At 53.4% G+C, this 70,693-nt stretch overlaps 1 pseudogene and 4 gene segments (V, D, J or C); 4 read left to right on the top strand and 1 right to left on the bottom strand.

Moving 5' to 3' along the window:
* Window positions 1-19,109: 19,109 nt before the first annotated feature.
* On the top strand, window positions 19,110-19,406 carry LOC128946195 (immunoglobulin heavy variable 3-23-like; the record flags this gene model as incomplete). The annotated part of the segment is given in 1 exon segment: window positions 19,110-19,406. A coding segment is annotated over 1 exon segment (297 nt), but the record flags the coding sequence as incomplete, so codon positions are not given.
* A 4,811-nt stretch (window positions 19,407-24,217) lies between these two features.
* On the top strand, window positions 24,218-28,704 carry LOC128946168 (immunoglobulin heavy variable 3-23-like; annotated as a pseudogene).
* A 9,359-nt stretch (window positions 28,705-38,063) lies between these two features.
* LOC128946167 (Ig heavy chain V region 6.96-like) lies at window positions 38,064-39,016 on the top strand (the record flags this gene model as incomplete). The annotated part of the segment is given in 2 exon segments: window positions 38,064-38,394; window positions 38,994-39,016. Coding segments are annotated over 2 exon segments (354 nt in total), but the record flags the coding sequence as incomplete, so codon positions are not given.
* A 2,063-nt stretch (window positions 39,017-41,079) lies between these two features.
* On the bottom strand, window positions 41,080-42,326 carry LOC128946166 (Ig heavy chain V region 6.96-like; the record flags this gene model as incomplete). The annotated part of the segment is given in 2 exon segments: window positions 41,080-41,090; window positions 41,978-42,326. Coding segments are annotated over 2 exon segments (360 nt in total), but the record flags the coding sequence as incomplete, so codon positions are not given.
* Window positions 42,327-45,361: 3,035 nt separating this feature from the next.
* On the top strand, window positions 45,362-50,820 carry LOC128946165 (immunoglobulin heavy variable 3-20-like). The segment is given in 3 exon segments: window positions 45,362-45,469; window positions 50,235-50,544; window positions 50,798-50,820. Coding segments are annotated over 3 exon segments (441 nt in total).
* The last annotated feature ends 19,873 nt before the right edge of the window (window positions 50,821-70,693 follow it).

Raw genomic sequence — 70,693 nt, 5'->3', positions numbered from 1 at the left:
AACAGGACCAACACCAGCCCTGTCACCATAACCAGCAGCAGGAGTAGCAGTATTAAAAGATTTCACACAGAAATAGGATCTGGAATCCTTGTCCTTGAGGTTGTTCATGGTCAGCGTCAGCGAGCTCTGCCAGTTGTCCCTGGAGATCCTGAAACGACCCTGCACAGACGGCGCATAGGCGATGTAACCGCCAGTGTAGTAGATCCTTGTGACATATTACAAACCCTGCCCGGGTCTCTGGCGGATCCAGAACATGTCAACACTCCAGAAATCGAACCCGGAGCCTCGGCAGATGAGGCGCAGGGACCCGCCGGGGGGCTGGAGGTCCCCCCCGCACTCCAGCAGGGTCACGGCCGCCCGGAGCCCTGCGGGACAAAGGGGAGATGGGGATGGGAAACCTGATTGGCTGTGGTGTCATTGGTGGCGTGTTAAGCTGGAAAATGGGGTGGTGTCACCTGGAAGGAGCAGCAGGAGCAGCAGGAGGATGGGGAGAACCAAGGGTCTCAATTTGGGGCCAAGAGTCAAGATTTGGGTCAAGGGTTGAGCTTTGGCCTCATCCCCATCTCCCCTTTGTCCCGCAGGGCTCCGGGCGGCTGTGACCCTGCTGGAGTGCGCGGGGGACCTCCAGCCCCCCGGGGGGTCCCTGACGTTGCTGTGCCGAGGATCCGGGTGCAGTTTTGGGGATTATGGAATGTACTGGACCCGCCAGAGATCCGGGCAGGGTTTGGAATATGTCGCAGTCATCTACAACACTGGTGGCAGCACCGGCTATGTGCCATCGTTCAAGGCTCGGTTCACAATCTCCAGGGACAACGGGCAGAGCTCGGTGACGCTGAACATGAACCTCAATGACCAGGATTCAGCCATTTATTTCTGCGCCAAGTGTGCTGCTAATTATTACGCTGAAAGTGCTGGTCGTAGTGACGATGCCCATGGGGTTCCTCTGCCATCCCCGTGTCCCCCCCTGTCCCCGTTGCCCAGACCCTTCCCCCAGACTCCCAGCCCACACCCAGCCCGTGGCCATTGATCCCAACCTTGCTCTGCCTCGGCCCCAATTCTCACCCACTCACCCCAAACCACAACTCCTGACCCCTCATCTCCACTTTGTGCCCCAAAATTTTGCTCTGACGGTCGGGGTTTTAGGCCAAGGGTCCCGATTTGGGGTAAAAGGTTAAGGATTCGTGTCAGCGGCTTCTGCTGCAGAAAGCACAAAGTGGGGATTTGGGGCAGATTCGGGTGATTTTTGGAGCCAACTCAGTTGGATTTGGGGCAGAACCCGATTGGGGGTTTTGGCGCTGTGGTTGGTGGTGTTGGAACTGGGGGAGATCTGGGGCAAAGGGTCAAGAATGGGGTCAAGGACTGAGATTTGGGGGAAGGGTCTGGGGCCTGGGGGCAGGAAGGGACCCAGTCAAGGGGAAGAGGCCAAGAGCAGAGACATCATTACCCCAACTGGCACCAGCACCCTTGGCACAGAAATAGGATCCGGAATCCTCATCCTTGAGGTAGTTCATGGTCAGTGTCACCGAGCTCTGCCCGTTGTCCCTGGAGATCCTGAACCGGCCCTTGACTGAACCCGCGTACTCGGTGTAAGCACCACTGCTGATCCCCGTGAGCCACTCCAGCCCCTGCCCTGGTCTCTGGCGGATCCAGAACATTCCATGATCCCCAAAACTGAACCCGGACCCTCGGCAGAGGAGGCGCAGGGACCCCCCGGGGGGATGGAGGTCCCCCCTGCACTCCAGCAGGGTCATGGCCGCTCCCCCATGCTCAAACCTTCACCGGTTTTGCCCCAAATTCTATTTGTTTGTCCCCAAATCTCCAACAGAGGTATCCTGAATGGTAAAGTGCCTTAAACCGTGCAATTAGCCCCAATCCACCCATTAATTACTTGGACAGCTCTGCCTGACTTTAGCATCGCCCCATCCCCATCTCCCCTTTGTCCCGCAAAGCTCCAGGCGGCCGTGACCCCACTGGAGTGCGGGGGGGAACTCCAGCCCCCCGGGGGGTCCCTGACGTTTTTGTGCCGAGGGTCCGGGTTCCATTTTGGAAATTTTGGGATGGCCTGGATCCGCCAGAGACCTGAGCAGGGGCTGTAGTGGCTTGGAACCATCACCAGAGGTCGTGGCAGCACCGGGTATGCGGATTCAGTCAAGGGCCGGTTCAGGATCTCCAGGGACAACGGGCAGCGCTCGGTGACGCTGACCATGAACAACCTCAAGGACGAGGATTCCGGATCCTATTTCTGCGCCAAGGACACCGATGGTCACGGTGCTTATGCTGATGCTGGTTGGAGAAGATGGAACAGCAAAGCCTTATCAATATGAGTGCCTGGCAAAAGATTTTGAGAATATGGAAACCATCAGCGAGATTGAAAGGAAAGCAACCTTTGAGATCCCTCAGTGACTGAACAACTGGAAAACAGTTGTTCAGCGTGGCTGGCTAAAGGTGATCCCATTTTGATGGAACAACACCCTCTGCCTGCAGACAGGCCCAAGGGTCAGAGCAGACCCCACAGCTTGGCAGAAAGGCCCAAAGAGGAGTTTTTAGGGTTTAAAGTTACCCCAAAGAGGAGTTTTTAGGGCCTAAAGTTACTCCAAAGAGGAGTTTTTAGGGTTTCCAAAGAGTAGGTTGTAGGCTGACCAGAAGGGGCTCAAAGAGGAGTTTTTAGGGTTTAAAATGTAACAAAGTGTAGTAATGTAATGATTGTTTTAGGCTGGATGAAATGCTATAGCATTGGTATATTGCACCAGATTGGTTAGTGAGAATTAGAATATTCAACACAGAAGATGATTTATTGTATGGTGATGGGAATCTCACTTTCTTATGCTTCTATTCTCTTACAGTTTTATGCTCTTACCCTTTTATTCACTGACTTTTTCACTCTCTTGCACTTTTTATTCTCTCATGCTTTTTACTCTCTGACCTTTTTTACTCTCTTACTCTCTTCCTCTTTTACCGTCTCACCCTCTCTCCTGCTCTCCCCTCTCTTCTCTCAGCCCTGCTCCAGCTGTGCCTGGCAGCTCCCAGCAGAGCCCTGCAGTTCGTCCTTTGCAATAAACCCCAAATTCCACAACCTGGCTGCAGAAATCACTCGTGTCCATCCGTCTGTCCCGACCGTCCTATGCCCTGATGCTCCTGCAGTGCTGGTTGGGGAATGGGGCCAAGCCTGGCACTTCAATAGAAGCAACACCATAAGTACCATCAGGAGTATAAGCATATTTGGCACAGAAATAGGATCCGGAATCCTCGTCCTTGAGGTTGTTCATGGTCAGCGTCACCAAGCTCTGCCCGTTGTCCCTGGAGATCCTGAACGGGCCCTTGACTGATGGCGCGTAGTAGGTGCTGGAACCAGAAGGGCTGCTGATCCCCGCGAGCCACTCCAGCCCCTGCTCGGGTCTCTGGCGGATCCATTGCATGGGAAAACTGCTGAAAGTGAACCCAGACACTCGGCAGAGGAGGCGCAGAGACCCCCCGGGGGGCTGGAGGTCCCCCCCGCACTCCAGCAGGGTAACGGCCGCCCGGAGCCCTGCGGGACAAAGGGGAGAAGTGTGCTGAGCTTTGTGGACAGCTGGTTGGCTGTTAAAGGTCACGTTGACATAATGCCGCTGGTCAAGCTTGAAGGGGACAAGTACAGGAGCCAGCTGCCAGTGTCCAGTTACAGGCAAGGACATTGTGCCCTTGGTGCAACGGCAGGGTAGGGGAGAGCATCTTTGGCAGGAAGACGAAGAGAAGTTTCAATAAAATACCCACAAGAATGCAGAATGAGGCGCAGTTGGCTGATGAGTAACCGACCAATGGTGAGCTTGCCTTTGCAATATGCATGAGCCCCATTAACACCGATATAAAGATGCGTGCCTACCAATAAAGATTTGAGACTTGCTGATCACTCACATCGCGTGCCGCATTTCTCCCGCCCATCCCAACAGAGATGGGGAAGGGCAAATCTCAACCCTTGACCCCAAAATCCCAGCTATTGGCCTCAGGTTGTGACAATTTGTTCTTCTCCTCCTGCTCCTGGTCACCCTCCCAGGTGGGTCTCATCCCTTTTTCCAGCTGGCCAAACCCACTTAGGGCCCACAGCCAATCAGGTTTCTCATCCCCATCTCCCCTTTGTCCCTCAGGGCTCCGGGCGGCCGTGACCCTGCTGGAGTGTGGGGGGGACCTCCAGACCCCCAGGGGGTCCCTGCGCCTCCTCTGCCGAGGGTCCGGGTTCGATTTTGGGAATTTTGGGATAGGCTGGATGCGCCAGAGACCTGCGCAGAGTTTGGAGTTTGTGGCGAGTGTCACCACTGATAGTGATACTCCCAGATACGCGCCATCGTTCAAGGGCCGGTTCAGGATCTCCAGGGACAATGGGCAGAGCTCGGTGACGCTGACCATGAACAACCTCAAGGACGAGGATTCCGGATCCTATTTCTGTGCCAAACTTTGCAATGGTTACGCTGGCAATGTTATTGACGCTGGTTTTGGCGTCACTTCTGGTAGTGACCATGATGGTCAACTAATGTCTCCAGTCCCAGAGATCCTTCCCCAAAATCCCAGCCGTGCTCCTAAAATCTTGACCATTTCCCCCAAACTCCACCATCACTTCCCCAACTCCCAATTTGCCCCCAATTTTGCCCATTTCTCCCCAATTTCCCCCAGTTCCCCTCTGTCCCAGTGTGTCACGGGGATCGCTCCAGGGCCCTTTGCACACAAAGCTTTTTGTGCAGCCGGCGCTCTGCCGCAGCGCCCCGAGGCTGAGCTGCCCTCTGCCAAACACAGATGTTCACAATGACCAAAACCAGGAACTTTCTGTTTCCTTTCCTGCCCCGGCCGGGCCCCGGCAGCTGCCAGGGAGGAAGTGGGGGGAGGCTGCGGAGCCCCAAAATCGCGGCGTCTGCTCCTCCCTCCCTCCCTCGCTCCCACCTGGGGCTTCACTTCTCCCTCAGCGGCCTCAGTGTCTGGGGCGGCTCTTTGGGGCTGGGCTAGAATCCTGTCTGGGAGCTATGGAGAAAAAACCCTTTTTATTTTTCCCAAAAACACATGAAATTTTGTGGAGATGACACTGTTGAAATGGATCTCGAGCCAAGGGCTCCATGCTGAGATAAGCAGATGGGTGCAAGGGTGGAGTCACCTGGAACGTTACATCGGTCAAGGGCCGGGTCAGCACGGCCAGGGACAGCGGGCTGAGCTGGGTGACGCTGGCAATGTGTGACCACAGGGGAAAGGTCTGGGGACAGCTGAGGACACAGCGATGGGGACAGGGCCAAAAGCACCGGCAATATCAGCATTGCCACCAGAAATACGCTTGGCACAAAAATAGGATCCGGAATCCTCGTTCTTGAGGTTGTTCATGGTCAGCGTCACCGAGCTCTGCCCGTTGTCCCTGGAGATCCTGAACCGGCCCTTGACCGATGGCGCGTATCTGGGGGTGGAACCAGCACCGTTGATCCCCGTGACGAATCCCAGCCCCAGCCCGGGTCTCTGGCAGATACAGAACATTGCAGATTTTGTGAAATTGAAGCCGGATATTTGGCACAGCAACGTCAGGGACCCCCCGGGGGGCCAGAGGTCCCCCCCGCACTCCAGCAGGATCACGGCCGCCTGCAGCCCTGCGGGAAAAAGGGGAGGTGTGGATGAGGAGCTGGATTGGTTTTGGATCCAAAGTGGGCACCGCCATGCCAGAAAAAGTGTGTGGGATCCACCTGGGATGACTGGCAGGAGTTGCAGGAAGAAGATGGGGAGGTCCAAGGGCCCCAATTTTTGTACACATCAGGATCTGCATGCAAGAATCAACATTTGGGTGGATTTTTTCCTTCATCCCCATTTCTGTGCCAAGGCTGCTGGTAATATTTGGGATGCTGCTGCTGCTGCTGCTGCTGATGGTTTTCACCCTGTTCCCATCTCCAAGACCTCCCCAGTCCCCAAACTCAGCTTCTTCCCCCAAACCCCAGCCCTCGGCCCTTTGTCCCAAATCTCCCTCATTTGCCCCAGTGGTCAGAACTGACCCAAAACCCTCCCCTGCTCCTGCCCCAAAACTCAACCATTGGCCCCAAACCTTCACCCCTGGCCTCCAGTTGAGGCCTGCTCCAATCAGGGCCCGGGGAGTTGGGGGAGATTTGGGGGAAATGGGCAAAACTGGGGGAAAGCCAAGAGTTGGGGCAGCAGAGGCGGAGTTTGGGGGAAATTCCTTAACAACTGAGGAGAAAAGCTGGGCTCTGGAGGAAGGATCACTGGAAGTGGAGACATCTGGTGACCATCATGGAGGGTGGGACCACTGCTGGAATTGTCACTAAAAGCAGCAACACCACCACCATAACTACTACGAGCGCGTTTGGCATAGAAATAAAAGGCAGAATCCTCGTCCTTGAGGTTGTTCATGGTCAGCGTCACCGAGCTCTGCCCGTTGTCCCTGGAGATCCTGAACCGGCCCTGCACCCATGGCGCATAGTAAATATTGGAACCATCGCTCCAGATGTAGGCGACCCATTCCAGCCCCTGCCTGGGTCTCTGGCGCACCCAGTTCATGACAACACTCCCGAAACTGAACCCGGACCCTCGGCAGAGGAGGCGCAGGGACCCCCCGGAGGGCTGGAGGTCCCCCCCGCACTCCAGCAGGGTCACGGCCGCCCGGAGCCCTGCGGGAAAAAGGGGAGATGGGGATGGGAAACCTGATTAGTCGAGAGTCCTCAAGTCATCCAGGCCAGTTGGAAAATAGGATGGGATCCATTCTGGAGGATGACCAGGATCACGAGGAGAAGGACGAAGTGTTCACAATTTGGGGCCAATAGTTGGGATTTTGGGGTCAAGGGTTGAGCTTTGGCCTCATCCCCATCTCCCCTTTGTCCCGCAGGGCTCTGGGCGGCCGTGACCCTGCTAGAGGGCAGGGGGTGCCTCCAGCCCCCCGGGGGGTCCCTGCGCCTCCTCTGCCGAGGGTCCGGGTTCGATTTTGGGTATTTTGGGATGGGCTGGATGCGCCAGGAACCTGCGCAGAGTTTGGAGTTTGTGGCGAGTGTCACCACTGATGGCGCCACTTCCAGATACGCGCCATCGTTCAAGGGCCGGTTCAGGATCTCCAGGGACAACGGGCAGAGCTCGGTGACGCTGACCATGAACAACCTCAAGGACGAGGATTCCGCCGTTTATTTCTGGGTCAAACTTTGCAATGGTTACGCTGGCAATGCTATTGACGCTGGTTTTGGCATCAATCCTGATAGTGACCATGATGGTCAACTAATGTCTCCAATCCCAGAGATCCTTCCCCAAAATCCCAGCCGTGTTCCTCAAATCTTGACCATTTCCCCCAAACTCCACCATCACTTCCTCAACTCCCAACTTCCACCCAATTTCCCCCATTTCTCCCCATTCTGGCCCTTCCCCTCCGTCCCAGTGCGGAACGGGAATCGCTCCAGGGCCCTTTGCACACAAAGCTTTTTGTGCAGCCGGCGCTCTGCCGCAGTGCCCCGAGGCTGAGCTGTCCTTTGCCAAACACAGATGTTCACAATGACCAAAACCAGGAACATTCTGTTTCCTTTCCTGCCCCGGCCGGGCCCTTGCAGCTGCCGCAGGGGAAGTGAAGGGAGGCTGCGGAGCTCCAAAGTCGCGGCGTCTGCTCCTCCCTCCCTCCCTCCCTCCCACCAGGGGCTTCACTGCTCCCTCAGCGGCCTCGGTGTCTGGGGCTGCTCCTTGGGGCTGGGCTGGAATCCTCTCTGAGAGCTATGGACATGGTGACGATGCTGGTGGTGGCCCAAAACCCCATCCCTGGCTCCCAAAATGTCCCAAAATCCCCAAATCCTGCCCCAAATCCCAACCCTTGATCTCCTTCTTGACCTTATCCCGCGGTGTCCACCATCTTTGCCCCAACTTCCGACTTTCTCCCAATTTTTCCCATTTCACCCAAATCTCCCCCAGCTCCTGGGCCCTGATTGGACGAGGCCGGAACTGGAGGCCAGGGGTGAAGATTTGGGGCCAATGGTTGAGTTTTGGGGCAGGAGCAGGGGAGGGTTTGGGGTCAGTGCTGACCATTGGTGCAAATGGGGGAGATTTGGGACAAAAGGTCAAGGGCTGGGGTTTGGGGGGAGGGTCTGGGATTGGGGACATGGGGCGACACTGAGAGGGGGGTGGATCCACAACTGTCATCTTCACTATAAGCACCAGTTCTACAACAACCACTACCAGCATATTTGGCACAGAAATAGGATCCTCCTCTGCCGAAGGGCCGGGTTCGATTTTGGAGGTTTTGGGATGCACTGGGTGCGCCAGAGACCCAAGCAGGGGCTGCAATGGCTCGCAGGGATCACCAGCAATGGTGGTTACACCGCGTACGCGCCGTCGGTCAAGGGCCGGTTCACGATCTCCAGGGACAACGGGCAGAGCTCGGTGACGCTGACCATGAACAACCTCAAGGACGAGGATTCCGCTGTTTATTTCTGCGCTACATGTTCCAATAGTTATGCTGGCAACGCTCATGCTGCTGGTTTTGGCATCAATCCTGGTAGTGACCATGATGGTCACCATATTTCCCCAATCCCGGCGATCCTTCCCCCAAATCGCAGCCCTTCTCCTCAAATCGTCACCATTTTACCCAAACTCCACCCCTGCTGACTCAACTCTTGACTTTTCCCCCAATTTTTCCCATTTTTCCCAAATCTCGCCCTTCCCTTCACCCTGGGGCCGTTTGCCCAGAACCATCCCTCAAATCTCGGCCTTTCACCCCAGATTTACCCTCCCTTCCATTGTGACCATCGGCCTGAAAATCCCTCTGGGGCAGCCCCAAATCTGCGCCCCTGGCCTCAAACCCGCACTGGGGGCACCGAATCCTGGGGATTTGGCAAAAAAAATGGCACCAACGGTGAAGGGGTGGGGCCAAGAGTTGGGAATTTAGAGGAAAATGGGGGAGATTTGGGGAAGAGCCGGTTCAGAGGGGGGGTCACGGGGACAGGAATGGGGTAAGGGGTTGGGGTTTGGGGGAATGGCCTGGGGAACGGGGACAAGGGAGGACATAGAAATTGGTGCAGGGTCAATAAATTAAGCACCATTAAAACCAGCACAACCAGCAGCAGCCTTGGCACAGAAATAGGATCCGGAATCCTCGTCCTTGAGGTTGTTCATGGTCAGCGTCACCGAGCTCTGCCCGTTGTCCCTGGAGATCGTGAACCGGCCCTTGACCGATGGCGCGTAGTAGGTGCTGCCACCACCATTACTGATATCTGCAATGTAATCCAACCCCTGCCTTGGTCTCTGGCGGATCCAAAACATGTCAAAACTGCCAAAACCGAACCCGGACCCACGGGAGAGGAGGCGCAGGGACCCCCCGGGTGGCTGGAGGTCCCCCCGCACTCCAGCAGGGTCACGGCCGCCCGGAGCCCTGAGGGACAAAGGGGAGAGGGGGATGAGGCCAAAGCTCAACCCTTGATCCAAATCCTAACTCTTGGCCCCAAACTGGGACCTTTGGAGTTCATCATCCTCCTCCCTGGTGTGTCGCAATCCTTTATCAAGCTTTCCCATCCCAGTTTTTCGCCCTGAACCAATCAGGTTCCTCATCCCCATCTCCCCCTTGTCCCGCAGGGCTCCGGGCGTCTGTGACCCTGCAGGAGTGCGGGGGGGACCTCCAGCCCCCCGGAGGGTCCCTGCGCCTCCTCTGCTGAGGGTCCAGGTTCGATTTCGGCAGTTTTGGGATGGGCTGGGTACGCCAGAGACCCGGGCAGGGGCTGGAGTTCGTAGCACAGATAAACACTGTTGGACACCTACTATGGAGATTCGGTCCAGGGCCGGGTCACGATCTCCAGGGACAACAGGCAGAGCTCGGTGACGCTGACCATGAACAACCTCAAGGACGAGGATTCCGGATCCTATTTCTGTGCCAAGGATTCCTATGGTGGCTGGAATGCCGCCCATGCCATTGGTTTCACTCCCGGTGGTTGGGTTTGTGTTTGGGGTTTCAGCCCTGTCCCTGTCCCCAGCTGTCCCCAGACCCTTCCCCAAACCCCACTGTCCCACCCCTGACCCTTTGTCCCAGCCCCGCCCCCTTTGCTCCAACGCTGCCCATTAGCCCCAAACCCTCCCATGGGTCTGGCCCCAAACTCAACTCTCGGCACCAAATCTCCCCTTCGTGCCCCAAAAGTGCCCAAAGAACTGAGATTTGGGCACAGCGGGTGAGGTTTGGGTCAGCGGCTGCGGCTGGGAGCCCAGAGTGGGGATTTGGGGCAGAATAGGGCGAGTTTTGGGGTCAAAGCAGGAGGGTTTGGGGCAGAACCAGTTTGGGGGTTTTGGGCCTTTGGTCAACATTGGTGGAAATGGGGGAGATCTGGGCAAAGGGTCAAGAATGAGGTCAAGGGCTGAGATTTGGGTGAAGGTTCTGAGATTTGGGGACAAGAGGGGCTCAGACGAGGGTGCTGCCTACACCGGCACGGTCAATGTAAGTAGCCGCAGCAGCCCAAGCAGCACCAGCAGCTTTGGCGCAGAAATAGGATCCGGAATCCTCGTCCTTGAGGTTGTTCATGGTCAGCGTCACCGAGCTCTGCCCGTTGTCCCTGGAGATCCTGAACCGGCCCTTGACCGACGACGCGTCCTAGGTGCTGGAACCATCGCTCCTGATCCACACGATGAATTCCAGCCCCTGCCCAGGTCTCTGGCGGATCCAGAGCATGTCCAATTTCCCAAAATCAAACCTGGCCCCTCGGCAAAGGAGGCGCAGGGACCCCCCGGGGGGCTGGAGGTCCCCCCCGCACTCCAGCAGGGTCACGGCCGCCCGGAGCCCTGCGGGATAAAGGGGAGATGATTAAAAATGAGAAATATGATTGGTCCGGAAGGGGAAAAGGTGTGCGTGTTCCAGAAAAAAGTGGCGGAGCCCACCTGGGAGGGGCAGCAGGGGCAGCAGGGCCTGGAGCCAGGGGAAGCTCAGGGCCAAGGCCGGGCTGCGCCGGGGTTGGGGTCCCGGGGGGTTTTGGGGGTTGTTAACGTGGTATTGTTTTTGAAATCAATGTGGAACCCTGAGGAGAAGGTGTCCAAATAATTAATGAGATTATTTAATTCCAGCTTTTGAGGAACCTCAGGATACCCAAAAAATCTGGTTGAGGTATGGGACCGAACCAGGGGAGTTATGAGTGAAATTGGTGAGGATTTTGGGATGGGCTCTGGGCGGCCGTGACTCTGCTGGAGTGCGGGGGAGACCTCCAGCCCCCCAGGGGGTCCCTGACGTTGCTGTGCCGAGGGTCCGGTTTCGATTTCGGGAGTTTTGGGATGGGCTGGGTGCGACAGAGACCCATGCAGGGGCTGGAATTTGTCGCAAGGCTCAGTGACAGTGGAGGTTACACCGAGTACGTGCCATCGGTCAAGGGCCGGGTCACGATCTCCAGGGACAACGGGCAGAGCTCGGTGACACTGACCTGAACAACCTCAAGGACGAGGATTCCGGATCCTATTTCTGTGCCAAAACTGCTGATAATAATTGGGATGCTGCTGCTGCTGCTGCTGCTGATTGTTTTGACCCCGTTCCCATCTCCAAGACCTCCCCAGTCCCCAAACCCAGACCCTTCCCCTAAACCTCAGACCTTGACCCTTTGTCCCAAATCTCCCCCATTTGCCCCAATGGTCAGCACTGACCCCAAACCCTCCCATCCTCCTGCCCCAAATCTCAACCATTGCCCCAAACCTTCACCTGGGGGCTCCATTTCAGGCCTCCTCCAATCAGGGCCCAGGGAGCTGGGGGAGATTGGGGTGAAATGGGCAAAACTGGGGAGACAATCGAGACTAGAGGAAGGATGGGGCAAAGTTTGGGGGAAAATGGTGAAGATTTGACACTAAGGGCTGGGATGTCGGGGAAGGATCGCTGGGCATTGGAGACATTTTTTGACCAATATGGGGGTGGTCCGCTGACAGAATTGTCGCCAACCAGAGCAGGACCAGAAAAACCATAATCATTACTGCTACATTTGGCGCAGAAATAAACGGCGGAATCCTCGTACTTGAGGTTGTTCATGGTCAGCGTCACCGAGCTCTGCCCATTGTCCCTGGAGATCGTGAACCGACCATTTATTGATGGCGCGGGGTGGGTGGTGCCAACACCATTGATACTTGCGAGGTATTCCAGTGTCTTCCCAGATTTCTGGCAGATCCAGAACATTCCATAATTTCCGAAATCGAACCCGGACCCTCGGCAGAGGAGGCTCAGGGACCCCCCGGGGAGGCTGGAGGTCCCCCCCGCACTCCAGCAGCGTGACGGCCGCCAAGAGCCCTGTGGGACAAAGGGGAGATGAGGATGAGGCCAAAGCTCAACCCTTGACCCAAATCCTGACGCTTGGCCCCAAACTGGGACCTTTGGACCACCCCATCCTTGTCGTCCTGCTCCTGCTGCCCCTCTCAGGTGGGTCCCACCCCATTTTCCAGTTTGACACACCCACTTTTAGGGCCACAGCCAATCAGGTTTCTAATCCCCATCTCCCCTTTGTCGCGCAGGGCTCCGGGCGGCCGTGACCCTGCTGGAGAACAGGGGCACCTCCAGCCCCCCGGGGGTCCCCTGACGTTGCTCTGCCGAGGGTCCGGGTTCAGTTTTGGGAATTATGGAATGTACTGGATCCGCCAGAGACCTGGGCAGTGGCCTGAATTCATTGCAGGGATCAATGCTGATGGTGTCGACACCTTCTACGTGCCGTCGGTCAAGGGTCAGTTCACGATCTCCAGGGACATCGGGCAGAGCTCGGTGACGCTGACCATGAACAACCTCAAAGACGAGGTTTCCAGATCGTATTGCTGTGCCAAAAACGCCTATGATGGTTGGAGTTGGGAGGCTCATGCTGCTGGTTCCAGTTTTGGTCCTGGCCCCATCCCTGTGTCCCCACCTGTCCCCGTTCCCCAGGTCCTTCCCTCCTACCCTTGACCCCATTGCTGGACTCCACAGACCCAAATCTGGCCCATTTTCCCCAAATCTTGACCATTTGCACCGAGAGTTGAGAGCCTTGGTTGAGCCTTGGAGCCAAGAGTTGTGGTTTGGCGCCAAGAGCCGAGATTTGGGGCAGAGCCAGCTGAGTTTGGGGCCAATGGTCAGAAGTGAACCCCGCTGAGATCTGGGGCACAAAGGGCAGAGTTTTGGGGATGAACCTTTGAGATTTGGGCCAAATGATGAAAGCCCCATAGAAATGTGGGAGGTGAGGCAATGATGGGGGAGTTAGGGGAAAATGTTAAAGATTCAGTGCCAGGAGCAAAGATTTCAGGGTAGAATGTCGGAGTTTCTGGATGTTTGTGGGCTTTCAATGGCTGGGGTGGGTCCACCACCGGCATTGTCAATAAAAGCAGCATAAATATAAGGACCACAACCACTGGTGTAACATTTGGCGCAGAAATAGGATCCGCAATCCTCGTCCTTGAGGTTGTTCATGGTCAGCGGCACCAAGCTCTGCCCGTTGTCCCTGGAGATCCTGAACCGGCCCTGGACTGAATCCGCTTAGCCGGAGTTGCCACCATTGCTCTTGATCCACGCGAGCTACTCCAGCCCCTGCCCGGGTCTCTGGCGCACCCAGAACATGTCGTAGCTCCCGAAACTGAACCCGGACCCTCGGCAGAAGACGCGCAGGGACCCCCCGGGAGGCTGGAGGTCCACCCCACACTCCAGCAGGGTCACGGCCGCCCGGAGCCTTGCGGGACAAAGGGGAGATGGGGATGAGGCCAAAGCTCAAACCTTGACCCAAATCCTGACTCTTGGCCCCAAACTGGGACGCTTGGAGTTCATCATCTTCCTCCCAGGTGGGTCTCGATACTTTATCACGCTTGACCCTCCAAGTTTGCGGCCCTGATCGAATCAGGTTTCTCATCCCCATCTCCCCTTTCTCCCGCAGGGCTCTGGGCGGCCGTGACCCTGCTGGAGTGCGGGGGGGACCTCCAGACCCCCGGGAGGTCCCTGACGTTTCTGTGCTGAAGGTCCGGGTTCAGTTTGGGTAGTTTTGCCCTACAATGGGTCCGACAGAGACCCGGGCAGGGGCTGGAATTCGTTGCCTACATCAGCAACACTGGTAGCACCATCTACTACGCACCGTCAGTCCAGGGCCGGTTCAGGATCTCCAGGGAAAACGGGCAGGGCTCGGTGACGCTGACCATGAACAACCTCATGGACGAGGATTCCGGATCCTATTTCTGTGCCAAAAGTTGGGATGGTTGTTGTGGTTCTGCTGCTGGTAAAGACATTGATTGTGATGAGGTTGGTCACGGTGGTTTTTTCTGAGTCCTCAATTTTGAGTTCCCTCCTCCCCCAAAACCAGACACTTCCCCCAAACCTCAGCCCTTGACCCTTTGTACCAAATCTCCCCCATTTGCACCAATGGTCAGCACTGACCCCAAACCCTCTGCTGCTCCTGCCCCAAAACTCAACCATTGGCCCCAAACCTTCACCCCTGGCCTCCAGTTCAGGCCTCCTCCAATCAGGGCCAGGGGAGCTGGGGGAGAATTGGGTGAAATGGGCAAAACTGGGGGAAAGTCGAGAGTTGGGCAGCAGGGGCAGAGTTTGGAGGAAAAGGGCTGAGATTTCAGGAGAAGGGCTGGGATTTTGGGGAAGGATCAGATAATTTTGTGATACTTGGAAACGCAGAAAAAAGGGCTTGGGACCACAACCACCATCAACACCATTCGCATAAGCGCCATTACCACAGCCACTGCTGTAACATTTGGCACAGAAATAGGATCCGGAATCCTCGTCCTTGAGGTTGTTCATGGTCAGCGTCACCAAGCTCTGCCCGTTGTCCCTGGAGATCATGACCCGGCCCTTGACCGACAGCGCGTAGCCGGTGTAGCCACCAGTATTGCTGATATCTGCAATGTATTCCAGCCCCTGCCCGGGTCTCTGGTGCACCCAGAACATTTTATAATACCCGAAAGTAAACCCGGACCCTCGGCAGAGGAGGTGCAGGGACTCCCCAGGGGGCTGGAGGTCCCCCCCGCACTCCCGCAGGGTCACGGCCGCCCGGAGCCCTGCGGGACAAAGGGGAGATGGGGATGGGAAACCTGATTGGTCCAAAGCCCCAAACTGGGGGTGGTTGGCTGGAAAAAGGGGCGGGACCCACCTGGGACTCCAAGCAGGAGCAGCAGGATGAAGTTGATGGAGAGAGCCAAGGTTCAAATTCTGGGTCAAAGAATCAGGATTTTGGGGTCAGTGGTTGAGCTTTGTCCATCCGCATCTCCCCTTTTTCCCGCAGGGCTCCAGGCAGCCGTGACCCGTCTGGAGTGCGGGGGGGACCTCCAGCCCCCCGGGGGGTCCCTGACATTGCTGTGCCGAGGGTCTGGGTTCAGTTTCGGTGATTATGGAATGTACTGGATCCGGCAGAGACCCGGGCAGGGTTTGCAATACGTCGCAGGGATCCACTACAATGGCGTCACCATCTACGAGGCATCGGTCAAGGGCCGGGTGATGATTTCCAGGGACAACGGGCAGAGCTCGGTGACGCTGACAATGAACAACCTCAAGGACGAGGATTCCGGTGTTTATTTCTGCGCCAAGTGTGATGTTTATAATTATGCTGAAGATGCTGGTCGTAGTGACCATGCCCAAGGTGTCCCCACACCCATCCCCGTGTCCCCCCTGTCCCCGTTGTCCAGACCCTTCCCCCAAACCCCCAGCCTACACCCAGCCCTTGGCCATTGATCCCAACCTTGCTCTGCCCCAGCCCCAATTCTCACCCGCTGACCCCAAACCACAACTCCTGACCGCAAATCTCCACTTTGGGCCCCAAAACTTGATTCTGAAAGTGGATACTTCTCGTCAAGGGTTATGATTTCGGTCAACTTTGTGGCCAAGAGTAGAGAATATGGGGCAGAGCCAGGGCAGGGTTGGGAGATTGGGTCAGAAATGGGGTAAGGGGCTGAGTTTGGGAGAAGGGTCTTGGGAAACGGGAGAGGTGGGGACACAGCGATGGGGATAGGGTCAATACCATCAGCAGCAGCACCCCAAGTATCATAGGCAGCTTTCCCGCAGAAATAGGAACCAGCATCCTCATCCTTGTGGTTGTTCATGGTCAGCGTCACCGAGCTCTGCCCGTTGTCCCTGGAGATCGTGAACTGGCCCTGCACTGATGATGCGTAGACGTAGCTGGATCCATCGTTCTTGATCGCTGCGACGTATTCCAGCCCCTGCCCGGATCTCTGACGAACCCAGAACATTCTGAAACTGCCGAAACTGAACCCGGACCCTCGGCAGAGGAGGCGCAGGGAAGCCCGGGGGGCTGGAGGTCCCCCCCGCACTCCAGCAGGGTCACGGCCGCACGGAGCCCTGTGGGACAAAGAGGAGATGGGGATGAGGCCAAAGCTCAACCCTTGACCCAAATCCTGACTCTTGGCTCCAAACTTTGACCCTTGGATTTCATCATCCTTCTCCCAGGTGGGTCCTGCTGCTCCTGCTGCTCCTCCCAGGTGGATCCCAACCCATTTTCCAGTTTAACACGCCCACTTTGATCTCACTTCCAATCAGGTTTCTCATCCCTATCACCAGCCCCCAGGGGGGTCCCTGCGCCTCCTCTGCCGAGGGTCCGGATTCAGTTTCGGACGAGCCAGTCTGATGTCGATCCGCCAGCGGCCTGGGCAGGGCCTGGAATACATTGCAGGGATTGATTATGATGGAGACACCAGATACTCGTCATCGTTCAGCGGCCGAGTCAGCATCTCCAGGGACAACGGGCAGAGCTCGGTGACGCTGACCATGAACAACCTCAAGGACGAGGATTCCGGATCCTATTTCTGTGCCAAAACTGCTGATAATAATTGGGATGCTGCTGCTGCTGCTGCTGCTGCTTCTGATGGTTTTGCCCCTGTTCCCATCACCAAGACCTCCCCAGTCCCCAATCCCAGACCCTTCCCCCTAAACCTCAGCCCTTGACCCTGTGTCCCAAATCTCCTCCATTTGCCCCAGTGGTCAGCACTGACCCCAAACCCTGCCCTGCTCCTGCCCCAAAACTCAACCATTGGCCCCATACCTTCACCCCTGGCTTCCAGTTCAGGCCTCCTCCAATCAGGGCACGGGAACTGGGGGAGATGGGGGTGAAATGGGCAAAACTGGGGAGACAATCGAGACTAGAGGAAGGATGGGGCAAAGTTTGGGGGAAAATGGTGAAGATTTGACACTAAGGGCTGGGATGTCGGGGAAGGATCTCTGGGCATTGGAGACATTTTTTGACACACTTGGGGGTGGTCCGCTGATAGAATTGCCGCCAATAAGAGCAGGACCAGAAAAACCATAATCATTACTGCTACGTTAGGAGCAGAAATATACGGCGCAATCCTCGTTCTTGAGATTGTTCATGGTCAGCGTCACCGAGCTCTGCCCGTTGTCCCTGGAGACCGTGAACCGACCATTTATTGATGGCGCGGGGTGGGTGGTGCCAACACAATTGATACTTGCGAGGTATTCCAGTGTCTTCCAGATTTCTGGCGAATCCAGAACATTCCATAATTTCCGAAATCGAACCTGGACCCTCGGCAGAGGAGGCTCAGGGACCCCCCGGGGAGGCTGGAGGTCCCCCCCGCACTCCAGCAGGGTCACGGCTGCCCGGAGCCCAGCGGGACAAAGGGGAGATGGGGATGAGGCCAAAGCTCAACCCTTGACCCAAATCCTGACGCTTGGCCAAAAACTGGGACCTTTGCACCACCCCATCCTAGTTCTTCTGCTCCTGCTGCCCCTCTCAGGTGGGTCCCGTCCCATTTTCCAGTTTGACACACCCACTTTGAGGCCCACAGCCAATCAGGTTTCTAATCCCCATCTCCCCTTTGTCCCGCAGGGCTCCGGGCGGCCGTGACTCTGTTGGAGTGTGGGGGGGACCTCCAGCTCCCCGGCGGGTCCCTGCGCCTTCTCTGTTGAGTGTCTGCGTTCAGTTTTGGGAGTTACGACAGGTTCTGGATCCGCCAGAGACCCGGGCAGGGGCTGCAGTGGGTTGCGAGTATCTACAGCAGTGGTGGAAGCTCCTGGTACGCCCCATCAGTCAGGGGTCGGTTCACGATCTCCAGGGACAACGAGCAGAGCTCGGTGACGCTGACAATGAACAACCTCAAGGTCGAGGATTCCGGATCCTATTTCTGTGCCAAATGTGTGGATGCTGGTTGCTATGATGGTTCTGCTGGTGCTTAACTTTTTGACCCCATCCCCATGGCCGTGTCCCCCCCCCTCTCCCTGCCCCCCAGACCCTTCCCCCAAACCCCCAGCCTACACCCAGCCCTTGACCATCGATCCCAACCTTGCTCTGCCTCGGCCCCAATCCTCACCCGCTGACCCCAAACCACAACTCCTGACCCCAAATCTCCTCTTTGTGCCCCAAACCTTAGCTCTGAAGGTCAGGTTTTCAGGCCCAGGGTCCTTATTTGGGGTCAAAGGTTCACGACTCATGTCAGTGGCTGTGGCTGGGAGCACAAGATGGGATTTGGGGCAGAATCGGGTGAATTTTGGGGCCAAAGCAGTTGGGTTTCGGGCAGAACCAGCTTGGGGGTTTTGGGTCAGTGGTTGGCGTTGTTGGAACTGGGGAAGATCTGGGACAAAGTGTCAAGAATGGGGTCAGGGGCTGAGATTTGGAGGAAGGGTCTGGGGATTGGGGACAGGAGGGGACGCAATCAAGGGGATGGGGCCAAGAGGAGAGACATCATTACCCCAACTGGCACCAGCAGCCTTGGCGCAAAAATAGGATCCGGAATCCTCGTCCTTGAGGTTGTTCATGGTCAGCGTCACCGAGCTCTACCCGTTGTCCCTGGAGATCGTGAACCGATCCTTGACCGATGGCGCGTTCTCGGTGTAAGCACCATTGCTGTAGATCCCAGTGAGCCACTCCAGCCCCTTCCCAGGTCTCTGGCGGATCCAGAACATTCCAAAACTCCCAAAATTGAACCCGGACCCTCGGCACAGCAACATCAGGGACCCCCCCGGGGGGCTGGAGGTCCCCCCCGCACTCCAGCAGGGTCACGGCCGCTCCCCCATCCCCAAACCTTCACCGGTTTTGCCCCAAATTCCCTTTGTTTGTCCCCAAATCTCCAACAGATGTATCCTGAAAGGTAAAGTGCCTTAAACCGAGCAATGAGCCCCAGTCCACCCATTAATTACTTGGACACCTCTGCCTGACTTTTGCATCGCCTCATCCCCATGTCCTCTTTGTCCCGCAGGGCTCCGGGCGGCCGTGACCCTGCTGGAGTGTGGGGGCAACCTCAAGCCCCCCGGGGGGTCCCTGACGTTGCAGTGCCGAGGGTCCGGGTTTGATTTTGGCCATTTTGGGATGGCCTGGATCTGCCAGAGACCTGGGCAGGGGCTGGAGTGTGTCAGAACCATCACCAGCAGTGGTGGCAGCACCTGGTACGCGGATTCCGTTAAGGGCCGGTTCGGGATCTCCAGGGACAACGGGCAGAGCTCGGTGACGCTGACCATGAACAACCTCAAGGATGAGGATTCCGGATCCTATTTCTGCGCCAAGGACACCGATGGTCACGGTGCTTATGCTGATGCTGGTTGGGGAAGATGGAACAGCAAAGCCTTATCAATGTGATTGCCTGGCAAAAGATTTTGAGAATATGGAAACCATCAGCAAGATTGAAAGGAAAGCAAGCTTTGAGATCCCAGAGTGACCGAACAACAGGAAAACAACAGTGTGGTCACCTGAAGGTGATCCCCTTTTGATGGAACAACACCCTCTGATTGCAGACAGCTCCAAGGGTCAGAGCGACCTAACAGCTTGGCAGAAGGGGCCAAAGAGGAGATTTTAGAGTTTAAAGTTACTCCAAAAAGGAGTTTTCGGGTTTAAAGTTACTCCAAAAAGGTGTTTTCGGGTTTAAAGTTGCTCCAAAAAGGTGTTTTTAGGGTTTGAAGTTGCTCCAAAAAGGAGTTTTTAGGGTTTCCAACGAGTCGGTTTCAGTCTTAGCAGAAGGGTCCCAAAGACCAATTTTTAGGGTTTAAAATGTAACACAGTACGGTAATGAAACTATTCTTATAGGCTGTATGTAAATGCTGTAGGGTTTGTATGTTGGACCAGATTGGTTAGTGAGAATTAGAATCTTCTACAGAGAAGAAGATTTATTGTATTGTGGTGGGAACCTCACTCTCTTACCCTTTTATTCTCTTACAGTTTTATGTTCTTACCCTTTTACACTCTTACCATTTTATTCACTGACTCTTTCACTCTCTTACCCTTTTTATTCTCTCACCCATTTACTCATTTACCTTTTTTACTCTCTTACTCTCTCACCCTCTCATCCTCTCTCCCCTCTCTTCTCTCAGCCCGGCTCCAGCTGTGCCTGGCAGTTCACAGCAGGCCCCTGCAGTTCGTCCTTTGCAATAAACCCCAAATTCCACAACCTGGCTGCAGAGATCTCTCATGTCCGTCCGTCTGTCCTGACCGTTCCGTGCCCTGATGCTCCTGCAGTGCTGGTTGGGGAATGGGGCCAAGACCGGCACATCAATAGCACCACCATCAGAACTGCAACCACCAGTATAAGCACATTTCCCACAGAAATAGGATCCAGAATCCTCGTCCTTGAGGTTGTTCATGGTCAGCGTCACCGAGCTCTGCCCGTTGTCCCTGGAGATCCTGAATCGACCCTTGACCGATGGCGCGTAGTAGGCGCTGCCACCTTTGCTGATAATGGCGACTGGCTCCAGCCCCTGCCCGGGTCTCTGGCAGATCCAGAACATGGAGAAACTCCCAAAACTAAACCCGGACCCTCGGCAGAGGAGGCGCAGGGACCCCCCGGGGGGCTGGAGGTCCCCCCCACACTCCAGCAGGGTCACGGCCGCCCGGAGCCCTGCGGGACAAAGGGGAGATGGGGATGAGGCAAAAGCTCAACCCTTGACCCAAATCCCGAATCTTGGCCCCAAATTGGGACCCTTCGAGTTCATCATCCTCCTCCCAGCTGGGTCCAGGCCCCTTTTTCTAGCTGGCCTTGCCCACTTGGAGGCCCTCGAACAATCAGGTTTCTCATCCCCATCTCCCCTTTTTCCCGCAGGGCTCCGGGCGGCCGTGGCCCTACTGGAGTGTGGGGGGGACCTCCAGCCCCCCGGGGGATCCCTGCGCCTCCTCTGCCGAGGGTCTGGATTCGATTTCCGACAAACCAGTTTTATTTGGGTTCGCCAGAGGCCTGGGCAGGGGCTGGAAGGGGTTGCGCGGATTGACTACGAAGGAGACAACTTCTATGGGGATTCGGTGCAGGGCCGGTTCACGATCTCCAGGGACAACGGGCAGAGCTCGGTGACGCTGACCATGAACAACATCAAGGACGAGGATTCCACCGCCTATTTCTGTGCCAAAGCTGCTTATGGTGGTGGTGCTGATGCTGCTGCCTATATTGACCCTGCCGGTGGTGGCACCACCATTTCTGAGCCCTTCCTGTCCCCAGTCCCCAGACCCTTCCCCAAATCTCAGCCCTTGACCCCATTCCTGACCCCCTCGCCCAGATCTCCCCCATTTCCAGCAACGCCAACCACGAAGCCACAAAGCCCTTACTTGTTCTGCCCCAAACCAAAGTAAGTTGGCACCAAAATTCGCCCCAAATCTCCACGTTGTCCTCAAATCTCCCCCTGCTCCTCGGGCCCTGATTGGCTGAGCTGGCACAGGCAGAAATGGGAACTCTTGGAGAGCAAGGTCAGACCTCGAGCTCCGGGCTGAAGGTTTGGGGCCAGTGGTTCAGTTTTGGGGCAGGAGCAGGGAAGGGTTTGGGGTCAGTGCTGACCATTGGTGCAAATGGGGACAAAGGGTAAAGGGCTGGGTCAATGGGTGACATTTGGGATGAAAATCACAACTCTGGGGACTCAATGATGGGACTGGTGCCAGAACCAGGAGCTGGAGGCCATAACGTGCATCGTCAATATAACCAGCATTAGGAACACAACCAGAGAACGAAGCTTTCCCACAGAAATAGGATCCAGAATCCTCATACTTGAGGTTGTTCATGGTAAGTGTCACTGAGCTCTGCCCGTTGTCCCTGGAGATCCTGAACCGGCCCTTGACTGATGGCGCGTAGATGGTGGTGCCACCAGTGTTGGTGATCACCGCGAACCACTCCAGGCCCTGCCCGGGTCTCTGGTGGATCCAGTTCATTTCGTAGCTTCTGAAACTGAACCCGGACCCTCGGCAGAGGAGGCGCAGGGAACCCCCGGGGGGCTGGAGGTCCCCCTCGCACTCCAGCAGGGTCACGGCCGCCCGGAGCCCTGAGGGACAAAGGGGAGATAGGGATGAGAAACCTGACTGGTTGAATGTATCATATTGCATGTGGCCAGCTGTAAAAAGGGGCGGGACCCACCTGGGAGGAGGATGATGAACTCCAAGGGTCCCAGTTTGAGGCCCAGAGTCAGGATTTGGGTCAATGTTGAGCTTTGGCCTCATCCCCATCTCCCCTTTGTCCTGCAGGGCTCCGGGCAGCCATGACCCTGCTGGAGTGCGGGGAGGACCTCCAGCCCCCCGGGGGGTCCCTGCGCCTCCTCTGCCGAGGGTCCGGGTTCGATTTCATCAGTTTTGGGATGGCCTGGATCCGCCAGAGACCGGGACAGGGTTTGGAGTTTGTGGCGAGTGTCACCAGTGATGGCGACACTCCCAGATACGCGCCGTCATTCAAGGGCCGGTTCAGGATCTCCAGGGACAACGGGCAGAGCTCGGTGACGCTGACCATGAACAACCTCAAGGACGAGGATTCCACCGTTTATTTCTGGGTCAAACTTTGCAATGGTTACGCTGGCAATGCTATTGACGCCGGTTTCGGCATCAATCCTGGCAGTGACCATGATGGTCATCAAGTTTCCCCAATCCCAGAGATCCGTCGTCCAAATCCCAGCCCTTCTCCTCAAATCTTCACCATTTTCCCCCAAAGTCTGCCCCTGCAGACCAAACTCTCCATTTCCCCCCAATTTTCCCCATTCCACCCCAATCTCGCCCAGTTGCCTCCGTCCGAGTGTGGAGTAGGGATCGCTCCAGGGCCCTTTGCACACAAAGCTTTTTGTGCCGCTGGAACTCTGCCGCAGAGCCCACAGGCTGAGCTGCCCTCTGCCAAACACAGATGTTCACAATGACCAAAACCAGGAACTTTCTGTTTCCTTTCCTGCCCCGGCCGGGCCCCGGCAGCTGCCGGGCAGGAAGTGGGGGGAGGCTGCAGAGACCCAAAATCGCCGCGTCTGCTCCTCCCTCCCTCCCTCGCTCGCTCCCACCTGGGGCTTCACTTCTCCCTCAACGGCCGCGGAGTCTGGGGCTGCTCCTTGGGGCTGGGCTGGAATCCTCTCTGGGAGCTATGGAGAAAAAACCCTTTTATTTTTCCCGAAACTCATGAAAGTTAGGGGAGATGAAATTGTTGAAATTGATCTCGAACCATGGGCACCATGCTGAGAGAAGCAGAGGGGTCCAAGGGTGGAGTCACCTGGAACGTTCCATCGGTCAAGGGCAGGGTCAGAATGGCCAAGGAGAGCTCAGGAGCCAAAATGGCCCCGAGTGGGCCCTGAGCTGAGGAGTGGGGCCAGGAGCTGAGAATGCGGGGCAGAGCCAGGGCAGGGTTGGGGCACGGGGACAGGAATGGGGTCAGGGCCTGGGGATTGGGGAAGGGTCTGGGGAACGGGGACAAGGGGGGAAAGGATGAAGGGGACGGCGTCAAAAGCATCAGCACGGGCAACATTTCCAGTAACAGTGGTTTTGGCACAGAAATAGGTGGCGGAATCCTCGTCTTTGAGGTTGTTCATGGTCAGCGTCACCGAGCTCTGCCCGTTGTCCCTGGAGATCGTGACCCGGCCCATGACCGATGGTGCGTAGTAGGTGCTGCCACCACTGTTGATGCTTCCAACCCACTCCAGCCCCTGTCCAGGTCTCTGTCGAACCCAATCCATTTCGAAACTGTCAAAACTGAACCCGGACCCTCGGCATAGGAGGCACAGGGAACCCCCGGGGGGCTGGAGGTCTCCCCCGCACTCCAGCAGGGTCACGGCCACCCGGAGCCCTGCGGGACAAAGGGGAGATGGGGATGAGGAACCTGATTGGTCGAGGGCCTCAAAGCAGGTGTGGCAACCTGGAAAAAGAGGTGGGACCCACCTGGGAGGACCGTGATGAACTCCAAGGGTCCTAGTTTTGGTCCCAGGGTCAGGATTTGGGTCAAGGGTTGAGCTTTGGCCTCATCCCCATCTCCCCTTTGTCCCGCAGGGCTCCCGGTGCCAGTGACCCTGCTGGAGTGCGGGGGGGACCTCCAACCCCCCGGGGGTTCCCTGCGCCTCCTCTGCCGAGGGTCTGGGTTCAGTTTCGGGAGTTTCTCCATATTCTGCATGTGCCAGAGACCCGGGCAGGCTTTGGAATACGTCACAAGCATCTACTATATTGGTGCCAACACCTACTACGCGCCATCAATCAAGGGCCGGGTCAGGATCCCCAGGGACAACAGGCGAGCTCGGTGACGCTGACCATGAACAACCTCAAGGACGACGATTCCGCTGGTTATTTCTGTGCCAAATATTACACCAGTGGTTGTGGTGGTGGTGGTGCTGCTCATGGTGTTGGTGGTTCTGGTCCTAAGCCCTCTCCTCTCTCTTCCCAAATATCTCAGAATTCTCTGATCCTTCCCCAAAATCCCGGCTCTTTTTCTCACATCTCAGATATTTTCCCCGAAACTCCACTGTCACTTCCCCAATTCCCAGTTTCCCCCCAATTATGCCCATTTCTCCCCAGTCTGGCCCTTCCCCTCCGTCCCAGTGCGGAACGGGGATCGCTCCAGGGCCCTTTGCACACAAAGCTTTTTGTGCAGCCGGCGCTCTGCGCCCCGAGGCTGAGCTGCACTCTGCCAAACACAGATGTTCACCATGACCAAAACCAGGAACTTTCTGTTTCCTTTCCTGCCCCGGCCGGGCCCCGGCAGCTGCCGGGGAGGAAGTGGGGGGAGGCTGCGGAGCCCCAAAATCGCGGCGTCTGCTCCTCCCTCCCTTGCTCCCTCCCTCGCTCCCAGCTGGGGCTTCACTTCTCCCTCAGCGGCCTCGGTGTCTGGGGCTGCTCCTTGGGGCTGGGCTGGAATCCTCTCTGGGAGCTCTGGACATGGTGACGATGCTGGTGGTGGCCCCAAACCCCCATCCCTGGCTCCCAAAATGTCCCAAAATCCCCAAATCCTACCCAAAATCCCAACCCTTGACCCCATTCTTTACCTTCTCCCCCAGTGTCCACCATCTTTGCCCCAATTTCCGACTTTCACCCAGTTTTGCCCATTTCACCCAAATCTCCCCTAGCTCCCCGGGCCCAGATTGGAGGAGGCCTGAACTGGAGCCCACGGGTGCAGGTTTGGGGCCAATGTTTGAGATTTGGGGCAGGAGGTTGGGAGGGTTTGGGGTCAGTGCTGACCATTGGGGCAAATGGGGGAGATTTGGGACAAAGGGTCAAGGGCTGAGGTTTGGGGGGAGGGCCTGGGTTTGGGGACTGGGAGGCTCAAAAAAAAGGACTCAGAAACAAATAGCACCATGACCAACATCATCCCAATCAATGTCTTTACCGGCAGCGGGACCACAACAACCAGCCCAACTTTTGGCACAGAAATAGGTGGCGGAATCCTCGTCCTTGAGGTTGTTCATGGTCAGCGTCACTGAGCTCTGCCCGTTGTCTCTGGAGATCGTGACCCGGCCCTTGACCGATGGCGCGTAGTAGAGGTAACCACCAGTGTTGCTGATGTAGGCGACCCATTCCAGCCCCTGCCCGGGTCTCTGTCGAACCCAGTTCATGGCAAAATTCCCAAAATCAAACCCAGACCCTCAGCAGAGGAGGCGCAGGGACCCCCCGGGGGGCCGGATGTCCCCTCTGCACTCCAGCAGGGTCACGGCCGCCCGGAGCCCTGCGGGACAAGGGGGAGATGGGGATGGGGCCATGTAAAAGTCAGGCAGAGCTGTCCAATTAATTAATGGGTGGATTTGGGCTAATTTCAGGGTTGAAGGGACTTTACAGTACTGAAATTCTCTGTTGGAGATTTGGGGCCAGACAAAGGGAATTTGGGGCAAAACCAGTGACGGTTTGGGGAGGGGCTCCAGGCGGCCGTGACCCTGCTGGAGTGCAGGGGGGACCTCCAGCCCCCCGGGGGCTCCCTGCGGCGCTTCTGCTGAGGGTCCAGGTTCGATTTTGGGAGTTTCTCCATGTTCTGGATGCGCCAGAGACCCGGGCAGGGTTTGGAATACGTCGCAGGCATCTACTACAATGGTGCCAACACCTACTACGCGGATTCGGTCAAGGGCCGGTTCACGATCTCCAGGGACAATGGGCAGAACTCGATGACGCTGACCATGAACAACCTCAAGTACGAGGATTCCGCCGTTTATTTCTGCGCCAAACGTAGCAGTAATGGTTATTGTTCTGCTGGTCCTGCTCGTATTGACAATTCCTGCCGTGGCCCCAGCCCCATTGCAGTCCCAAGTGCCCACAATCCCCAGAGATCTTTCCCCGACTCCCAGCTCTGTTCATCAAATCTTCACCAGTTCCTTCCAAACTCTGTCCCTGCTGCCCCAACTCTCGGCTTTCCCCCAGTTTTGCCCATTTCACCCAAATCTCCCCCAGCTCCCTGGGCCCTGATTGGAGGAGGCCTGAACTGGAGGCCAGGGGTGAAGGTTTGGGGCCAATGGTTGAGTTTTGGGGCAGGAGCAGGGGAGGGTTTGGGGTCAGTGCTGACCATTGGTGCAGATGGGGGAGATTTGGGACAAAGGGTCAAGGGCTGAGGTTTGGGGGAAGAAGCTGGGTTTGGGGAAGGGGGAGGTCTTGGAGATGGGAACAGGGTCAAAACCATCAGCAGCAGCAGCAGCAGCAGCATCCCAAATATTACCAGCAGCCTTGGCACAGAAATGGGGATGAAGGAAAAAATCCACCCAAATGTTGATTCTTGCATGCAGATCCTGATGTGTACTAAAAATTGGGGCCCTTGGACCTCCCCATCTTCGTCCTGCAACTCCTGCCAGTCATCCCAGGTGGATCCCACACCCTTCTTTTGGCATGGCGGTGCCCACTTTGGATCCATAACCAATCCAGCTCCTCCTCCCCATCTCCCCTTTTTCCCACAGGGCTCCGGGCAGCCGTGACCCTGCTGGAGTGCGGGGGGTCCTCCAGCCACCCGGGGGGTCCCTGACCTTGCTGTGCCAAACATCTGGCTTCAATTTCACAAAATCTGCAATGTTCTGTATCTGCCAGAGACCCGGGCTGGGGCTGGAATTCGTCGCGGGGATCAACGGTGCTGGTTCCACCCCCAGATACGCGCCGTCGGTCAAGGGCCGGTTCAGGATCTCCAGGGACAACGGGCAGAGCTCGGTGACGCTGACCATGAACAACCTCAAGGACGATGATTCCGGATCCTATTGCTGTGCCAAAAACGCCTATGATGGTTGGGGTTTGGAGGCTCATCCTGCTGGATCTAATTTTGGTCCCGTCCCCATCCCTGTTCCCCAGGTCCTTCCCTCCTGCCCTTGACCCCATTGCTGAACTCCACGGACCCAAATCTGGCCCGTTTTTCCCCAAATCTCGACCATTTGCACCCAGGTTTGGGGACCTTGGTTGAGCCTTAGAGCCAAGAGCTGAGGTTTGGCGCCAGGAGCTGAGATTTGGGGCAAAAGGTTGAGATTTGGGGCCAAGAACCAAGATTTGGGGTCGAGATTGAAGATTTGGGGCCAGGAGTTGAGATTTGGGGTCTAAAGTTAAGATTTGGGGCCAAGAATGAAAATTTGGACCAAGAACGAAGATTTGGGGCTAAGAACAAGGATTTGGGGCCAAGAATGAAGATTTGGGGCCAAGAATGAGGATTTGGGGCCAGAAGTGAAGATTTGGGGCCGAGATTGAAGACTTGGGGCCAAGAGGCAAGATTTGGGGCCCAGAACGAAGATTTGGGGCCAGGAATGGAGATTTGGGGCCGGGAGTGGAGATTTGGGGTCAGAAGTGGAGATTTGGGGCAGAGAACAAAAATTTGGGACCAAGAACGAAGATTTGGGGCTAAGAACAAGGATTTGGGGCCAAGAACGAAGATTTGGGGCTAAGAACAAAGATTTGGGGCCAAGAATGAAGATTTGGGGCCAAAGGCTGAGATTTGGGGCTACGAGTGAAGGTTTGGGTCCAGGAGCTGAGATTTGGCACCAGGAGTGGGGATTTGGGGCCAAGAACGAAGATTTGGGGCCAAGAACGAAGATTTGGGGCCAGGAGTTGAGATTTGGGGTCTAAGGTTTAGATTTGGGGCCAAGAAAGAAGATTTGGGGCTAAGAGCTGAGATTTGGGGCCCAGAACGAAGATTTGGGACCAAGAGCTGAGATTTAGGGTGAAGAACGAGGATTTGGCGTGAAGAATGAGGATTTGGGGTGAAGAACGAGGCTTTGGGGTGAAGAATGAGGATTTGGGGTGCAGACTGAGGATTTGGGGTGAAGAACGAGGATTTGGGGGGAAGAACGAGGCTTTGGGGTGAAGAGTGAGGATTTGGGGTGCAGAGTGAGGATTTGGGGTGAAGAACGAGCCTTTGGGGTGAAGAGTGAGGATTTGGGGTGAAGAGTGAGGATTTGGGGTGAAGAACGAGGATTTGGGGTGAAGAGTAAGGATTTGGGGTGAAGAACGAGGATTTGGGGTGAAGAACGAAGATTTGGGGTGAAGAACGAGGATTTGGGGTACAGACTGAGGATTTGGGGCCCCCAGCAGGTGCAGCAGCTGCAGCTGCAGCCGAGCCCCGAAAGTGAAACCGGCACCAATTTGGGGCCAATTGGGGCCAATTGGGGCCAATTTGGGCCTTTTGGGGCTTTTCGGGGCCTTTGCAGATCCCTGAGGGTGGCGCCGGGGCCGGAACAGAGAGAAAAACCCGGGGAGGCCTCGGGGGCAGAGCCGGGAGAGCTCAGGGCTGTTTGGGGCATTTTAATTCAATTTTATTTAATTTTATTTAATTTTATTTTATTGTATTTTATTTTTTTTAATTTTATTTTATTTTATTATTTTATTTTATTATTTTATTTTATTTCATTTTATTTTTCTTTTTATTCTTCTTTTAGTTTAATTTAATTATTTTATTTTATTTTATTTTATTATTTTATTTCATTTTTCTTTTTTTATTCCTAATTTAGTTTCATTTAATTTTATTTTTATTTTATTTGATTTTTCTTTTCTTTTCTTTTTCTTTTTTTTATTCTCATTTAAGTTTGATTTAATTTTATTTTTATTTTATTTCTCTTTTCTAACTTAATTTTTTAGTTATTTCATTTTGAAATTTAGTTTAAACTTTAATTTCAATATAATATTATTTCTATTTGTAATTTTTATTTTGGATTTTCATTTTAAACTAATTTGAACTGATTTAAATTTTAATTACAATTGTAAGTATAATTTCATTTTTTAATTTCATATTAAGTTTATTTTTCTTTTAATTTTCTTTTTCTTTTTCAATTAAATTTTGATTTTATTTTAATGATTATTTTATTTTGAATTTTATTTTTTACTATAATTAACTTTGAATTTATTTTATATTTTAATATAAATTTTAATTTTCTTTTTTCTCTTAATATTAATTTTTTATTCTATTTTCAATTATAATTTTATTTTAAAATATATTTTAAGTTAATTTTCTTTTTCCTATTAGCATTATTTTCATTTTATTTTTTTATTGTGTTTTCAATTTTTCTTAATTTCTAAATGTAATTTCAGCCTGAATTTTACCTTTAAGTTCCTTTTTTATTTATATGTTTACTTTTATCTTGTTTAATTTTATTTTAACTTTAACTTTAACTTTAATTTTATTTTCATTTCTTTTTTATTTTTAATTTATTTTTTATTTTGATTTATTTCATTTTAATTTAAAATTATATGTTTATTGATAACTTTAATTTTTTTTTAAAATTTATATGTTTATTTTCAGCTTGAATTCAATTATATCGTAAATTTTATTGGTAAGTATATTTTTATTTAATTTCTTGTAAAGTTTAATTTTAATTTTACTTTTAATTTTTATTTTTATTGAATTTTAATTCTTGCCAATTTTGGAACTTTTAATTACGATTTTTGTGATTTTCTTTTATTATTGGTTTCCAGGTGAATTTTTAAATTTAATTACGATTTTAAATTAATTTAATTTAACTCAATTTAATTAATTTTAGTTTAATTTAGATTATTTCTATTTTATTTTATTTTATTTTATTTTTATTGAGGTTATTTTAGTTTAATTTAATTTATTTGAAGTTTCATTTTGTTTTATTTCCTTTTTATTTAACAAAGTCTAAGTAAATAAAATTATTTTAAATTTTAATGAATTTAAATTGAAAGTAAATTTATTTTATTTTATTTTACGTTATTTTATTTTATTTTATTTTATTTTTATTGAGTTTATTTTCGTTTAATTTAATCTATTTGAAGTTTTATTTTGTTTTATTTCCTTTTTATTTAACAAAGTTTCAGTAAATTCAATTATTTTAAATTTAAATGAATTTAAATTTTAAGTACATTTATTTTTTTATTTTATATTTTATTTTATTTTATTTTATTTTATTTTATTTTATTTTATTTTATTTTTATTGAGTTTATTTTAGTTTAATTTAATTGATTTGAAGTTTTATTTTGTTTTATTTCATTTTTATTTAACGAAGTTTCAGTAAATTAAATTATTTTAAATTTAAATGAATTTAAATTTAAAGTAATTTTTTTTAAATTTTATTTTTTTTTTATTGAGTTTATTTTAGTTTAATTTAATTGATTTGGAGTTTTATTTTGTTTTATTTCATTTCTATTTAACAAAGTTTCAGTAAATTAAATTATTTTCAATTTAAATGAATTTAAATTGAAAGTAAATTTATTTTATTTTATTTTATATTTTATTTTATTTTTTTAATTCTATTTTTAATTAATTACTTCTATCATTAATTTGTTAACTTTGTTTATTGGAGGTTTATTAATGAAAATATTAATATTAATAGTATAATACTAAAACAATTGAATATTTTTTATTTTATTTTTATTTTTTAATTAATATTTTTGAATTAATTACTTCCATCATTAATTTGTTAACTTTGTTTATTTGAGGTTTATGAATGACAATATTTTTGATTTATATATTTTTGATAATAATACTAAAACAATAAAATATTATATTTTATTTTATTTTATTTTATTTTTATTTTTAATGCTTTTTTTTATTGTTTTTATTTATTATTTTAATATTTTGCCAGGTTCCTTCCTTGCTAATATTTATTAATATCCATTAAAGTCAATGACCTTTTATTAATCGCTATTAATTAATATTATTTCAATAAAAAATCAAGAATTCCATTTTCTTCTGGGTTTTCTTCGTTATTTTCGTTTTTTACCTTTGGGGATCAATGAAAGAAAATGGAATTAAAGGGAATAAAAGAATTGTAATCAAATAAATGGAAAATAGAAAAAAATTCAAAATTAAATAGAAAATTCAGTGAAATAAAATAAAATAATTCAATAAAATTAATGTTGTTTTTATTTTATTTTACTTTATTTAATTAAAATCTATTCGTTTATCATTATTTGCATTTTGATTCAATGGAATTTATTAGGATTTATTTTTATTATTTTTATTAATCACAAAAAAATTTATTTTATTTTTATTTGTTTTTATTCATTACGGCGTATTCTTTATTCTTATTTCTATGAATGGATTTTGAAAATATTAAAATTAAAATGAATTTGAATGAAAATTAAAATTAAATCATTAATTTAAATTTAAAAAATTTTGAATTTCAAAGAAACGAAAATTGAATCTAGAATTAAATTGAAATGAAATTAAAATAAATAAAATAGAATAAAATAGAATAAAATAGAATAAAATAAAAATTAAATTAAACTAAAAGAGGAATAAAAAGAAAAATAAAATAAAATAAAATAAAATAAAATAAAACAATAAAATAAAATGAAATAAAATAAAATAGAATAATAAATTAAAATAAAATAAAATAATAAAAATAAAATAAAACAGAATAAAGTAAAATAAAATAAATTAAAATAAAATACGATTAAAAATAAATGGGAGCAAATAAAGTAATCAGAAAAAATCAATGAAATAAAAATGAAATAAAAGAAATATTATAGGAAATAAGTGGAATTAATAATTTATATTTTTAAAATAAAAAATTGAATTAAATCTTAAAGAAAGGGCAAGATTAAGAATTGAAAAAAGGGAATGAAAATAAATTTATAAAAATAGAAAAAGGCAAAAACAGAGGCAGGAAATTGATGCAAATTAGGGAGGAAACGGGGGGAAAAGAGAAATAAAAATCAATTAAAGCAGAGGAATGAAAAACAAATAAAGGAGATTAATTGAAATAAATTGAATAAAATAAAATAAAATTAATTCAAGGAACGGATGAAAATCCAGGAATTCAATCCCAAAATTTGATAAAATACAAGAAGAGGAATTTAATTTAATTTTATTTAATTTAAGTTAATTAGATTTTATTTTTTAATTAAATTTTAATCTTATCAATGATTTATTAATATAAAAAATGAAAAATAAATTTATAGGAAATTGAATTATTAGAAAATGGATATTGATAGAAATTAATTTATAACAGTTTTTAGGTTTTTAATAAATAAAAATACAAATTTATATTGGTAGAATTTATTAATTTATGATAATCGGAATAAATAGAAAAAATTTTTATGTCTTTATTAATTTAAAATTTTATAGTTTTTATTTATAAAATGTATCAACTTATATTAATGGAAATTAATGCAATAAATTAATTGGCTTTAGTAATTGAAGTAAATTTTTAATTCAAACATTTATAACTTTATATTAATTTGAAACAATATAATACATTTATATGTTTTTATTGATTGAGAAAATTTATAATTGTTTATTCATAAAATTAATAAACTGTTATTTTTTTAAACGAATAAAACATATTAATAGGCTTTCATTAATTGAAATAATACTTTTATTGGAAAAATTATAAATTGATATTATTGAAATAAATAATTAGAAAAATTAAAATTTGTCTTAATTGAAAATGAGTTTATATTACTTGAAATTAATGTAATTACACTAAACAAACCCCAGTTAAACGAAATAAAACTGCAATTGATTCCAATTAAACTAAACAAACCAAACGCCAAAAAAAGGAATCAAAATAGCGATAAAATCCCAAATCAATTAATTATAATTTAAAAATTAATTAAAATAAACCCAAATCCGCAGTTTCTCGCCTCCTCCTCACCAGCGGCCGCTGATTGGTCGAGAGAAAAGGGCGGCGACCAATCAGCACCGTGCGCGGGAAGAGCGCCCTTGGGGGGGAAAATCTGCCCAGCGACGGCTTCTCATTGGTCCGGAGGCGCCCCGGGGAACCAATCAGAGGCAGGGATCCCCGAGACACGGCCGCCAATTCACTGAGGGCGCCCCCAAACCCCCTGAAAATCGCCCCAAAATCCCTTTTAGGACCCTTAAAATCCCCTCAGAACTCACAAAATCGCCCCAAAATCTCTTCCAGGATCCCAAAAATGCCCTCAGAGTCCCAAATTCCCCTTAAAAATCACTTCAGAAACCCCAAAATTCGCCCAAAATGCTCTCAGAGCTTCAAAATCCCCTCAGAAATCCGAAATCCCCTAAAATCCCTTCAGAGCCCCCAAATCGCCCCAAAATCCCCTCAGAGACCTCCCAAAAAAATTCCCCAAATCACTTCAAGGACTCCAAAATCCCCCCAGAAACCTCAAATGACAAAAAATTCCTTTCAAGACCCCAAAAATCCCACTCAGAACACCCAAGTTTGCCCCAAAATCTCCTCAGAGACCCCAAATCGCCCCAAAATGCCCCCAAAAATTCCCTCAGAGACCCCAAAACCGCCCCAAAATCCCTTCCATGACCCCAAAATCCCAAAATCCCTTTCAGGACCCCCCAGAATCCCACTCAGAAACCACAAAATCCACCCAAAATCCTCCTGGGACCCCCTCAAAATCCCCAAATCTCCCCAAAATCTTCTGGGCCCCCCCCAAAACAATCCCCCAAAATCACCGAACAACTGCTCGGGACCCCAAATCTGCCCCAAATCCCCCGAAATTCCCCCTCAAGGCACCCCCAAACCCTCCTGGGACCCCCTAAAAATCCCAAAATCCCCCCCATAAATGCCAAAACGCTCCAGAAAAACCCCAAACGCCCCCCAAAACCCCCTCCCAAATGCCCCCAAAATTCAAAAATCCCCCTAATATCCCAAATTTCCTCCCAAATTTCCCCCCTAAAAAATTGGGAAAAATCCCAAATCCCCCCCAAAATTCGCTAAAATCCCCCCAAAATCACCAAATTCCCCCAAATTTCCCCAAAATCCCCCCAAAATTCCCCCCGAAAAATCCCAAATCCCCCCCCAAAATGCCCCCAAAATCACCAAATTGCCCCAAATTTCCCCAAAATCCCCCCCAAAATTCCCCCCGAAAAATCCCAAATCCCTCCCCAAAATTCGCTAAAATCCCCCCCAAAATCACCAAATTCCCCCAAATTTCCCCAAAATTCCCCCCGAAAAATCCCAATTCCCCCCCCAAAATTCGCTAAAATCCCCCGCAAAATCACCAAATTCCCCCAAATTTCCCCCCAAAATCCCCCACAAAAAATCCCAATTCCCCCCCCAAAATTTGCTAAAATCTCCCCCAAAATCACCAAATTCCCCCAAATTTCCCCCCAAAATCCCCCCCGAAAAATCCCAAATCCCCCCCCAAAATCCCCCCCAAAATCACCAAATTCCCCCAAATTTCCCCAAAATCCCCCCCAGAATTCCCCCCAAACAATCCCAAATCCCCCCCCGAAATTCGCTAAAATCCCCCCCAAAATCACCAAATTCCCCCAAAACCTCCCCCCGCAATTCTCCAAAATGCCCCAAATCCCCCAAACCCCGCAAATTTCCCCCAAAATGCCCGAAACCCCCCTCAAATCCCCCTTACACATTTCCCTCTATCTCATGTATGTATGGTTTAATGTACAGATAGTGGCAGCAACACCCAACGAACGGTGATATTTGCAAATCATTCTCACCCCACAATTGTGGGGTTTGTGTTTTTCCATCTTTTTGCATTATCCCCCACGTGCAACCCGGTTTGCTGAGAAAAACAACCCCACGAATGGGTTTGTCCGTATTCGAGGCGGGATTAATCCACACAGTCTTCCCTAACAAACCTCTTATTTGTACCACTGGTGTGGGATTTCAGCACCTCAGGACTGAGGTGCAGAGTGACCGAGATAACCCTTGGGGGGTCCTGGAATTTTGCCAGAAGCGTCTGGTGGCTGGACTTTGATCCTGCGCGGGAGACGACACCTGTGTGAGGACGGGAGGATTTCACCGGGGTAAATGGTGAAGGGATGAGTTAATTAGAGTGTAAAATACAGAGTTTAGGATTTCTGTACAGGGGGCGGTCTGGAGAAGTAAGATGGAGGAATTGGGGCGTGTCCCGTCCTTCTTCTTCTTCTTCTTCTTCTTGGCCTCCATCTTCTGTGATGGTGGTGGCACTTTGGGATTGGTTATTACTAAAAGTAATGAAAAAATTGGTTATTACTGGTCAATAAGGGTGAAAGGTATTGGAAAGAATAGGTAAATATTGTTTACGTAATTTTGAGTATAAAGATAAGCGACCGCCCCGGGGGCTGGCAGTGTGCACCTGTATGAGGATGGGAGGATTTCACCGGGGTAAATGGTGAACGGATAAGTTAATTAGAGTAGTGTGCACCTGTATGAGGATGGGCGGATTTGAGTAATTTTGAGTATAAAGATAAGCGACTGTCCCGGGGGCTCGCAGTGTGCACCTGTATGAGGATGGGAGGATTTCACCGGGGATAAATGGTGAAGGGATAAGTTAATTAGAGTAGAGTGCACCTGTATGAGGATGGGAGGATTTGAGTAATTTTGAGTATAAAGATAAGTGGCCGCCCCGGGGGCTCGCAGTGTGCCCGTGGCCGGCTTGCTGTGCGGACCTCTATCGGGCAGAGAGAACATCTTTTAGATAAACAACCAATAAATACCGAAGTCCGAGAAAGACCTGAAGCCTCTTCTCGTCCTTTGGAGCGCGGGCTGCCCAAGGCCATCTCCGAGCCTTTCCAGGCCATAAAACAGCCGAGAAAAGAGACACACCACCTCCAACCTGGTCCCTGAGCAAAGACAACCCCACGCATGGGTGTGTCTGTACTCGAGGCAGAACCGATCCACACAGTCTTTCCTAACAAACCTCTGCTATGTACCACTGGTGTGGGATTTCAGCACCTCAGGACTGAGGTGCGGAGTGACCGAGACCACCCTTGTGGGTCTCGGGGGTCCTGGAATATTGCCAGAAGTGTCTGGTGGCTGGACTTCGATCCTGCACGGGAGATGACACCTGTATGAGGACGGGAGGATTTCACCGGGGTAAATGGTGAAGGGATGAGTTAATTAGAGTGTAAAATACAGGGTTTAGGTTTTCTGTACAGGGGGGGGTCTGGAGAAGTAAGATGGAGGAATTGGGGTGTGTCCTGTCCTCCTTCTTCTTCTTCTTCTTGGCCTCCATCTTCTGCGGTGGCGGTGGCACATTGGGATTGGTTATTACTAAAAGTAATAAAATAATTGGTTATTACCGGTCAATAAGGGTGAAAGGTATTGGAAAGAATAGGTAAATATTGTATACGTAATTTTGAGTATTAAGATAAGTGACCACCCCGGGGGCTGGCAGTTTGCACCTGTATGAGGACGGGAGGATTTCACCGGGGTAAATGGAGAAGGGGATAAGTTAATTAGAGTGTAAAATACAGGGTTTAGGATTTCTGTACAGGGGGGTCTAGAGAAGTAAGATGGAGGAATTGGGGCGTGTCCTGTCCTCCTTCTTCTTCTTCTTCTTCTTCTTGGCCTCCATCTACTGTGGTGCTGGTGGCACTTTGGGATTGGTTATTACTAAAAGTGCACCGGTCAATAAGGGTGAAAGGTATTGGAAAGAATAGGTAAATATTGTTTACGTAATTTTGAGTATAAAGATAAGCGACCGCCCCGGGGGCTCGCAGTGTGCACCTGTATGAGGATGGGAGGATTTCACCGGGGTAAATGGTGAACGGATAAGTCAATTAGAGTAGTGTGCACCTGTATGAGGATGGGAGGATTTGAGTAATTTTGAGTATAAAGATAAGTGACCGCCCCGGGAGCTCGCAGTGTGCCCGTGGCTGGCTTGCTATGCGGACTTCTGTCGGGCAGAGAGAACATCTTTTAGATAAACAACCAATAAACACCGAAGTCCGAGAAAGACCTGAAGCCTCTTCTCGTCCTTTTGAAGCGCGGGCTGCCCAAGGCCATCCTCGAGCCTTTCCAGGCCATAAAACAGCCGAGAGAAGGGACACACAACGTCCAACCCGGTCCCTGAGCAAAAACAACCCCACGAATGGGTTTGTCTGTACTCGAGGCGGAATCGATCCACACAGTCTTCCTTAACAAACCTTTGCTATGTTCCACTGGTGTGGGATTTCAGCACCTCAGGACTGAGGTGCAGAGTGACCGAGACAACCCTTGGGGGTCTCGGGGGTCCTGGAATATTGCCAGAAGCGTCTGGTGACAGGACTTTGATCCTGCACGGGAGACGACACCTGTATGAGGACGGGAGGATTTCACGGGGATAAATGGTGAAGGGATGGGTTAATTAGAGTGTAAAACACAAAGTTTAGGATTTCTGTACAGGGGGCGGTCTGGAGAAGTAAGATGTGGGAATTGGGGTGTGTCCCGTCCTTCTTCTTCTTCTTCTTCTTGGCCTCCATCTTCTGTGGTGATGGTGGCACTTTGGGATTAGTTATTACTAAAAGTGCACTGGTTAATAAGGGTAGAAGGTATTGGGGAAAAATGATAAATATTGTATACGTAACTTCGAGTATAAAGATAGGTGACAGCCCCAGGGGCTCTCAGTGTGTGCTCATGGCTAACTGCTGAGCAGACCTCTGTCGGGCCAAGAGAAAATCTTTTAGATAAAAAATTAATAAACACCAAGACCGAGAGAAGGTCTGAAGTCCCTTCTCGTCCTTTGAAGCGCGGGCTGTCCAAGGCCACCCCGGGCCTTTCCAGGCCTTCTAAACAGCCGAGAATCCGACAGATGATGAACTCCAAGGGTCCCAGTTTTGGGCCGATAGTCAGGACTTGGGTCAAGGGTTGAGCTCTGGCCTCATCCCCATCTCCCCTTTCTCCCGCAGGGCTCCGGGCGGCCGTGACCCTGCTGGAGTGCGGGGGGGACCTCCAGCCCCCCGGGGGATCCCTGACGTTGCTCAGCCGAGGGTCCGGGTTCAGTTTCGGGGATTATGGAATGTGCTGGATCTGCCAGAGACCCGGGCAGGCTTTGGAATACGTCGCAGGCATCTACTACAATAGCGCCAACACCTACTACGCGCCATCAGTCAAGGGCCGGTTCACGATCTCCAGGGACAACGGGCAGAGCTCGGTGACGCTGACCATGAACAACCTCAAGGATGAGGATTCCGCCGTTTATTTCTGCGCCAAGTGTGCTGCTAATAATTACCCTGAATATGCTGCTCGTAGTGACGATGCCCATGGTGTCCCCATCCCCATCTCCTCATCCCCCCCCGTCCCTGTTCCGCAGACCCTTCCCCCAAAACCCCAGCCCACACCCAGCCCTTGACCATTGATCCCAACCTTGCTCTGCCTCGGCCCCAGTTCTCACCCGCTGACCCCAAACCACAACTCCTGACACCAAATCTCCTCTTTGTGCCCCAAAACTTTGCCCTGAAGGTCAAGGTTTGGGGCCCAGGGTCCCGATTTTAGGACAAAGGTTGAGGATTCGGTCAGTGGCTACTGCTGAAGGGAGTACAAAGAGGGGATTTGGGGCAGAATCAGTTTGGGGGTTTTGGCACCGTGGTTGGTGGTGGTGGAAATGGGGAGATCTGGGACAAAGGGTCAAGAATGGGGTCAAGGGCTGAGATTTGGGTAAAGGTTCAGAGATTTGGGGACAAGATGAGCTCAGGCAAGGGCGCTGCCACCACCGGCATGGTCAATGTAAGCAGCAACAGCAGCCCAAGCAGCACCAGCAGCTTTGGCACAGAAACAGGATCCGGAATCCTCGTCCTGGAGGTTGTTCATGGTCAGCGTCACCGAACTCTGCCCGTTGTCCCTGGAGATCGTAAACCAGCCATGCACTGACGGCGCGTAGATGGCGCTGGAACCATTGCTCCTAATCCACGCGACCCATTCCAGCCCCTGCCCGGGTCTCTGGCGGATCCAGAGCATGTCAGAGCTGCCAAAACTGAACCCGGACCCTCGGCAGAGGAGGCGCAGGGAACCCCCGGGGGGCTGGAGGTGCCCCCCGCACTCCAGCAGGGTCACGGCCGCCTGGAGCCGTGCGGGAGAAAGGGCAGATGTGGATGAGGGAAAAAATCCACCCAAATGTTGATTCCTGCATGTAGATTCTGATGTTGGCCTCAAATTGCGGCACTTTCTCCTCCTCCCGATCCTGCTGGCCCTCCCAGATGGGTCCAGGTCCCTTTTTGGATCTGGTCACCCCCAGCACAGCCCACGCCCAGGTCCGGCTCCTCATCCCCATCTCGCCTTTGTCCCGCAGGGCTCCGGGGGGCCGTGACCCTGCTGGACTGCGTGGGGGACCTCCAGACACCTGAGGGGTCCATGCACCTCCTCTGCCGAGCGCCCGGGATCGATTTTGGGATTATTGTGATGGCCTGAATCCGCCAGAGACCTGGGCAGGCGCTGGAGTTCATTGCAGATATCAGCACCACTGGCAGCACGAGCTACGCGCATTCGGTCAAGGGCCGGTTCACGATCTCCAAAGATAATGGGCAGAGCTCGCTGACGCTGACCATGAACAACCTCAAGGACGAGGATTCCGGATCCTATTTCTGTGCCAAATATGCTTATACTCTTGATGGTACTTATGGTTTTGCTTCTATTGACGTGCCGCCTTTGCCCCACCCCCCGATCAGCATTGTTGGACCATCAGGGCGCAGGACGGTCGGGACAGACAGACGGACACGAGAGATCTCTGCAGCCAGGTCATCGCATTTTGGGTTTATTGCGAAGGATTAACTGCAGGGCCCTGCTGGGAGCTGCCAGGCACAGCTGGAGCAGGGCTGAGAGAAGAGAGGGGAGAGAAGATGAGACGGGAAGAGAGAAAGAGAGTAAAAAAGGTAAATGAGTAAAAGGGTGAGAGAATAGAAAGGGTAATAGAGTGAAAGAGTCAGTGAATAAAATGGTAAGAGTGTAAAAGTGTAAGAACATAAAACTCTAAGAGAATAAAAGGGTAAGAGAGTGAGGTTCCCACCACAATACAATAAATCTTCTTCTCTGTAGAATATTCTAATTCTCACTAACCAATCTGGTCCAATATACAAACCCTACAGCATTTACATACAGCCTATAAGAATCGTTTCATTACCATACTCTATTACAATTTAAACCCTAAAAACTCCTCTTTGGGCCCCTTCTGCCAAGCCTAAGACCTGCTCTTTGGAAACCCTAAAAACTCCTTTTTGGAGTAATTTTAAACCCCAAAAACTCCTCTTTGGCCCGTTCTGCCAAGCTGTAGAGTTGCTCTGACCCTTGGGCCTGTCTGCAGGCAGAGGGTGTTGTTCCATCAAAATGGGATCACTTTCAGGTAGCCACACCGTTGTTTTCCAGTTGTTCAGTCACTGAGGGATCTCAAAGCTTGCTTTCATTTCAATCTCGCTGATGGTTTCCATAGTCTCAAAATCTTTTGCCAGGCAATCCTTTTGATAAGGCTTTGCTGTTCCATCTTCCCCAACCAGCATCAGCATAAGCACCGTGACCATCGGTGTCCTCGGCACAGAAATAGGATCCGGAATCCTCGTCCTTTAGGTTGTTCATGGACAGCGTCACTGAGCTCTGCCCGTTGTCCCTGGAGATCGTGAACCGGCCCTTGAAGGAATCCGCGTACCAGGTGACGCCACCACTGCTGGTGATGGTTCCGACCCACTCCAGCCCCTGCCCGGGTCGCTGGCGGATCCAGGCCATCCCAAAACTGCCGAAACTGAACCCGGACCATCGGCACAGCAACGTCAGGAACCCCCCGGGGGGCTGGAGGTCCCCCCCGCACTCCAGCAGAGTCACGGCCGCCTGGAGCCCTGCGGGACAAAGGGGAGATGGGGATGGCGCAATGCAAAAGTCAGGCAGAGCTGTCCAAGTAATTAATGGGTGAATTGAAGCTAATTACAGGGTTTAAGGCACTTTACCATTCAGGATTCCTCTGTTGGATGTTTGGGGACAAAAAAAGGGAATTTGGGGCAAAACCAGTGAAGGTTTGGGGATGGGGGAGCAGCCGTGACCCTTCCAGAGTCCGGGGGGGACCTCCAGCCCCCAGGCGGGTCCCTGCGCCTCCTCTGCTAAGGGTCCGGGTTCAGTTTTGGGGATTATGGAATGTTCTGGATCCGCCAGAGACCTGGGCAGGGGCTGGAGTGGCTAACGGGGATCAGCAGTGGCAGTTACACCGAGTACGTGGGTTCAGTGCAGGGCAGGTGCACGATCTCCAGGGACAATGGGCAGAGCTCGGTGATGCTGACCATGAACAACCTCAAGGACGAGGATTCCGGATCCTATTTCTGCGGCAAGGCTGCTGGTGCCAGTTGGGGTAATGACGTCTCTGCTCTTGGCCTCTTCCCCTTGACTGGGTCCCCTCCTGCCCCCAGGTCCCAGACCCTTCCCGCAAATCTCAGCCCTTGACCACATTCTTGACCCTTTGCCCGAGATCTCCCCCAGTCCCAACACCACCAAACACGGAGCCGAAACCCGTGAACTAGTACTGCCCCAGACCCAAAAGTTGCACCAAAAATCGCCCGAATCTGCCCCAAATCCCCACTTTGTGCTCCCTGCACCAGTAGCCGCTGACCGAATCCTCAAACTTTGTCCCCAAATTGGGACCCTGGGCCTCAAACTCCGAACTGCAGAGCAAAGTTTTGGGGCACAAAGTGGAGATGTGGGGTCAGGAGTTGTGGTTTGGGGTCAGCGGGTGAGAATTGGGGCCGAGGCAGAGCAAGGTTGGGATCAATGGTCAAGGGCTGGGTGTGGGCTGGGGGTCTGGGGGAAGGGTCTGGGGAACAGGGAAAGGGGGTGATAAGGGGATGGGGGTGGGAAAACCTTGGGCATCGACACTACGAGCAGCATGTTCAGGGTAATTATTAGCAGCACACTTGGCGCAGAAATAAATGGCGGAATCCTCGTCCTTGAGGTTGTTCATGGTCAGCATCACCGAGCTCTGCCCGTTTTCCCTGGAGATCCTGAACCGACCCTTGACCGATGGCGCGTAGTAGGTGTTGGCACTATTGTAGTAGATGCCTGCGACGTATTCCAAAGCCTGCCCGGGCCTCTGGTGGATCCAGTACATTCCATAATCCCCAAAACTGAACCCGGACCCTCGGCAGAGGAGGCGCAGGGATCCCCCGGGGGGCTGGAGGTCCCCCCCGCACTCCAGCAGGGTCACGGCCGCCCGGAGCCCTGCGGGAGAAAGGGGAGATGGGGATGAGGAACGTATTTGGTGAAGAGTGCCCAAGGTGGCATGGCACGCTTGAAAAAGTGGTGGGATGCACGTGAGACTAGGATGATGAACTCCAAGGGTTAGAATTTGGGGCCAATAGTCAGGATTTTGGTCAAGGTTTGAGCTTTGTCCTCATCCCCATCTCCCCTTTGTCCCGCAGGGCTCCGGGCGGCCGTGACCCTGCTGGAGTTTGGGGGGCACCTCCAGCCCCCCGGGGGCTCCCTGTGCCTCCTCTGCCGAGGGTCCGGGTTCGATTTTGGCAGTTTTGTCATGTACTGGATCGTCCAGAGACCCGGGCAGGGGCTGGAATGGGTTGGAAGTATCAGCAGTGTTGGTGGCAGCACCTTCTACGCGCCATCCGTCAAGGGCCGGTTCAGGATGTCCAGGGAAAACGGGCAGAGCTCGGTGACACTGACCATGAACAACCTCAAGGACGAGGATTCCGGATCCTATTTCTGTGCCAAAGCTGCCTATAGTAATTGGGGTGCTGCTGCTGGTGTGGATGGTGTTCACCTCATCCCTATCCCTGTGTCCCCACCTGTCCCCATTCCCCAGACCCTTCCCCAATCCCCAGCCCCTGACCCCATTTCTGTCTCCCTGTCCCAGCTCGAAGCTGGCTCTGCTCCAAATCTCTGCTCTTGGCCCCAAACCTCAGCTCTTGGCTCCAACGCTCAACCAAGGTCCCCAAACCTGGGTGCAAATGGTCGAGATTTGGGGAAAATGGGCCAGATTTGGTCTGTGTCTGTGACTCAGATCCACCACTGAAGTTCTGGGCCAGAACAGGTCCAGTGTAGGGCAATGTGGGATTTAAAGGCCGAGACTGAGCTCAGGGTGAAACCGGCTGTGATTTGGGGCCAGGAGCTGAGATTTGGGGCCAGAGCAGGGCAAGGTTTGGACAAAGTGTCAGGAGTGGAGGGAAGTGTTGTGGCACGGGGACAGGGAGAAAACCATAAAAAATATTTGCAGCACCCCAAGCAGCACCATAACCATCAGCACCCCTGGCGCAGAAATACGATCCGGAATCCTCGTCCTTGAGGTTGTTCATGGTCAGCGTCACCGAGCTCTGCCCGTTCTCCCTGGAGATCGTGACAGAGCCCTTGAATGACAGCGCGTATCTGGGAGTGGCGCCATCACTGGTGACAATCGATACAAACTCCAGCCCCTTCCCGGGTCTCTGGCGGACCCAGCCCATTCCAAAACTGCCGAAAACGAACCCGGACCCTCGGCAGAGGAGGCGCAGGGACCACCCGGGGGGCTGGAGGTCCCCACCGGACTCCAGCAGGCTCATGGCCGCCCGCAGCCCTGTGGGACCAAGGGGAGATGGGGATGAGGCCAAAGCTCAACCCTTGACCCAAATCCTGAATCTTGGCCCAAAATTGGGACTCTTGGAGTTTATCACCCTCCCCCCAGGAGGATTCTACTCCTTTGTCTGGCTGGCCACACCCACTTGGGGGCCCTTGACCAATCAGAGTTTTGATTTCCATCATCTCCCCTTTGTCCCGCAGGACTCCGGGCGGCCGTGACCCTGCTGGAGTGCGGGGGGGACCTCCAGCCCCCTGGGGGTCCCTGACGTTGCTCTGCATCGGCTCTGGGTTCACTCTGGCCAATCACGACATGCTCTGGGTGCGCCAGAGACCCCGGCAGGGGCTGGAGTTTCTTGCCCACATCACCGACAATGGAGGCTACACCATCTACAATCCATCGGTCAAGGGCCAGTTCACGATCTCCAGGGACAACGGGAAGAGCTCGGTGATGCTGACCATAAACAATCTCAAGGACGAGGATTCTGGATCCTATTTCTGTGCCAGACGTCACAAGTATTGGGGAGCTGATAATGCTTTTATTGATGACGACACCAGTGGCACCACCCCCATGGTGGGCAGCAAATGTCCCCAATCTCCTGATATTCTTCTCCCAAATCCCAGCCCTACTCCTCAAATCTTGACTGTTTTCCGCCAAACTCCACCCATTCTGCCTCAAGTGTCGACCTTCCCCATAATTTGGCCCATTTAAACTAAATCTACCCCAGCTCCCAGGGCCCTAATTGGCTGAGCTGGCACAGGCAGAAATGGGAACTCAGAGAGTAAGGCCTGACCTGGAGCTCAGGGGTGAAGGTTTGGGGCCAGTGGTTGAGTTTTGGGGCAGGAGCAGGTGAGGGTTTGGGGTCAGTGCTGACCATTGGGGCAAAAGGGGGAGATTTGGGACAAAGGGTCAAGGACTGGTTCAATGCGTGAGGTTTGGGATGAAAATCAGAATTATGAGTATAAAATGATGGGAGTGGGATGTAAGGCAGGACCTTGAGACCATCAGGGCCATCGTCACCATTAGCAGCAGCACCATAACCATCAGCAGCCGTGGCACAGAAATAGGATCTGGAATCCTCGTCCTTGAGGTTGTTCATGGTCAGCGTCACCGAGCTCTGCCCTTTGTCCCTGGAGATCGTGAACCGGCCCTTTACCGATGGCGCGTACTCGGTGTAAGCACCATTGCTGTAGATCCCGGCGAGCCACTCCAGCCCCTGCCCGGATCTCTGGCGGATCCAGAACATTCCAAAACTCCCAAAATTGAACCCGGACCCTCGGCACAGCAACGTCAGGGACCCCCCCAGGGGGCTGGAGGTCCCCCCCGCACTCCAGCAGGGTCACGGCCGCCCGGAGCCCTGCGGGAAAAAGGGGAGATGGGTATGCGGCCAAAGCTCAACTCTTGACCCAAATCCTGACTCTTGGCCCCAAACTGGGACCCTTGGAGTTCATCATCCTCTTCCCAGGTGAGTCACATCCCATTTTCCAGCAGACCACACCCGCTTTGACTGCACAGCCATTTAGGTTTCTCATCCCCTTTGTCCGGCAGGGCTCCGGGCGGCCGTGACCCTGCTGGAGTGCGGGGGGGACCTCCAGCCCCCCGGAGGGTCCCTGACGGTGCTGTGCCGAGGGTCCGGGTTCAGTTTTGGGAGTTATGGAATGTACAGGATCTGCCAGAGACCCGGGATGGGGCTGGAATTCGTCGCAGGGATGTACAGCAGTGGTGGCACCACTGGCTACGTGCCATCGGTCAAGGGCCGATTCAGGATCTCCAGAGACAACGGGCAGAGCTCGGTGACGCTGACCATGAACAACCTCAAGGACGAGGATTCCGCCGTGTATTTTTGCGGAAAATCTGCTGATACTGGTGCTGGTGGTGGTGTTGCTAATAAGAGTGATGATGATGGTTGTGTCACCATCTCTGTGTCCCCCCCTGTCCCCGTTGCCCAGACCCTTCCCCCAGACTCCCAGCCCACACCCAGCCCTTGACCATCGATCCCAATCTTGCTCTGCCTCATCCCCAAGTCTTACCCGCTGACCCCAAACCACAACTCCTGACCCCAAATCTCCACTTTGTGCCCCAAAACCTTGTTATAAAATGGATACTTCAAGCCAAGGGTAAAGGTTTTAGTCCACTTTGTGGTAATGTGCAGAGAGCGGATTTTGGGCAGAACCACTCCAAGACTGGGACATGGGGACAGGAATAGGGTCCAGGCTTGGGTGGGGGACCGGGGAAAAGGAACACAGCCAAATGCAACCTAAACATGAGAGTGACCAATACCTTCAGCAGCACCCCAACCAGCAGTACCAACAACACTTCTGCCACAGAAATAGGATCCGGAATCCTCGTCCTTGAGGTTGTTCATGGTCAGCCTCACCGAGCTCTGCCCGTTTTCCCTGGAGTTCCTGAACAGACCCTGCAGAGACGGCGCGTAGTAGGTGGCACCATTGCTCCAGATTGCTGCAACCCGCTCCAGTCCCTGCCCGGGTCTCTGGCGCATCCAGCCCATCCAAAAATTCCCAAAACTGAACCCGGAGCCTCGGTAGAGGAGGCGCAGGGACCCCCCGGGGGGCTGGAGGTCCCCCCCGCACTCCAGCAGGGTCACGGCGTCTGACTCCATGAGTCAGAATGCTGAACAATTGCAAATAAATCTCTACCATATTACACTAATATTATATTTTATTACATTAATACTATATTATATCTCAATATTACTATATTACATCTTATTAATAATATATTATATCTCTTTAATACTGTATTATATCACAATAATTCTATATTATATCTCATTAATACTAAACTATATCTCATTAATACTGTATTACATCTCATTAATGCTATATCTCTTGAATTCTCTATTATATCTCATTTATGCGATATTACACCTATACTAAGGAGATACTAAAAGAATTCTGTACAAAAGACCCTAAAATATCCTGAAGAAACCCCTCGAGTGTCTGACAGAGCCAGGTCACAGCCTGGAGCCCTTTGGGCAAGGAAGCAAAACAATCCTCAGCAGCAGCCAGCGGGTGAATCCCTGGAGGGGAACGATCCCCCCGACACATTCCACATGTGCAGAAACAGCAGGAGCAGCGATGAGAGATGGGAATTGTTTCATCTTCTTCTTCTCCCTGTGCTGCTCCAGGAAAAATAATGAGAGAGAGAGACAGAGAGAGAGGGAGAGAGAGAGAGAGAGGGAGAGAGGGAGAGAGGGAGAGAGGGAGAGAGAGGGAGAGAGACAATGGTGTCTGACTCTGTGCAGGGAACGAGAATGGCACAGCCAGGCCCCGTGCCCATCTCCCCTTTGTCCCGCAGGGCTCCGGGCGGCCGTGACCCATCTGGAGTGCGGGGGGGACCTCCAGCCCCCCAGGGGGTCCCTGCGCCTCCTCTGCCGAGGGTCCGGGTTTGATTTCGGGAGAGTTGACATGTTCTGGATCCGCCAGAGACCCAGGCAGGGGTTGCAATACATCGCAAGGATCTACTACACTGGAGGTTACACCGACTATGCGCCCTTGGTCAAGGGCCAGTTCAGGATCTCCAGGGACAACGGGCAGAGCTCGGTGACGCTGACCATGAACAACCTCAAGGACGACGATTCCGCCACCTATTTTTGTGCCAAATATTACAGTAGTAGTTTTGGTGGTGGTGGTGCTGGTTATGGTGTTGATGGTGGTTGTGGTCCCAAGCCCTCTCCTCTCTGTTCCCAAATATCTCAGAATTCTCCTATGCATCCCTAAAATCCCCACCCCTGTTTCTCAAATCTTGACCATTTCCCCCTAAACTCCACCCCTGCTGCCCCAGCTTTTGGTTTCCCCCAATTTTGCCCATTTCTCCCCAGTCTGGCATTTCCCCTCTGTCCCAGTGTGGCACGGGGATCGCTCCAGGGCCCTTTGCACACAAAGCTTTTTGTGCAGCTGGCGCTCTGCCGCAGTGCCCCGAGGCTGAGCTGTCCTCTGCCAAACACAGATGTTCACAATGACCAAAACCAGGAACTTTCTGTTTCCTTTCATGCCCCGGCCGGGCCCCAGCAGCTGCCGGGGAGGAAGGGGGGGGAGGCTGCGGAGCCCCAAAATCGCGGCGTCTGATCCTCCCTCTGTCCCTCCCTTGCTCCCACCTGGGTCTTCACTTCTCCCTCAGCGGCTGCGGTATCTGGGGCTGCTCCTTGGGGCTGGGCTTGAATCCTCTCTGGGAGCTCTGGACATGGTGACGATGCTGGTGGTGGCCCCAAACCCCCATCCCTGGCTCCCCAAATGTCCCAAAATCCCCAAATCGTGCCCCAAATCCCACGCCTTGACCTCATTCTTGACCTTCTCCCCCGGTGTCAACCATCTCTGCCTCAACTCTGGACTTTCCCCCAGTTTTGCCCATTTAACCCAAATCTCCCCCAGCTCCCAGTCCCTGATTGGAGGAGGCCTGAACTGGAGGCCAGGGGTGAAGTTTTTGGGGCCAATGGTTGAGATTTGGTGCAGGAGCAGGGGAGGTTCTGGCGTCAGTGCTGACCATTGGGGCAAATGGGGGAGATTTGGGACAAAGTGTCAAGGGCTGAGATTCGGAGGGAGAGTCTGGGTTTGGGGACTGGGAGGCTCTAAAAAAAGGACTCAGAAAAAAACCACCATGACCAACATCATCCCAATCAATGTCTTTACCAGCAGCAGGAACACAACAACCAGCCCAACTTTTGGCACAGAAATAGGTGGCGGAATCCTCGTCCTTGAGGTTGTTTATGGTCAGCGTTACTGAGCTCTGCCCGTTGTCCCTCTAGATCCTGAACCGGCCCTTGACCAATGGCGCCTAGTAGATGTAAGCACCAGTGTTGCTGATGTAGGCGACCCATTCCAGCCCCTGCCCGGATCTCTGTCGAACCCAGTTCATGGCAAAATTCCCAAAATCAAACCCGGCCCATTGGCAGAGGAGGCGCAGGGACCCCCCGGGGGGCTGGAGGTTCCCCCCCGCACTCCAGCAGGGTCACGGCCGCCCGGAGCCCTGCGGGACAATGGGGAGATGGGGATCATAAACCTGATTGGTTCGGAAGGGGACAAGGGTAGGACCACCTGGGAGGGGCAGCAGGAGCAGCAGGGCCAGGAGCCGGAGGGAGCTCGAGGCCGTGGCCGTGATGTGCCGGGGTTGGGGATGGGTAATGCTGGTTTTAATTTTGAAATCAATGTGGAACACTCAGGTCAAGGTGTGCAATTAATTAATGAGAATATTGAGTTAACTTGTAGGGTTTGAGGGACCTCAGGATTCCAGAAAAATCTGATGGAGAATTGGGACCAAACCAGTGGAGTTATGAGGGAAATTGGTAAAGATTTGGGGATGGGCCCCGGGCAGCCGTGACCCTGCTGGAGTGCAGGGGGGACCTCCAGCCACCCGGGGGGTCCCTGCGCCTCTTCTGCCGAGGGTCCGGGTTCAGTTTTGGACAATTTGGGATCAGCTGGGTGTGCCAGAGACCCGGGAAGGGGCTGGAGTGGGTCGCAGGCATTGACAGCAATGGATACACCAGATACCTGTCTGTGTTCAAGGGCCAGTTCGCGACCTCCAGGGACAACGGGCAGAGCTCGGTGACACTGACCATGAACAACCTCAAGGACGAGGATTCCTGATCCTATTTCTGTGCCAAATGTGCTTCTGCTTGTTGGGGTGCTTATGTTCCTGGTGCTGCTGTTGGACCCCATCCCCATCCCTGTGTGCCCCCCCATCCCTGTTGCCCCGATCCTTCCCTCCAACCCTTGACCCCATTGGTGACCCCCACAGACCCAAATCTAGCCCATTTTCCCCAAATCTCAGCCATTTGCCCCCAGGTTTGGAGACCTAGGCAGAGACTTGGAGCCCAGAGCTGAGGTTTGGGGCCAAGAGCTGAGAATGTGGGGCAGAGCCAGCTCAGAGCTGGGACACGGGGACAGGAATGGAGTCAGGGGCTGGGGATTGGGGAAGGGTCTGGGGAATGGGGACAGGGGGGGACACAGCCATGGCGAGGCAGCAATTCCATAGGCATCATTAACAGCACCATTATCATCAGTACCCCTGGCACAGAAATAGGATCCGGAGTCCTCGTCCTTGAGGTTGTTCATGGTCAGCATCACCGAGCTCTGCCCGTTGACCCTGGAGATCGTGAATCGGCCCTTGACCGATGGACTGTAGTAGGTGTAAGCACCACTGGTCCAGATCCCCGCAACGTATTCCAGCACCTGCCTGGGTCTCTGGCGGATCCATTGCATGGGAAAACTCCCAAAACTGAACCTGGACCCTCGGCAGAGGAGGCGCAGGGACCCCCCCGGGGGGCTGTAGGTCCCCCCCGCACTCCAGCAGGGTCACGGCCACCTGGATCCCTGCGGGACAAAGGGGAGATAGGGATGAGGCCGGAGCTCAACCCTTGACCCAAATCCTAACCCTGGGCCCCAAACTGGGACCCTTGGAGTTCATCAACCTCCTCCTCCTGGGCCTGCTGGTCCTCCCAGGTGGGTCCCATTCCATTTCCCAACTGGCCAAACCCACTTTGAGTCCCGCAGCAAATCAGGTTTCCCATCCCCATCTCCCCTTTGTCCCGCAGGGCTCCGGGCGGCCGTGACCCTGCTGGAGTGCGGGGGGGACCTCCAGCCCCCCGGGAGTTCCCTGGGCCTCCTCTGCCAAGGGTCTGGGTTCAATTTTGGAAGCTACGACATGTTCTGGATCCGGCAGAGACCCGGGCAGGGGCTGGAGTTCATTGCAGGAATCTGGAACACTGGTGGTAGCACCTGGTACGCGCCGTTGGTCAAGGGCCGGTTCACGATCTCCAGGGACAACGGACAGAGCTCGGTGACGCTGACCATGAACAACCTCAAGGACGAGGATTCCGGATCCTATTACTGCGCCAAATGTTACACCAATGGTTGTGGTCCTTCTTATATTTATGCTGCTTTTATTGACATTGTCAGTGGTGGACCCACCCCAGCCGTTGAAAACCCACAAACATCCAAAAATTCCGACATTCTACCCTCAAATCTTTACTCCTGGCACTGAATCCTGAACATTTTCCCCCAACTCCCCCATCATTGCCTCACCTCTCACATTTCCATGGGGCTTTCATCATTTGGCCCAAATCTCAAAGGTTCATCCCCAAAACTCTGCCCTTTGTGCCCCAGATTTCAGCGGGGTTCACTTGTGACCATTGGCCCCAAACTCAGCTGGCTATGCCCCAAATCTCGGCTCCTGGACCCAAACCGCAGCTCTTGGCTCCAAGTCCCAACCAATGTCCCAAAACCTGGGTGCAAATGGTCGAGATTTGGGAAAAACTGCCCAGATTTGGGTCCGTGGGGGGTCACCAATGGGGTCAAGGGCTGGAGGGAAGGACCTGGGGAACAAGGATGGGGACAGGACTAAAATTGAACCAGCAGCATGAGCCTCCCAACCCCAACCATCATAGGCGTTTTTGGCAGAGAAATAGGATCCGGAATCCTCGTCCTTGAGGTTGTTCATGGTCAGCGTCACCGAGCTCTGCCCATTGTCCCTGGAGATCATGACCCAGCCCTTGACCGATGGCGCGTATCTGGGGGTGGAACCATCACCGTTGATCCCCGCAACGTATTCCAGGCCCAGCCCAGGTCTCTGGTGGATCCAGAACATTGCAGATTTTGTGAAATTGAAGCCAGAGGCGTGGCACACCAGCGTCAGGGACTCCCCTTGGGGGCTGGAGGTCCCCCCCGCACTCCAGCAGGCTCACGGCCTCCCTGAGGCCTGCGGGACAAAGGGGAGATGGGGATGGGGAGATACAAAAGTCAGGCTGAGGATCCCAATTAATTATTTGGTGGATTGGGGCTGTTTGCTGGGTTGAAGGCACTTTACCATACAGGAAAACCCTGATGGAGATTTGGGGAGAAACAAAGGGAATTGGGGGCAAAACCAGTGAAGGTTTGGGGATGGGGGAGCTGCCGTGACCCTGCTGGAGTGCGGGGGGAACCTCCAGCCCCCCGGGGGGTCCCTGCGCCTCCTCTGCCGAAGGGCCGGGTTCAGTTTTGGGGGTTATGCCATGATCTGGGCTCGACAGGGGCCTGGGCTGGGGCTGGAATGGCTCACAGGGATTGATAACACTGGTGGGTTCACCTTCTACGCGCCGTCGGTCAAGGGCCGGTTAAGGATCTCCAGGGACAACGGGCAGAGCTCGGTGACGCTGACCATGAACAACCTCAAGGACGACGATTCCGGATCCTATTTCTGTGCCAAATATGCAGGCGCTGGTTGGGCTGTTGCTGCAAATCCTTTTGTCCCCAACCGCATTGCTGTTTCCCCACTTGTCCCCATTTTCCAGATTCTTTCCCCAAACCCCAGCCCCTGACGCCATTCCTGTCCCCGTGTCCCAGCTCTGAACTGGCTCTGCCCCAAATCTCAGCTCCTGGCCCCAAATCTCAGCTCTTGGTCCCAAATCTCAGCTCCCAGCCCCAAATCAGGGCCGGTTTCACCCTGAGCTCAGCCTCGTCCCTCCAATCCCAACCATTGCCCCCAGACTTGTCCAGTTTTACCCCAAATCTCCCCTGCTAAAACCGAGTCACAGCCACGGACCCAAATCTGGCCATGGCCTCACATCTGGAATTTTGGGCAAAATTTGAATTCTTGACCCCTCAGCTCAGCCTTGGGCCCACATCCAGACATTTCAGTGACATTTGGAGATCGAGGGCACTGAGTGTGGCCCAGAGGGGACATTTGGGGCAGAGCCAGAGCAGGGCTGGGACAGAGGGTCAGCAAGGGGGTTTGGGGGAAAGGTCTGGGGCACGGGGATGCTGACAGGGGTCCAGTGATTAGATCAGTTGGATCAAGAGCAGCAGCAGCTCCACAACAAGTATCACCACTACTTTTGGCACAGAAATAGGATCCGGAGTCCTCGTCCTTGAGGTTGTTCACGGTCAGTGTCACCGAGCTCTGCCCGTTGTCCCTGGAGATCGTAAACCGGCCCTTGACCGACGGCGCGTACTCGGTGTAGCCACCAGTGTTGCTGATATCTGCAATGTATTCCAGCCCCTGCCCGGGGCTCTGGTTCACCCAGAACATTTTATAGCTCCAGAAAGTGAACCCGGACCCTGGGCAGAGGAGGTGCAGGGACCCCCCGGGGGGCTGGAGGTCCCCCCCCCACCCCAGCAGAGTCACGGCCGCCCGGAGCCCTGTGGGACAAAGGGGAGATGGGGATGGGAAACCTGATTGGTCCAAAGCCCCAAACTGGGGGTGGTTGGCTGGAAAAAGGGGCCGGACCCACCTGGGAGTCCAAGCTGGAGCAGCAAGATGAAGCGGATGGGGAGAGCCAAGGGTCAAATTCTGGGTCAAAGAATCAGGATTTTGGGGTCAGTGGTTGAGCTTTGTCCATCCCCATCTCCCGTTTGTCTCGCAGGGCTCTGGGTGGCCATGACTCTGCTGGAGTGCGGGGGGGACCTCCAGCCCCCCGGGGGTCCCTGACATTGCTGTGCCGAGGGTCCGAGTTCAGATTCGGTGATTATGGAATGTACTGGATCCGCCAGAGACCTGGGCAGGGTTTGGAATACATCACAGCGATCCACTACAATGGCGTCACCATCTATGCGCCATCATTCAAGGGCCGGTTCAGGATTTCCAGGGACAACGGGCACAGCTCGGTGACACTGACCATGAACAACCTCGGCCCTCAACACCGACGGCGCGTAGTCGGTGTTGATACCATCAGCATTGATCCCAGCAACGAATTCCAGCCCCTGCCCGGGTCTCTGGTGGATCCAGAACATTCCAAAACTCCCGAAACTGAACCCAGACCCTCGGCAGAGGAGGCGCAGGGACCCCCCGGGGGGCTGGAGGTCCCCCCCGCACTCCAGCAGGGTCACGGACGCCCGGAGGCCTGCAGGACAAAGCGGAGATGGGGATGAGGCCAAAGCTCAACCCTTGACCCAAATTCTGACTCTTGGCCCAAAACTGGGACCTTTGTCATTCTCTTCCTTATCCTGGTCACCCTCCAGAATGAATCCCATACTTTTTTCCAACTGGCCAGGATGACTGGGGGACTCTCGACAAATCAGGTTTCTCATCCCCATCTCCCCTTTGTCCCGCAGGGCTCCGGGCGGCCGTGACCCTGCTGGAGTGTGGGGGGGACCTCCAGCCCCCCTGGGGGTCCTTGACGTTGCTCTGCCGAGGGTCCGGGTTCAGTTTCGGGAGTTTTGCCCTACAATGCGTCCGTCAGAGACCCGGGCAGGGGCTGGAATTCGTCCCCTACATCCGCAGCGGTGGTAGCACCTGGTACGCGGATTCGGTGAAGGGCCAGTTCATGATCGCCAGGGAGAACGGGCAGCGTCTGATGACGCTGACCATGATCAACCTCAAGGTCGAGGATTCCGCCAATTATTTCTGTGCCAAAAATTGTGATGATTGTTGTGCTCCTGCTGCTGGTGACTATATTGACTGTGGTGATGTTGGTCATGGTGGTTTAGGCCCTGCTCCCATCTTTGAGTCCCCCCTGTCCTCAAACCCAGACCCTCCCCCCAAACCTCAGCCCTTGACCCCTTGTCCCCATTTGCCCCAATGGTCAGCACTGACCCCAAACCCTCCCCTGCTCCTGCCCCAAAACTCAACCATTGGCCCCAAACCTTCATCCCTGGCCTCCAGTTGAGGCCTCCTCCAATCAGGGCACGGGAACTGGGGGAGATTTGGGTGAAATGGGCAAAATATGGGGAAAGTTGAGAGTTGGGGCAAAGATGGTGGAGACTGTGGAGGAAGGTCTAGAAGGGGGTCAAGGTTTGGGATTTGGGGCAGGATTTGGGGATTTTGGGACAGTTTCGGGAGCCAGGGATGGGGTTTTGGGGCCACCACCAGCATCATCACCATGTCCAGAGCTCCCAGAGAGGATTCCGGCCCAGCCCCAAGGAGCAGCCCCAGACACCGCGGCCGCTGAGGGAGAAGTGAAGCCCCAGGTGGGAGCATGGGGGGGACGGAGGGAGGAGCAGACGCCGCAATTTTGGGGCTCCGCAGCCTCCCCCCACTTCCTCGCTGGCAGCTGCCGGGGCCCGGCTGGGGCAGGAAAGGAAACAGAATGTTCCTGGTTTTGGTCACCGTGAACATCTGTGTTTGGCAGAGGGCAGCTCAGCCTCGGGGCGCTGCGGCAGAGCGCCGGCTGCACAAAAAGCTTTGTGTGCAAAGGGCCCTGGAGCGATCCCCGTTCCACACTGGGACGGAGGGGAAGGGTCAGACGGGGGAGAAATGGGCAAAATTGGGGGGAAACTGTGAATTGGGGAAGTGATGGTGGAGTTTGGGAAATGGTCAAGATTTGAGAAAGAGGGGTGGGGATTTTGGGGAAGGATCAGAGAATTCTGAGATATTTGGGAAGAGAGAGGAGAGGTCTCGGGACCACAACCACCATCAACACCATAACCAGCACCACCACCACCAAACTACTACTCTAACATTTGGCACAGATATAGGTGGCGGAATCCTCGTCCTTGAAGTTGTTCATGGTCAGCGTCACCGAGCTCTGCCCGTTGTCCCTGGAGATCCTGAACCGCCCTTGACCGACGGCGCGTAGTCAGTGTAACCTCCACTGTAGTAGATCCTTGCGACATATTGCAACCCCTGCCCAGGTCTCTGGCAGATTCAGAACATGTCGTAGCTTCCGAAACTTAACTCGGACCCTCGGCAGAGGAGGCACAGGGACCCCCGGGGCGCTGGAGGTCCCCCCCGCACTCCAGCAGAGTCACAGCCGCCCGGAGCCCCGCAGGGCAAAGGGGAGAAGGGGATGAAGGAAAACATCCACCCAAATGTTGATTCTTGCATGCAGACCCTGATGTTGCCCAAAAATTGGGACCCTTGGACCTCACCATCTTCCTCCTGCAACTCCTGCCAGTCATCCCGGGTGGATCCCACACCCTTTTTCCGGAATGGCAGCGCCAACTTTGACCGCACAGCCAATCCATCCCCTCATCCCCATCTCCCCTTTGTCCCGCAGAGCTCCGGGCGGCCGTGACCCTGCTGGAGTGCAGGGGGGACCTCCAGCCACCCGGGGGTTCCCTGCCCCTCCTCTGCCGAGGGTCTGGGTTCAGTTTTGGCAATTTTGCCATGAACTGAGTGTGCCAGAGACACGGGCAGGGGCTGGAATTCGTGGCGTACATAAACATTTGTGGAACCACTTACCACGCGCCATCGGTCAATGGACAGTTCACGATCTCCCAGGACAGCGGGCACAGCTCGGTGATGCTGACCATGAACAACCTCAAGGTCGGGGATTCCGGATCCTTTTTCTGTGCCAGGGCTGCTGATGGTTATGGTGCTGCTGCTAATGGTGACGATGCCCCTGATGGTCTCAAGCTCCTGCCTTTCATCCCACTCCCATCATTGAGTCTCCAGAGTTCTGCTTTTCATCCCAAACCTCACCATTGACCCAGCCCTTGACCCTTTGTCTCCATTTGCCCCAATGGTCAGCACTGACCCCAAACCCTCCCCTGTTCCTGCCCCAAAACTCAACCATTGGCCCCAAACCTTCACCCCTGGGCTCCAGTTTAGGTCTGCTCCAACCAGGTCTTGGGAGCTGGGGGAGATTTGGGTGGAATGGGAAAAACTGGGAGAAATTCGGGAGTTGGGGCAGCAGGGGCGGAGTTTGGGGTAAAATGGCCGAGATTTGATGAAAAGGGCTGAGATTTGGTGGAGAGATCAGAGGACTGTGGGATATTTGGAAACAAAGTATAGGGATTTGGGACCAAGATCAGAACCAGCAATAAATGCCACACCAACAGTACCCTCACTATTGGCACAACCACCATCAACACATCTGGCACAGAAATAAGATCCGGAATCCTCGTCCTTGAGGTTGTTCATGGTCAGCGTCACCGAGCTCTGCCCGTTGTCCCTGGAGATCCTGAACCGGCCCTTGAACGATGGCGCGTAGGCGATGCTGCCACCATTGTCCTTGATCCCTGCCATGAATTCCAGCCCCTGCCCAGGGGCAGGTCTCTGGCACACCCAGAACATGGAGAAACTCCCAAAATTAAACTCAGACCCTCAGCAGAGGAGGCGCAGGGACCCTCCGGGGGGCTGGAGGTGCCCCCCGCACTCCAGCAGGGTCACAGCCACCCGGAGCCCCGCGGGACAAAGGGGAGATGGGCACCAGGACCAGCTGTGCCATTCTCATTCCCAGCACGAAGTCCGACACCATTCCCTCTCCCTCTCTGTCTCTCTCTCCCTCTCCCTCTCTCTCTGTCTCTCTCTTTCTGTCACAGGATTTTTCCTGGAGCAGCACAGAGAGAAGATGAAGATGAAACAATTCCCATCTCTCCTCACTGCTCCTGCTGTTTCTGCAGGTGTGGAAAGTGTCAGGGGTATTGTTCCCCTCCAGGGAACAAATTCATCATTTGGGTTCTGCTGCAGATTGTTTTGTTTCCTTGGCCAATGGGCTCCAGGCCGTGACCTGGCTCTGTCAGACTCTCACGGGGATTCTTTAGGATTTTTTCGTGTCTTTTGTACGGAATTCTTTTAGTATCTCTTTAGTATAGATGTAATATAGCATTAATGAGATATAATATAGAATTAATGAAATATAATATAGTATTAATGTGATATAATATAGAATTAATGAGATGTAATATAGCATTAATGAGATGTAATATAGTATTAATGGGATATAATATAGAATTAATGAGATATAATATAGTATTAATGAGATGTAATATACCATTAACGTGATGTAATATAGTATTAAAGAGATGTAATATAGTTTTAATGAGATATAATATAGTATTAATGAGTTATAATATAGAATTATTGAGATATAGCATTAATGAGATATAATATATTATTAATGAGATGTAATAAAGTAATAATGAGATATAATATTGTATTAATGCAATAAAATAAAATATTAATGTAATATAGTAGAGATTTAATAGAGCAATTGTTCAGCATTCTGCATAATGGAGTCAGATGCCGTGACCCTGCTGGAGTGCAGGGGGCACCTCCAGTTCCCCGGGGGGTCCCTGCGCCTCCTCTGCCGAGGGTCCGGGTTAAGTTTTGGGAATTTTGGGATGCAGTGGGTCTGCCAGAGAGCCGGGCAGGTGACGGAGTGGCTCGGGGGATCAAGAGCGATGGTTCAAGCATCGGCTATGCACCCTCAGTCAAGGGCCGGTTCAGGATCTCCAGGGACAACGGGCAGAGCTCGGTGACGCTGACCATGAACAACCTCAAGGACGAGGATTCTGCCACCTATTTTTGTGCCAAATCTGTTAATGTTTGGTATGATCCTGCTGGTGTTGTTTATAGATTTGACTGTGCCCCCCATCCCCGTGTCCCCCCCTGTCCCCGTTGCCCAGACCCTTCCCCCAAACCCCCAGCCCACACCCAGCCCTTGACCATTGATCCCAACCTTGCTCTGCCTCAGCCCCAATTCTCACCCGCTGACCCCAAACCACAACTCCTGACCACAAATCTCCTCTTTGTGCACCAAACTTTGAATTAAAAGTGGAGATTTAAAGCCAAGGTTAAGACTTTGGTCAACTTTCTTGCCAGGTATGGAGAATTTGGGGAAGAACCACTCTGGGGTTGGGACAGAGTCAGGAATGGGCAAAAGTGTTTGGGTTTTAGGGAAGGGTCTTGGATTTGGGAGGCGGTCGGGACATGGCAACAGGGTCCGGACCAAAACCATCCCCACCAGCACCAGTACGCCAATTGTTATAAGCAGATTTCCCGCGGAAATAGGATCCGGAATCCTCATCCTTGAGGTTGTTCATGGTCAGCGTCACCGAGCTCTGCCCGTTGTCCCTGGAGATCCTCACCCGGCCCCTGACTGATGGCGCATAGCCGGTGTCAGCACCATCGTTCCAGATCCCCGCGAGCCACTCCAGCCCCTGCCTGCGTCTCTGTCGGGCCCATTGCATGGAAAAACTCCTAAAACTGAACCCGGCCCCTTGGCAGAGGAGGCGCAGGGATCCCCCGGGGGGCTGGAGGTCCCCCCCGCACTCCAGCAGGGTCACGGCCGCCCGGAGCCCTGCGGGACAGAGGGGAGATGGGGATGAGGAGATGCAAAAGTCAGGCTGAGGTGTCCAATTAATTAATGGGTGGATGGGGGTAATTGCAGGGTTTAAGGAACTTTACAATACAGGAAACCTCTGCTAGACATTTGAGGCAAGAAAAAAGTATTCTGGGGAAAAACCAGTGACGGTTTGGGGATGGGGGAGCGGCCGTGACCCTGCTGGAGTGCAGGGGGCACCTCCAGCTCCCTGGGGGGTCCCTGCGCCTCCTCTGCCGAGGGTCTGGGTTCAGTTTCGGGAGTTCCTCCATGTTCTGGATCCGCCAGAGACCAGGGAAGGGGCTGGAATACATCGCGGGGATCAAGAAAAACAGTGGTGGCATTGGCTAGTCAGATTCGGTCAAGGGCCGGGTCACGATCTTCAGGGAAAACGGGCAGAGCTCGGTGACGCTGACCATGAACAACCTCAAGAACGAGGATTCCGGATCCTATTTCTGTGCCAAGCGTATTTCTGGTGGCAATGCTGATATTGCCAGTGCTTTTGGCCCTGTCCCCATCCCCGTGTCCTCAGCTGTCCCCAGATCTTTCCCCTGTGGTCACACATGGCCAGCGTCACCGAGCTCAGCCCGCTTTCTCTGGCCGTGCTGACCCGGGCCTTGACCGATGGAACGTTCCAGGTGACTCCACCCTTGCACCCATCTGCTTCTCTCAGCATGGAGCCCTTGGCTCGCGATCAATTTCAACAGTTTCATCTCTACAAAATTTCATGTGGTCTTGGGAAAAAAAAAAAAGGGTTTTTCTTAGGAGGTCCCAGAGAGAGGATTCCAGCACAGCCCCAAGGAGCAGCCCCAGACACCGAGGCCGCTGAGGGAGCAGTGAAGCCCCAGGTGGGAGCGTGGGGGGGAGGGAGGGAGGAGAAGACGCGGCGATTTTGGGGCTCCACAGCCTCCCCCCACTTCCTCCGTGGAAGCTGCCGGGGCCTGGCCGGGGCAGGAAAGGAAACAAAAAATTCCTGGTTTTGGTCATTGTGAACATCTGTGTTTGGCAGAGGGCAGCTCAGCCTCAGGGCGCTGCGGCAGAGCGTCGGCTGCACAAAAAGCTTTGTGTGCAAAGGGCACTGGACCGATCCCTGTTCCGCACTGGGACAGAGGGGAAGCGCCAGAGTGGGGAAAAATGGGGAAAATTGGGGGAAATTGGGAATTGGGGAAGTGACAGTGGAGTTTGGGGGAAAATATCTGAGATGTGAGAAAAAGAGCCAGGATTTTGGGGGAGGATCTCTGGGATTGGGAAAATATTTTGACCATCATGGTCACTATGTGGATTGATTCCAGCATCAATAGCATTGCCAGCATAACCATTGCAAAGTTTGACACAGAAATAAACGGCGGAATCCTGGTCCTTGAGGTTGTTCATGGTCAGCGTCACCGAGCTCTGCCCGTTGTCCCTGGAGATCGTGAACCGGCCCTTGACCGATGGTGCGTAGTCGGTGCTGCCACCACTGTTGATGCTTCCAACCAACTCCAGCCCCTGTCCCGGTCTCTGTCGAACCCAATCCATTTCAAAACTGCCAAAACTGAACCCGGACCCTCAGCAGAGGAGGCGCAGGGATCCCCCGGGGGGCTGGAGGTCCCCCCCGCACTCCAGCAGGGTCACGGCCGCCCGGAGCCCTGCGGGAGAAAGCGGAGATGGGGATGAGAAACCTGATTTGCTGTGGGCCCTAAGTGGGTGTGGCCAGCTGGAAAAAGGGATGAGACCCAGCTGGGAGGGGGACCAGGAGCAGGAGGAGAAGAACAAATTGTCACAACCTGGGACCAATATTTGGGACTTTGGGGTCAAGGTTTGAGCTTTGGCCTCATCCCCTTCTCCCCTTTGTCCCGGAGGGCTCCGGCCGGCCATGACCCTGCTGGAGTGCGGGGGGGACCTCCAGCCCCGCGGGGGGTCCCTGTGCCTCCTCTGCCGAGGGGTCGGGTTCAGTTTCAGCAGTTTTGCCATGTTCTGGATCCGCCAGAGACCCAGGAAGGGGCTGGAATTCGTCGCTTACATCAGGAGCGATGGTTCCGGCACCAGGTACGCACCGTCGGTCAAGGGCCGGTTCAGGATCTCCAGGGACAACGGCAGAGCTCGGTGATGCTGACCATGAACAACCTCAAGGAGGAGGATTCCAGATCCTATTTCTGCGCCAAAGCTGCTGGTGCTGCTTGGGCTGCTGCTGCTGCTTACATTGACCGTGTTGGTGGTGGCAGCGCCCTTGTCTGAGCCCCTCTTTTCCCCAAATCTCAGAACCTTTACGCAAATCTCAACCCTTGACCTCATTCTAACCCCTTGGCCCAGGTTTCCCCATTTCTCCCAATGGTTGCCAAAGACCCCAAACCCCCACACTGGTTCTGCCCTAAACCCTCCTTCTTTGGCCCCAAAACTCGCCCGATTCTGCCCCAAATCCCCACTCTGGGCTCCCAGCTGCAGCCGCTGGCCCTAACCTCACCCACTGTCCCCAAATCTCGGCCCTTTGGGCACTTTTGGGGCATGAGGGGGAGATTTGGGGCCGAGAGTTGAGTTTGGGGCCAGACCCAGGGCAGGGTTTGGGGCCAATGTGCAGTGTGTGGGCAAAGGGGGCAAGGCTGGGACAAAGGGTCAGGGGTGGGTCAGGGGGGTTTGGGGAAGGGTCTGGGGACAGCTGGGGACAGGGATGGAGCCAGGACCCCAAACACAAACCCAACCACCGGGAGTGAAACCAATGGCATGGGCGGCATTCCAGCCACCATAGGAATCCTTGGCACAGAAATAGGATCCGGAATCATCGTCCTTGAGGTTGTTCATGGTCAGCGTCACCGAGCTGTGCCCGTTGTCCCTGGAGATCCTGAACCTACCCTTGACAGAATCTGCGTAGTGGGTGGCGCCAGCAGTGATGATCTGTGCTACAAACTCCAGCCCCTGCCCGGGTCTCTGGTGCATCCAGCCCATCCCAAATTGTCCGAAACTGAACCCGGCCCCTCGGCAGAGGAGGCGCAGGGACCCCCCGGGGGGCTGGAGGTCCCCCCGCACTCCAGCAGGGTCACGGCCGCCCGGAGCCCTGCGGGACAAAGGGGAGATGGGGATGGGAAACCTGATTGGCTGAGGGCTTAAAAGTGGGTGTGTCAAACTGGAAAATGGGGCAGGACCTGGAAGCTCAGCAGGAGCAGGACAACTAGGATGAGATTTTCCAAGGGACACAGTTTGGGGCCAAGAGTCAGGACTTAGGTAAAGGGTTGAGTTTTGGCCTCATCCCCATCTCCCCTTTGTCCCACAGGGCTCCGGGCGGCTGTGACCCTTCTGGAGTGCGGGGGGGACCTCCAGCCCCCCGGGGGGTCCCTGCGCCTCCTCTGCCGAGGGTCTGGATTCAGTTTTGGGAGTTTTGACATGGAATGGATTGGCCAGAGACCCGGGCAGGGGCTGGAATTCGTTGCCTACATCAGCAACACTGGTGGTTACACCTACTACGCGCCATCGGTCCAGGGCCGGTTCAGGATCTCCAGGGACAACGGGCAGAGCTCGGTGATGCTGACCATGAACAACCTCAAGGACGAGGATTCCGCCGTTTATTTCTGTACCAAATCTGATTATGCTGGTGCTGCTGGTGGTGCTGCTGCTGCTTATATTGACCATGCCAGTTTTGGCATCACCCCTGTCTGAGTCCCCCCAGTCCCCAAACCCAGACTCTTCCCCCCAAAACCTCAGCCCTTGACCCTTTGTCCCAAAATTTCCCCCATTTGCCCAATGGTCAGCACTGACCCCAGACCCTCCCCTGCTCCTGCCCCAAATCTCAACCATTGGCCCCAAACCTTAGCCCCTGGGCTCCAGTTCAGGCCTCCTCCAATCAGGGCCCAGGGAGCTGGGGGAGATTGGGGTAAAATGGGCAAAACTGGGGGAAATTCTAGAGTAAGGGCAGCAGGGGCAAAGTTTGGGGGGAAATTATGAAGGTTTGAGAAGGGCTGGAACTTGGGGGAAGGATCGCTGGAGACTGGAGATATTTATTACCCATAATGAGTGTGCCAGCGTCATCAATAAATCCATAATCAGCGCCCCAATATTTATGACGTCTGGCACAGAAATAGGATCCGGAATCCTCGTCCTTGAGGTTGTTCATGGTCAGCGTCACCGAGCTCTGCCCATTGTCCCTGGAGATCCTGAACCGGCCCATGACTGATGGCGTGTACGCGGTGCTGCCACCACCATTACTGATATCTACAATGTATTCCAGCCCCTGCCCGGGTCTCTGGCGGATCCAGAGCGTGTCAGAACTGCCAAAACTGAACCCGGACCCTCGGCAGAGGAGGCGCAGGGACCCCCCGAGGGGCTGGAGGTCCGCCGCACTCCAGCAGGTTCACGGCTGCCCGGAGCCCTGCGGGACAAACGGGAGATGGGGATGGGGAAAAAAATCAACCCAAATATTGATTCTTGCATGCAGATCCTGATGCTGGCCCCAAATTGGGAACATTGGAGTTCACCATCCTCCTCCTGCAGACCCTGCCAATCCTCCCAGTTGGATCCCACACCCTTCTTCTGGCATGACGGTGCCCATTTTGGGTGCGCAGCCAATCCAGCTCCTCACCCCCATCTCCCCTTTGTCCCGCAGGGCTCCGGGCGGCCGTGACCCTGCTGGAGTGCGGGGGGGACCTCCAGCCCCCCGGGGGATCCCTGGGCCTCCTCTGCCAAGGGTCCGGGTTTGATTTTGGGAAATTGCCATGGGATGGATGCGCCAGAGACCCGGGAAGGGGCTGGAATTCATTGCGGTGATCTGGGACAATGGTGGTTGGACTGGGTACGCGGATTCGGTGCAGGGGCGGTTCCCGATCTCCAGGGACAACGGGCAGAGCTCGGTGACGCTGACCATGAACAACCTCAAGGACGAGGATTCCGGATCCTGTTTCTGCGTGAAATCTGGTTTAACTAATGGAGGTTGGGGTGGTGCTGGAGCTGTTGTTGTTTTTGGCCCTGTCACTGTCCCCATGTCCCCCCTGTCCCCATTCCCCAGATCCTCCCTCCAATCCCCAAGCCCTGACCCCATTCCTGTCCCCGTGTCTCAGCTCTGAACTGGTTCTGCCCCAATCTCAGCTCCTGGCCCCAAATCAGGGCCGGTTTCACGCTGAGCTCATCCTGGGCTCTTAAATCCCAACCATTGCCCACAGACTGGACCCATTCTGCTCCAAAATATCCCTAGTGCATCTGAGTCACAGCCACAGACCCAAATCTGGCCCATTTTCCCAAATCTCGACCATTTGCACCCACGTGTGGGGACCTTGGTTGAGGTTTGAAGCCAAGAGCTGAGGTTTGGGCCTAGGAGCTGAGAATTGGGGCAGAGCCAGTTCAGAGCTGGGACACGGGGACAGGAATGGGGTCAGGGGCTGTGGTCTGGCGAAGGGTCCTGGAAACGGGGTAAGGTGGGGACACAGGGATGGGGATGGGGTGAACACCATCCACACCTGCAGCTGCACGCCAATTATTATAGGCAACTTTGGCACAGAAATAGGATCCGGAATCCTTGTCCTTGAGGTTGTTCATGGTAAGCGTCACCGAGCTCGGCCCGTTGTCCCTGCAGATCGTGAACCGGCCCTGGACCGATGGTGTGTAGTAGATGGTACCACCACCACTGCTGATACTTCCAACCCATTCCAGCCCCTGCCTGGGTCTCTGGCGGATCCAGAACATGGTAAAACTGCCAAAACTGAACCCGGACCCTCGGCAAAGGAGGCGCAGGGAGCCCTCGGGGGGCTGAAGGTGCCCCCCGCACTCCAGCAGGGTCACGGCTGCCCGGAACCCTGCGGGACAAAGGGGAGATGGGGATGAGGCCAAAGCTAAACCCTTGACCCAAATCCTGACCCTTTGCCACAAATTGGGACCTGTGGAGTTCATCATCCTCCTCACAGGTGGGTCCCAATCCTTTATCAAGCTTGACCCTCCCAGTTTTTGGCCCCCGACCAATCAGGTTTCTCATCCCCATCTCCCTATTGTCCCGCAGGGCTCCGGGCGGCCGTGACCCTGCTGGAGTGCGGGGGGGACCTCCAGCCCCCCGAGGGGTCCCTGCGCCTCCTCTGCCGAGGGTCCCGGTTCAGTTTTGGGAATTATGGCATGTACAGGGTGCACCAGAGCCCCGGGCAGGGGCTGGAATGGCTCGTGGGGATCAACAGCAATGCTGGTTTTACCGGGTACGCGGATTCTGTCAAGGGCCGGTTCAGGATCTCCAGGGACAACGGGCAGAGCTCGGTGACGCTGACCATGAACAACCTCAATGACGACGATTCCACCGTTTATTTCTGTGCCAAATGTTACAGCAGTAGTTGTGGTAGTGGTGGTCCTGCTTATGGTGTTGATGGTGGTTGTGGTCCCGAGCCCTCTCCTCTCTGTTCCCAAATATCTCAGAATTCTCCGATCCTTCCCAAAAATCACCACCCCTGTTTCTCAAATCTTGACCATTTCCCCCTTAACTCCACTCCTGCTGCCACAGCTTTTGGATTCCCCCAATTTTTCCCATTTCTCCCCAATCTCTCCCAGTTCCCCTCCATCCCAGTGTTGCACGGGGATCGCTCCAGGCCCCTTTGCACACAAAGCTTTTTGTGCAGCCGGCGCTCTGCCGCAGCGCCCAGAGGCTGAGCTGCCCTCTGCCAAACACAGATGTTCACAATGACCAAAACCAGGAACTTTCTGTTTCCTTTCCTGCCCCGGCCGGGCCCCGGCAGCTGCCAGCGAGGAAGTGGGGGGAGGCTGCGGAGCCCCAAAATCGCGGCGTCTGCTCCTCCCTCCCTCCCTCGCTCCCACCTGGGGCTTCACTTCTCCCTCAGCGGCCTCGGTGTCTGGTGCTGCTCCTTGGGGCTGGGCTGGAATCCTCTCTGTGAGTTATGGTCATGGTGATGATGCTGGTGGTGGCACAAAACCCCCATCCCTGGTTCCCCAAAATGTCCCAAAATCCCCAAATCCTGCCCCAAATCCCACGCCTTGACCCCATTCTTGACCTTCTCCCCCAGTGTCCACCATCATTGACCCAACTCTCAACTTTCCCCCAGTTTTGCCCATTTCACCCAAATCTCCCCCAGCTCCCCGGGCCCTGATTGGAGGACGCCTGAACTGGAGGCCAGGGGGGAAGGTTTGGGGCCAATGGTTGAGATTTGGGGCAGGAGCAAGGGAGGGTTTGGAATCAGTGCTGACCATTGGGGCAAATAGGGCAGATTTGGGACAAAGGGTCGAGGGCTCAGGTTCGGGGGAATGATCCGAGTTTGGGGACAGAGGGGACTAAAAAATGAAGACTCAGAAAAAAACCACCATGACCAACATCATCACAATGAATGTCTTTACCAGCGGCAGGACCACAACTACCAGCCCAAATTTTGGCACAGACAAAGGTGGCGGAATCCTCGTCCTTGAGGTTGTTCATGGTCAGCGTCACCGAGCTCTGCCCGTTGTCCCTCTAGATCGTGAACCGACCCTTGACCGATGGTGCATAATAGGTGCTGCCACCAGTGTTGCTGATGTATGAGACCCATTCCAGCCCCTTCCCTGGTCTTTGAGAAACCCAGTTCATTCCAAAACTCCCGAAACTGAACCCGGACCCTCAGAAGAGGAGACGCAGGGACCCCCTGTGGGGCTGGAGGTCCCCCGCACTCCAGCAGGGTTACGGCCACTCCCCCATCCCCAAACCTTCCTTGGAGTTTTGCCCCAAATTCCCTATGTCTGGCCCAAAATCTCCAAGAGAGATGCCCAGTATTATACAGTGCCTTCAAGCCTCCAATTGACCCCAATTCACCCATTGCTTAACTGGACAGCTCTGCCTGAGTTTTGCACCGCCTCATCCCCATCACCCCTCTGTCCCACACGCTCCGGGCGGCCGTGACCCTGCTGGAGTGCGGGGGGAAACTAAACACCCCCGGGGGGTCCCTGCGCCTCCTCTACCGAGGGTCCGGGTTCAGTTTTAGCAGTTTTGGGATGGGCTGGTATCGACAGAGACCCGGGCAGGGCTTGGAACACATCGGAGGGATCCAAAGCGATGGCCGCACCTACTACGTGCCATCGTTCAGGGGCCAGGTCACGATCTCCAGGGACAACGGGCAGAGCTCGGTGACGCTGACCATGAAGAACCTCAAGGACGAGGATTCCGGATCCTACTGCTGTGCCAAAAACGCCTATGATTGTTGGGGTTGGGAGGCTCATGCTGCTGGTTCTAATTTTGGTCCTGTCCCCATCCCTGTGTCCCTACCTGTCCCCGTTTCCCTGGTCCTTCCCTCCAGCCCGTGACCCCATTGTTGCCCCCCCCAGACCCAAATCTGGCCCGTTTTTCCCCAGTCTTGAGCATTTGCACCCAGATTTAGGGACCTTGGTTGAGCCTTGGGCCAAGAGTTGAGTTTTGGGTCCAGGAGGTGAGATTTGGGGCAGAACCAGCTGAGTTTGGGGCCCATGGTCACTAGTGAACCCCACTGAGATCTGGGGCAAAAGGGGCTGAGTTTTAGGCATGAACAGTGGAGATTTGGGTCAAATGCCTAAAGCTGTAAGAGAAATGTTAGAGGTGAGGCAATGATGGTGGAGATTGGGGGAAAACTGACAAGGTTTTGGGACAAGGGCAAAGATTTGATGGTAGATAGTAGGAGTTTTTGGATGTCTGTGAGCCCAGTGTCAGGTGATGGGGCCATCACCGGCATTCTAAATATAATTAGCACCAGCACCACCAGTACCAGGAGATTTGGCACAGAAATAGGTGGCGGAATCCTCGTCCTTGAGGTTGTTCATGGTCAGCGTCACCGAGCTCTGCCCGTTGTCCCTGGAGATCGTGACCCGGCCCTTGACCGATGGCGCGTACCAGGTGCTGCCACCACCATTACTTTTATCTGCAACGTACTCCAGCCCCTGCCCGGGTCTCTGTCGATACCAGCCCATGGCAAAACTGCCAAAACTGAACCCAGACCCTCGGCAGAGGAGGCGCAGGGACCCCCCGGGGGGCTGGAGGTCCCCCCGCACTCCAGCAGGGTCACGGCCACTCCCCCATCCCCAAACCTTCACCGGTTTTGCCCCCAATTTCCTTTTGTTTGTCCCCAAATCTCCAACAGATATATCCTGAATGGTAAGGTTCCTTAAACCGTGCAATTAGTCCCAATCCACCCATTAAATAATTGTACACCTCCACCTGACTTTTGCATCGCCTCATCGCCATCTCCCCTTTGTCCCGCAGGGCTCCGGGTCGCCGTGGCCCTGCTGGAGTGCGGGGGGGACCTCCAGCCCCCCGGGGGGTCCCTGCGCCTCCTTTGCCGAGGGGCCGGGTTCAGTTTTGGACAATTTGGTATGTACTGTGTCCGCCAGAGACCCGGGCAGACGCTGGAATACATCGCGACTATCAGCAGCAATGGTGGCATCACTGCTTACGCGGATTCGGTCAAGGGCCGGTTCACGATCTCCAGGGACAACGGGCAGAGCTCGGTGACGCTGACCATGAACAACCTCAAGGACGAGGATTCCGCCGCCTATTTCTGCGGGAAATCTGCTGATAATAATGCCTATGCTGGTGGTATCGTTTTGGCCCCATCTCCAAAGCCCAGATCCTTCCCCCAGTCCCCAGCCCCTGACCCCATTCCTGCCCCTGTGTCCCAGCCCTGAACTGGCTCTGCCCCAAATCTCCCCCATTTTCCCCAAGATTCCGAACACTCGGCCCCACCCCTTCACGCTTGGTGCCAATTTTTGTGCCAAACTCTCCGGATTCGGTGCCCCCAGCGCAGGTTTGGAGCCAGGCGTGTGGTTTTTGGGCTGCCCCAGAGGAATTTATCCCTGCCCGGGGTCTCTGTCCCAGTCCCCACCAGGATAGGGCTGTGGGGACCCCTCTGCAGCCGTTTGGTATCCCACCATCGCTGTCCTCACCGGGCTGTGGCCATGGGGAGGTGCCGGCGGCGCACGGCCCCGGCAGCACACTCAGAACTCGATGGCGCTGCTTACCGCGAGAGGTTTGTGGCCAATCACACAAAGCAAAGGCAGATTGACACGGGGGGGCCGGATCTGGGAAATCCTCGTCAGTTTTGGGGAATTTGGTTGGGACGTGGAGCCAAGAGCTGAGATTTGGGGCCAGGAGCTGAGATTTGGGAAAGAGCCAGTTCAGAGCTGGAAAAGGGGACAGGAATGGGGTCAGGGGCTGGGGATTGGGGAAGGGTCTGGGGAATGGGGACATGGGGGAAGGAGCCATGGGGATGAGGTCAAAACGACAGGCAACATTCTCCCAACCAGCACGATCATCAATACACTTGGCGCAGAAATAGGATCCGGAATCGTTGACCTTGAGGTTGTTCATGGTCAGCGTCACGGAGCTCTACCCGTTGTCCCTGGAGATCGTGACCGAATCCGTGTACCCGGTCCAACCACCATTGTAGCTGATACTCGCGAGCCAGTCCATCTCCTTCCCGGGTCTTTGGCGCACCCAGACCACGTCGTAACTTCCGAAACTGAACCCGGACCCTCGGCAGAGGAGGCGCAGGGAACCCCCAGGGGGCTGGAGGTCCCCCCCGCACTCTAGCAGGGTCACGGCTGCCCGGAGCCCTGCGGGACAAAGGGGAGATGGGGATGAGGAACCTGATTGGTCGAGGGCCTAAAAGGGAGCAAGGCCACCTGTAAAAAGAGGAGGAGGATGATGAACTCCATGGGTCCAAATTTGGGGCCCAGAGTCAGGATTTGGGTCAAGGGTTGAACTTTGGCCTCATCCCCATCTCCCCTTTGTCCCGCAGGGCTCCGGGCGGCCGTGACCCTTCTGGAGTGTGGGGGGGACCTCCAGCCCCCCGGGGGGTCCCTGCGCTTCCTCTGCCGAGGATCCGGGTTCAGTTTTGGGGATTATGGAATGTTCTGGATCCGCCCGAGACCCGGGCAGGGTCTGGAGTGGCTCGCGAATATCCACGGCAGTGGCAGCACCTTCTAAGCACCATCGGTCAAGGGCTCGTTCAGGATCTCCAGGGACAACGGGCAGAGCTCGGTGACACTGACCATGAACAACCTCAAGGACGAGGATTCCGGATCCTATTTCTGCGCCAAGGGTTTTGCTGGTTATGCTGGTGATAACGATGCCTGCTGTATTGACCCCACCCCCACCACTGCACCCCCACCTGTCCCCATTCCCCAGACCCTTCCCCAGCTCCCAGCCCCTGACCCGGCCCGTGACCATTTCTCCATTTCCCTTTCCCCTCTCCGGCCCCAAACCCCAACCCTTGGCCATTGATCTTCCCCCAAACTCTGCCCCAAAGGTCAGCATTGGGCCCGGGGCTGGGGACACGAATTCAGTCACCGAGAGGGGGGACGAGGGCTGGGATTTGGGAAAGGGTCTGGCGTTTGGGGACATTTGGGGACACAACAATAGTGGTGGAGTCAATAGCATTGGCATCATGGTCATCCCCATCAGCCCCAGCAGGTTTGGCACAGAAATAGGAACCGGAATCCTCGTCCTGCAGGTCGATCATGGTCAATGCTGTTAAGCTGTGCCCGTTGTCCCTGGAGATCCTGACCCGGCCATGCACCGACGGCGCGTAGTAGGTGTAGCCCGCAGAGCTGTGGATCCCCGCGAGCCATTCCAGCCCCTGCCAGGTCTCTGGCGTATCCATTGCATGGAGTGACCCCCGAAACTGAACCCGGACCCTCGGCACAGCAACGTCAGGGACCCCCCGGGGGGCTGGAGGTCCCCCCTGCACTCTAGCAGGGTCACGGCCGCCCGGAGCCCTGCGGGACAAAGGGGAGATGGGGATGGGGAAAAATATCAACCCAAAACAAGATTCTTGCATGCAGATCCTGATGCTGGCCTCAAATTGGGACCCTTGAACTTCACCACCCTCTTCCTGCAGCACCTGCCAATCCTCCCAGGTGGATCCCACACACTTCTTCTGGCATGGCGGTTCCCACTTTGGGTCTGCAGACAATCCAGCTCTTCATCCCCATCTCCCCTTTTTCCCGCAGGGCTCCAGGCGGCCGTGACCCTGCTGGAGTGGAGGGGGGACCTCCAGCCCCCCGGGGGGTCCCTGACGTTGCTGTGCCAAGGGTCCGGTTTTGATTTCGGGAATTTCAACATGGGCTGGATGCGTCAAAGACCTGGAAAGGGGCT

The sequence above is a fragment of the Melozone crissalis genome, unplaced genomic scaffold (assembly GCF_028551555.1).
Source record: "Melozone crissalis strain CALT ecotype California unplaced genomic scaffold, PUWL_Pcris_2 ptg000077l_1, whole genome shotgun sequence".
NCBI classification, from domain to species: Eukaryota; Metazoa; Chordata; class Aves; order Passeriformes; family Passerellidae; genus Melozone; species Melozone crissalis.
The sequence above is the reverse complement of the archived record's forward strand: the minus strand, read 5'-3'. Positions and strand labels throughout refer to the sequence as shown.